General features: G+C 40.9%; 1 protein-coding gene across 1 annotated transcript; it reads right to left on the bottom strand.

Moving 5' to 3' along the window:
• Positions 1-13,860: 13,860 nt before the first annotated feature.
• Positions 13,861-53,863, bottom strand: PCSK1 (proprotein convertase subtilisin/kexin type 1). Its single transcript, XM_008144526.3, has 14 exons — positions 53,496-53,863; positions 49,923-50,027; positions 46,334-46,444; positions 43,831-43,977; positions 42,482-42,558; positions 35,591-35,679; positions 32,616-32,788; positions 31,428-31,640; positions 28,662-28,762; positions 21,121-21,354; positions 19,824-19,981; positions 18,386-18,519; positions 14,814-14,975; positions 13,861-14,238 (listed from the first exon to the last, which is right to left on the bottom strand). Exons 1-14 carry the CDS (start codon positions 53,673-53,675, stop codon positions 13,861-13,863), a joined length of 2,262 nt encoding a protein of 753 aa, XP_008142748.2. The 5' UTR covers positions 53,676-53,863.
• Between the last annotated feature and the right edge of the window lie 18,226 nt (positions 53,864-72,089).

Here is a 72,089-nt window from a genome sequence, read left to right as displayed (position 1 = left end):
AGCTGCTCATGTCACTGAAACCCCATTCAAAGCCCACCCTTCTCTTTTTTCTTCATGAGTAGGTTTCCTAGCAGAACTGCAGCAGTTCTTTCCTCAGTGGCTTTGGCATTTCATTTTGAATTTCTTTAGTACAATACCCAGGCAAAGCTAAGAAAAGAAATTGTTTGCTAATTAGGACATGCCCCCCTCTTTCTTTTGAGCTGACCCCCTATTTTCTTTGCTTTATCATGAAAGAATCTTTAGCACCTGCTTGAATCCAAATGTGCATATCTTTCTCCTGTCATATTTTTCTTTCCATTTGACAGGCAGGGCTGTCTTACAAGGAAAAGCTGAGCACCCTGACAGCTGATTACGTTACATGCCTTTTAAAATGTTACTCCTCAATGAGCATTGGATGACAGTGATGATGACCTATAAAAAGCAATTAAGGCTTCAGGATCATTTCTCCTTGTGAGCTGGGGATGAGATGGCAGCGAGCACCTAGGGACTGTTGATAATAAGTAATAAATAGGCTCTTTGGGTAAGGCTCAGAATAGGACGTGAAGTATCTCAGGTCTGTAACACATTTTTTTCTCTGCCAAAAGAGTTAGACAAATGCAATAGAACTCTTTAATGCTGGTAAATCAACTTAATCTTCTCTACTTTTGCAAAAAATATTCCACGGAGAATGTAGCCACTTGTCTTTTTTCCAGAACAGCAGATTTTCCTCTTTTACTAAGGTATAGAGCTCCTAGAAAATTGCTCAATATATTGAAGATTTGCAACCCTGTGGACATTTTCATTTGGAATTAAAGCAGTAATCCCCTTGAAGATAGACCTGTGAATAACTTCACACCTAAGAATGAAATTGTAATGTTTAAAGGCATGACAAGAGCAGTTTTGTTGTCCATGAGGCTAGTTATGCTGGACATGGAGCATGTTTCATATTGGTGGAGTCTGAGTTTGGGGAACAATGGGAAGTCTTGTCATTCTCTGAATCACTGGAGGTAGTTACCTGGACAGATTATTTTCCTAACTCAAATAGGACTCAAAAAGCTTGACATAAATCTCAATCTACCAGGATTCCAGAAAACTTTGCCCTTGCATGCTATCTTGTTGAACTGGTTGTTTTTGCTGAAAAGAGTGGATGTTTTGCATATTCTAAGCATGGGCAGGATGCTTTGCTGTTATATTAGCATATGAAGTTGATATAAAATGTGTAAAAACATTAAGATTGGGCACCTTATGTAGAGAACTTGTTCCACTTACTCAAAATTGGATAATTGCCAGCTATTTAAATATATTTGGTGGAGAAAAGATGAGTTTCCATGACACCAAAACAATGTCTGCCTGAACCATATGTTTTACAGTTCAAATACAGGGTTGTTGTTTTTAAATTCAGAATGTTCTCCCCATTTATTTATCTGATTTTTTGCTGATATGACAAGTGAGAAAACGGCACAAAATACTTAGGATTGTATGACACAGCTTCATTTCCAGAAAACAAGCCAATTCTTTAAAAAAGTATATCCCAGAAAGAAAACCAAAAACTTTCATATGCCCAATAAATATTTAATCTATTCTGGAACTTTTGACACAGTGTAGGTGTAATGGAAAGTATACGAACTAAAATTATTTCTGATTTCCACTCTTCAAGTGAGGAGGGGTAAGAATGCTATGCAATAAGAACACTGTCCCAAGCCTTCTTTGTGGCTCACCACCATATTCCCTACTGCAGTCTAAACAATCCATGTGCCAGTGGGTACAGTAGGCACCTGTGATGTCTCACCTTTTAAAAACACTCTCTTATGTCTTCATAGTTTCCACATTTTGAGGACTGCATCAAGATATGATGCAAAAGACTGCATCAGAATTCCTTGTGTCTTAGGGTACAAAAGCACATGACTTGGATTTCCCCATTTGGAGGCACTTGGCCAAGATACAGACGAGGAAGGGAACAATGTTAGGATGTGGTCCCAACACACATCCTGGCAAGTGTGGTGGCAGAGGGGTTCTGAATCTTCTGAGTTTGTGGTGGTGGCATGTCTGGCCATAGGAATGCTTAGTTTTTAGCAGTGGGGGATGGCAATAGTGGTGTTTCAATAGGACATTTCCCCACAGGTGGATGGCCATTGTTCCCATGTGCTTTATTACTAACTACTTGGCATTTCAAGTCTGTATCTCCTTGAGATTTTGATGTAGTTCTTAATATACTTTAATAAATAATACTTTGTTTAAATTAGCTAGAAATCACCCTGTGATTTGCAACTAAACTCCTCACCAGAACAATGGAAACAAAACATGGTAAGAGAGTAGTTTAACTTCAGCCACAATAGATAAGAAGGACATTGGAAATGGAAGATTCAAAGTGTCTATAGAATAAAAGGATCTGATATATTTTAGAAATCTTTATATTTGGAAGTTCTTTTTTTATTAATATGGGATTTCCCCTCCTTAATTTCCCCATAGCTGTACAAGGAAAGGCACTAGGGAAAAAAAATGAAAACTTAAGTATTTTCAAGAGTTTGTAAAATAGCTTAAAAAATAAAAATTATCCCGAGTCATCATCTGGGAAAACTTATTATTAGACCCTCCCCACCAGCTTTATTGAGATATAATTGACATATAACATTGTTTAAGTTTAAGGTATACAACATGATGATTTGGTATACATCCTACCTAATAATAGACAAATATGCAAATTGACCATACCTCTGACACACCCACAAGCCATGCCCATTATCCAATCAGAGCGAGTATGCAAATTAACCCAACCAAGATGGCTACAGCCACAGAGAGCAAGGTTTCCTAGGTAACAGAGGAAGCCAAGCTTTCCTCCTGCCCTTGCCAGGCCTAAGCCTCCACTCAAGCTACAAAGTTTCAATTATAGAAGGTAAACAAATTCAAACAGAAATGGCGGCAGAATGGAGCTTGAGAGAGCAGGCCAGGGTTGCCCCTGGCAACAGGGGAAGCAAAGCTTTCTGCACACCCTGGCCGGGCTCACCCACTTAAGGCAACAAAGTTTCAATTATAACCCCAACAGAAATGGCTGCCAGCCTCGGAGGGAGCCCCAGGCTTGGCTCCGCTCCAGGCTACAAAGTTTCAATTGTAGAAGGAAAATAAATTCCAGATACCAGGGCCTCCGCTTGGGTTGCCAGGGGGCGTGGCCGGCCTGCAAACCACCACAGGCCCCTCGCTCAGGCCGCCCCACACCCCAAGGAAACCCCACCCTGATCAGGGATACCCTTCAGGGCAAACCAGCTGGCCCCCACCCCTGTACCAGGCTTCTATCCTATCTAATAAAAGAGTAATATGCAGATTGATCATCACTGCAACACACAATATAGCTGCCCCCATGTGGTCAAAGATCCTGTCCCCATGTGGACACAAGATGGCCACCACAAGATGGCCAGCAGGAGAGGACAGTTGGGAGGCATCCGGCCTGCAAGGGAGGGCAGTTGGGAGGCACCCGGCCTGTAAGGGAGGGCAGTTGAGAAGGACCAGGTCTGCAAGGGAGGGCAGTTGGAGGTGATTAACCCTGCAGGAGAGGGCAGTTAGGGGTGACCAGGCCAGCAGATGAGGGAAGTTGGGGGCAAACAGGCTGGCAGCGGAGTGGTTAGGGGGTGATCAGGCTGGCAGGCAGAAGCGGTTAGGGGCAATCAGGAAGGCAGGCAGGCGAGCAGTTGGGAGCCAGCAGTCCTGGATTGTGAGAGGGATGTCCGACTGCCCTCGAGGGGTCCCATATTGGAGAGGGTACAGGCTGGGCTGAGGGACAACCCCCCTCCATGCATGAATTTCATGCACCGGGCCTCTAGTATGATTATGAAATGATTACTACAAAAGTTTGGGTTAGTTAACACATTTATTATCTCATATAGTTAGTTATTTTTGTGTGTGTGTGGGGGGAATTTTTAAGATCTACTCTCAGCAATTTTCAATTATACAAATACATTGTTGTTAACTATAGTCACCATGTTGTACATTTAATCCCCAGAATTTACTCATCTTATAACTAGAAGTTTGTACCCAGAGACCATTTTCACCTATTTCCTCCCACCAGCACACTCTCTTTGTTTGACTTATTTCACTTAGCATAATGTCCTCAATGTTCATTCATACTGTCACGAATAGCAGAATTTTCACCTTTTTATCTATATATATATAAAAGCCTAATATGCTAAGTGTTCAACTGTTCGACTGGTTGCTATGACATGCACTGACCATCGGGGCAGATGCTCCAACTGGTAGGTTAGCTTGCTGCTGGGATCCGGCTGATCAGGACTGGGCGAGACAGGCCGGACACACCCTAGAGCCCTCCTGCAGTCCCTCCCAGGCTGGCCAACCTCCCGCAGTCCCTCTCCAGTGTCTAAAATAGTTCTTCTAAGTAATTTCCTTTCAGTGTGCATGAATCTGTGCACCAGGCCTCTAGTGGATAAATAAAATATCACCTTTTCTTTACTCATTCATCTGTCAATGGATACTTATGTTCTTTCAATGTTCTGGTTATTGTGAAAGTATACTCCTTCCTTTTTCAGCTATATCTACTAGTATGTGAGGCTACATTTTCTTCATATGCTTCAATCAAAACATTCTGTAGCAGGTTGAATGCTGAAGTAGATAACAGAATCTAGTTTTCTTCTATTAAGTCAGATATGAAAGAGATTTACAAAAATGTAAAACAGTGCCATTCTTCCCACTAACTTTGTTATTTATGTTAGTATGCAATGGGGTTATTATTGTATTTTTTTAATAATAAATATATATTTTTTAATTTTAAAAAGTTTCAATAGCTATAACCCACATCAACAAGCTCTTTTGGGGGTACTTAATAATATTGAATATGATATTGATTCCAAAAACTTAAGAACTGCTACCCTAATAAATTATTCTTGGGGAATTTTGCATGTGAATACCAAGCAAGTTAATGTATTCAGCAATAGAATAGGATGACTTGATTTGAATGTAAAATTGGGTGTAATGATCAATAACCATCCTATCTAATAAAAGAGTAATATGCAAATTGACCACTCCAACACACAAGATGGCCGCCCCCATGTGGTCAAAGATGGCCACCCCCATGTAGACACAAGATGGCTGCCGCAAGATGGCCAGCAGGGGAGGGCAGTTGGGGGCAATCTGGCTGGCAGGGGAGGGCAGTTAAGGGCAATCAGTCTGGCAGGGGAGGGCAGTTGGAAGGGACAAGGCCTTCAGGGGAGGGCAATTGGGGGGACCAGGCCTGCAGGGGAAGGCAGTTGGGGGCGACCAGGCCAGCAGGGGAGGGCAGTTAGGAGTGACCAGGCCTGCAGGGGAGGGCAGTTGGGGGCAACCAGGCCAGCAGGGGAGGGTAGTTCAGGGTGGCCAGGCCGGCAGGGGAGGGCAGTTAGGGGTGACCAGAATGGCAAGGGAGGGAAGTTAGGGGTGACTGGGCCAGCAGGGGAGGGCAGTTAGGGGCAATTGGGCCGGCAGGGATGCAGTTAGGCATCGATCAGGCTGGCAGGGGAGTGGTTAGGGGGTGATCAGGCTGGCAGGCAGAAGCAGTTAGGGGCAATCAGGCAGGCAGGCAGGCGAGCGGTTGGGAGCCAGCAGTCCTGGATTGTGGGAGGGATGTCCGACTGCCCATTTAGGCCTGATCCCACTGGCCTAAACGGGCAGTTGGACATCCCTCGTAGGGTCCCAGATTGGAGAGGATGTAGGCTGGGCTGAGGGCCAGGCCCCCCCTCCCCCACGCCCCCATGCACAAATTTCATGCACCGGGCCTCTAGTCACATAAATAATTGATTAAGAGAAGTCAAAGGAAAAGAAAAGCTTTCGAAAGCCTCTTCAATACTTTGTTCATGTGCGCTAAGGACGGCTGATCTTGATTACTGCCATGTGATAGTGAAAGCAGCACGTGGTCTCCTAGGCAAGCTGTTTGCTTTGCCCTGTCACACACATGCTTCTTTGATCCTAGATTCTAGTCTTCTGTCTGGCTTCCTTGTGTTTAATACATCTGACATATGGCCTGTTTCTCTATCTGCCTTTTATTATGTTATTTCGTCAGGGTACTTTGAAATCAGTATGAGGAATAATCAGCAGACTACAATTCAGTTTTAAGTGCCTTTCCTTATCAAAGTACATAGAATTATATGGCAGTTTTAGGACTCAGTGCTTCAACTGATGACATATAATATAAAGTTGAATAAAAGTATATAGCCCGACATAGTGAAGTTTATTATTACCTGATATAGAACATAAAAGCAGAAAAGGGAAAAAGGTAGACAATATTTTAATAGATAGCTAAGCAGCTGGGTGAACATAGCCAGAGAAAGAAAAGAAAGATGTTTCCCACTGCTTTTCTGATGCCGGTATTTCCCTTGCTGAGCTTTGAATGCTTCCCATTTCCTCTCTCCCTAGGACTCTGGATTCTCAGAGTTGGACGTAACTTAAGGGTGATGTCAGTATAGTGAAGTTACTTGTGTCCCAATGCATCTTCACTACCTACTAGCTATGTGGCCTTGATCAGGCAACTTCAGCTGTTTGTACTCTATTTCCTTTTCTATAAAATGGGATAATAATAAGTGGGTCTACTTCATTGAATGAAGATTAAATGAAATAATCCACGTACCATGCTCAGCCTTCTGCTTTATACCCAGTGAGTCCTCCATGAAGATCAGCTGTGACTCTTCTTCTCCACTTTTACTCATTGGCACTTTTATCTTAACTGCACTTTAAACGGGTAGGAAAATAAAGAACTACATTAGATAATTCAACAAATACATATTAAACTATTATATACCAGGTACTATACTAGAGCTGGGGATACAGTGATGAATGAAAGCAGTGTCTGCGGGCGGAGGCCATGTCCGTGTAGCACATGACTCTATTTCTGGCCTCTGGCAGAGTACCTGGCATATAGTAGATGTGTAACAAATATGTGCCAATAAGCAAATAACCAACCTCAGGAGATAAGTATAGTTACCCTCACCATTTTATAGATGAAGAAACAGACTTAGAAAGGAAGAGTAATTCATTCAATGTCATTTGGCTAATAAGCCACAGGATCAGACTTGAAACCACCTGGGCTTGACTCAGTCTAGAGCCCGTAGCTGTGCAGCCTCTCTGGGAAGGATGTGCTCACACCAGCTCTCCATGCTGCTTGAGAAGTGTGAATTTGGCTGCCACTTTCTAATTTCTAAAGTGTACCATTGCCCTGCAGATAAACCACATGCTGAATAAAATATTCCCCAAGTAAATATTGAACTCTCACCTTCTTGAACATCATACTGTTCTAATTTTTGAGGGTGTAGCAGTTAACCTGAGAGATGTTAATGGAATTTATACTCTATCTAGAGAAACAGGCACTAAACAGTTAATAGTATGTGTGATCACCCTTGTGATGGATGCTGTATGGGAGCAGGTGCCAGAGGTTCCGACTGAATCTAGTGCAATGGTCAGAAAGGCTTCCACAAGGAAGGGATTTTACAATTGAGCTCTGAAGAGTAAGTAAGAAAAATATTCACTAGAAAAGAAATGGAGGAAGATAATTTCTTGCAGAATAGTGTGTTTTCAAGACTAACTTGAGGCATTTCAGTAAAAAAAAGGGGGGGAGAGGGAGAGAGAGAGGGAGAGGGAGAGGGAAAGATAGATAGATAGAGAGAGAGAGAGAGAGAGAGAGAGAGAGAGAGAGAGAGAGAGAGAGAGAACGAGGAGAAAGGCAGTAAGATGACATAAGACAATAAGACCTGAAGCTATAGAAACGAGTTAGAACAAAAATTTCTAGGGCTTCCAAAACAGGTTAATAACTTTGGTCTTATCCTAAGTACAGTGGATTTTAAAGAAGAGAGTGGTGTGAAACATATACAATTTAACAACACCACAGTATGAAAGGAGACCAATGAGAACTCTGTTGAAAGAAGAGAGCAGTGTGGCCCAAGATAGTAGCATGGGAGATGGAGATAAGTGGATAGATTTGAAAGATAGAATCCATGGACTTGGTGACTTAGATCAGGGAGATGAGCAGGAGGCAGATCCAGGTTTTATGGGACCTGAAGTTTATGAAATTGGGGAACTCTTCCAGAAATGATTTACTGTATAAAGGAAGGTCCAAAAATGGCCGGCAAAGTCCCAGACATTGTTTACAAACCCATGGAATCTGGATGAAGAGGAGGGGCTTTCTTCACTGAATCTCTTTATATAAAGGAGAAATCCTTCCCCAGAATCCTTCCCACATTTCTCTCAAGTATAGGAGTTTGGGTAAAGAAAATCGAGACTTTCTGATTGTGCTGGGAAGAAAATTTAGGCAAATGCATTTTAATCTGTAAGCCAAGAAGGCAGTCCATACTTATGCTCTAGTAGCAGGGTATAATTATTGTCCAACAAAATACTTTTCAAGTAATAATTTATTCTCGGAAAACAGAGATAAACTGAGCTCCACTCAACAAAATGAAACAATAGCCACTCTATCTATTGTGAGCATGAGTAACTGGGTGGGTTCCCTCTTTCTTCCCACATCTCCGTTGTCTTCCCTCTTGAAGATGAGGTCCAGCTCACCCCTGTAGCACTGTTGGTGGGCTCTGACGTATCTCCTCTTTGATAATGGTTGGTACCTGTTTTCTGTCAGCAGTGTGGTGTTGCAGCATTTTGTACTGAGGCAAGGAGGAGGCATGAGCTGCTGTCACAAATAATTGGGCGCATGGCAATTACAAGTCTTACTTCTGATAGAACCCAGAATCAAGCTGGGGAATTATTAACTGAAGAGGAGTGAAGCAACCTGCTCAAGGGCACACAGCTAAGAGATGGCAGAGCCAGGATTCAGATTCACTTGTGGCTGATTCAAGAACCCACACCTCTAGCCACTTTTTGTTGCTGTTACATTTTCAGAGCTTTTTTCCCCTTCAATGATTGGAACAATATAATTTATATCAACTAAGCGAGAAGCCTAAATCTTGTGTCTTTTTCGCCTCTGGAGGTGAAAATAGCATCATAGCAAGATGGCATCAGATTCATGTCGTGAAGCGTAGTGAACACTAGTAAAGAATGACTAGAACCAGGGTGTGGATGTTCAGATAAACAAGATGGGCCTAATCCACTGTGGGAGCCCTATTGAGATGGATAAGACATCCCAGGTGGGCTTTCTGCATTCTGGTTCTCTCTGACAAAAGAATTTGAAACAACCCATACATTTCTCTTTCATTACAAATCCCCCTTATCTCAAAATTTTTTGTTCAGAATGTACACTCTCCAAGAAGCAGTTTGTAATGACTATAGTCACATCCTTGTCCATACATTGACGATAGAGCAATGTTTATATAATATCTATATGTAATAATACAGGCATTACACATTGTACAATTGTATAAATTGCAAGCCAAACTCCAGGTAAACAAAAATTACTTCATTTTTTTTTTTTATAACAAAACTTTGTTTCTGTTAAAAGTTGCCTTTCTAGTAAGTGTTGTGAACTTGCTATCAGCCAGTAAGTTTTCTTCCCTTCCCCTAGGGTTGCATCTAGCTTTTGAGAGAGGCTAATGGAAGTACCCAGGCACTGGATTGGGTGGGGATGGGAGAGTGAGGGAAGCATGTCTGCTCTGCATTATCTTCTACCAATGCCGTTCTTAGGTGAAATGTCCATTCCAGTCTTTGTGTAAGTCCTGTGCTGATCAGTGTTTCTCCATGCTACTTGTGTGTATATGTGAATCACTTCTGCTCTCTACTATTACTTCCTAAATAAACTACCCACACACAAGTCATTCATTATCTGCAGCTCTGCATACGGGAGGAACTAAGCTAAGACAGGCCTCTAAAAATGAAAATGTCCAGGCTTGGGCAGGGTCTTTGTTTAGCTATGGGATCAGCATGAAGAGGTATAGGGTTAAATACTGACTTCTTTTTTTGTATTCCAGAATCAAAAAGGCACAATTTGAAAGGGGTGGTATTATTAGTGGGATGAAAAAATGAAACTTTTATTTTATTATTGAGTTGTTGACATAGTAATGCTATGTAACAAACTACCCCCAAACTCAGTTGCTTACAACAAGCATTTATTCATTCTCACAAGTTGCCAAGATAACATATTCAGCTTATATAGGCTGTACTTATCTGGACAGCTCTGTCTCGTTTGTAAGTTGGCTGGGTTTGGTTCCAGAATGTAAATCTGCTACAGATACATTTGTTCTGGAAACAGGCTGAAGAGGCAGTAGTTCCCTGGGGCATACTATTCTCAGAGCACTGAATCACTGAAAACAAGAGCCAAGCCAAACTGTGCAAGCACATTTAAGGCCCTTACTTACATCACATCCACTAATATTCCACTGACCAAAGCAAATTACATGGTCAAGCTCAACATCAATGGGCCAGGAAAGTACACTCTCTCCACAGGGGCAGAGAGAGTGGAGTGAATAATAATCACTATCCTGTGTGTTAGTGCTATAACCTTGCAAAATTATGAGGCAGTAAGAAAAAATTACTCTTCCTTCTTTCGGGTTTAAATTTGTATTTAAGAGTTAATGTTTATCTTCGGGACATGTATGTATTTGTGTTTGTACTCTTGGCTTGCACCTGGTTAATACAACAGTTACCAAATAGTCATTCACAGGAAAGCAGAGGCATATCTTGAACCCTTCTGGTGGGAAGACTTTGAAGATGGCTGCATGTGGAGGACAAGAGCTAGTTAGAACATTCTTTCTTGAATTCTTGAATAAAATATTTTAGTTTGACTGAATAATTATGACTTAGAAGAAAGGAATGAAGTCTGAGGGAAAACCACCCACCCAGGATAGGAAGATAAGTTTCAGACATGGGGGGTGGAAAGTCAGGGAGGCAGGTTTGGAGCAGGAGAGGAAAGTGGGCCAGAGGGCAGGATGTTAAAGTTGGGAATTGGGGACTTCTGATGGGAAAGAAGGATTTGAGGCTTAGCTGCTATAATCTGGCCTATAAAAAAGTCATGTAGTAAGACCCTTTCTCTCACAGGTAGTAAGTCCCTTTAGGTTTTTGTTTTTTTCCTCAATACTTCAGTTAAGGCTCAGTTATAGAACTTTTTATGTTGTCAAAAAGTGAAAGACTGAGATACAAAGAAAAATAAAATATGCCTATTCAAATAATTCTTAAATTGCCTTTAAGAAAGCCCATTATTCTACAAAGGAATTACCTTCTTAATGTAAACCATCAACTATTTTTTTACAGTTCATTGGTAAACACAATAAGAAAAAGAGATCCTATTTTTGTTGGAAACATGAGCTTTTTTCTTTTTGACTTAGTGAGAAATCATTTATTCTGCTGCTTTTTTACATATTTTGGTTAATACATCAAGTGTATAATGTGGGAGTTCCCTTAAGAATGTTAAAACCACACACGTTAAAGTCAGCTGCACATTATATTAGGCTGTTAGACTGATGTCACTTTTAATCACAACACTTACACATTATATATTTTATTTTTACTAACAGAGGAACATGCCTTTCAAAAATATTTTATTGGATGAAACTTTCTTATTCTCAGGAAAGTTTTGGTTCTTTAATATAATTTATTATGCCTTTAAAATTCTGTTTGATAAAAGCATTGCTACATTATAAATACCTGTAAAGAAAATATAGTGTAAATTTTTGAGGGAAATATTATATGTTTCTTCTCTTACATTTTCACAAAAATTCACACAGGCACTAAGAAAGACTGACAAAAATATGTTTTTGTCTGAACAATATACTCCAGGTTGGAAACATTCAAACATGACTTTATTTAAATATCAAAGCTTCTCTAGAGTGAACCTTGGCTGCAATCCAATGAGCTGGTTGGGGGTTTAGTCAGGAAAAGATTCTGCTAGAAGGATAAAGAAGAAACCTTCAGACAATAAGGAGTAGGCTAGGAATGGGGAAAGGATGAGTTTTCATTTATTACTGTTTATTGTTCCCTCTAGGCCTTAGCTTTGTTGTTGTTGTTTTTAGTTGAAAATGTATCTCATAACTCCTGGTCCTTTTCAGTTTTAATACTTTTTGATGGACTGAAATGTTAAAAATTCTATCTAACACTCCATATCGAATAGCATGTGGAACTTCCACGAACAGACTGATACTATAATTATTTTAGGAGAACATCCTTAAAGCTTCATGGATATTGCTCTGGAAATAACCTTGTTCTGTACAATTTCATGTGGTAGAATAGGGGGTGATATTTTGTGTTGCAAACCATACTTCAAACCAAAGCACTTGACAGACTCTAGTGTTCTCTTCCTGGTCTAGTTCATGTGTAGCCTGATAAAGTTCAAACTTCGTGGAAGAACAGCAAACAGCGAGCCCACTGGGAGAATGCCATTGTAGGGGACCAGAGCCTTTGTTAGCATAGAGAGAAGTGGAAGTTAAGTGGCTGGCAGTTAACGAATTAGTGTAAATGGGCATCCATGGGAGGTGAGATTAAATGAACATGTCAGATTAGATATCAGCGGTACTTGCAGGAGTCTAAAATACCATTTGGGGGCCAATAATTTAATTAAGTCATGGAAAATTCTCATAGTTATTATAATACAGATCCTGCCTGAAAGAAGTTGAAGATATTTTTTCCTAGTGCATTTACACTTTGAAAATGTTCATTGCGTGCAAGAGGGGGGCCAGATGAAATGCCTCTCGAGTGCTCATCAGTAAGGTGGCGGCCGTCAGTAGCATGAAGCAGAGAGCCTTGGGGACCTGCCACTCAAGTTTAGCTACTTAGCTCCAGGCAGCTGTTGCCAAGGTGGAAGATGGGTCTGAGTATCAGGTTTTATGTAAAATCTCATATTTTCAATAACCACTTACATTTAGAAAACATTTTATATGTCAAAAAAGAAATCTACCTGAAGGACAAACGTGGCCTGTGGGCTGCCACCTTGTGTCCTCTGAGTTGAATCTTGGAAGCAATTTGATGAGAATTTGGATACTATCAGCTATCCCATTAGGGAAGAGCCTTTAGTGTCAAGGAATGAAGACTCAGTTTCAGGGACCCAGAAAAACCTATTCTAATGAATACAATTTTCAAAACAAGCAAAACTTCCCATTGGCTCTCCCCTGTTATTATATTGGTTCTCCATGTTATGAGTGGTTTTCTGTTATTATTAATAATAAAAATTATGACTAGGAGTTTGCTGAGTGCCAAGTGTAAGTGTATTCTAAGAAAGCAGTGTAAATTAGTTCTCTCAGTATTCGGTTTGTGGCTAAGACACATGAGGAAAACCTTCAGAGGAGGAAATGGAGGAAGACCGGAACACACAGCGTGTGTCTCAGTCACCGTTAGATCGACAGAGGCCTCTTACGTGGCACACCAAGCAAGGAATGTTCTAACACTGCCCAAACCAGATCACACAGATTCTGAGGTCTGATTATGTATCTGAGTACTACTCCCTGAATAAGTAGTACTTTGGAATAGAAAGGATGGGGTGGGGGTCTAATTATGAACACTTTCGTCTGAAACTTTCCAAAGCCTTCTTTGGTATCAAAAATTCAAAGAACCACAGAGCAAAGACAGGAGACAAGCTGTCAGAACAGATTTCCTTCCTCTCATTCTTTGCAGATGACTTTTCAAAATTATCTATTGCCCTAGGTTATGACTTTTCTTTTGAGAAATGGAATGGGAGGGCTCAGGGAGGTATTCTAGTGTGGTTTGAGGACCACGTGTGGACTGTGGCTCTGGAAAGAACAAACACGTTACTTGTGTAGGCAGGAAGAGGTGCTTGAAAAGAGCCATGATCCATTCAGGAAGTTGGATTTACTGTTGGAGCTCATCCCTTTCAAATATCCATTTGGGGGAGGAAAAGAAAAAGTGTAACAAAAGATATTATAAGCATAAGAATCAATGGCAAAAACAACCACTTCAGACACAGGCAAAATCTATGGGTAAGGAAGGAGCATGAATATTTCCAACTCGGGATCACAGACTTCTTTAGTTCTCCTCCCTCAGAATGTCCACCAGAGCTTGCAGCAGCCGGTCATCTCTGTGCTTGTAGGATTTGGTGTTATAGAAAACATCGACATAGTCGTTATACAGGCTGTCCTCAGTGTCTTTAAGGTGGGAAGGCTTGTTCAGCTTTTCCAGGGCTTCGTAGAAATTTTCGTAAGGGATGTTGGGCTTGGCACTTGGAGACTTCTTTGGTGATTGCTTCGGTGGTGAGTTTTTGCTGAAAGCGCTTTGCAGGAGCCGCAGCATGGCCTCGGATGGGTCTCCCTGCACCTGCTCCTCCTTTCTGTTTCTCACACTGCCGCTGCTGAGGCTTTTTGCAGTCAGGGGCTTCTCATTCAGGTTCCCTTCTGTGGGCTGCTCCTGAAACACAGAAATCCACCAACCAAGGGAAGAAGGCTCATTATTTAGAGCTGGGCAGGCCAGCTGTAGTTCATGCCCACTGCTTGTCCCCCACAGGCAACTGGGGAGCAGAAAGAGCACAAGGCTTAGAGATACACTAACTCAGTTTTCAGTCCCCAAATTTCCTTTTACTGTTATATCCTTAGCACCTTTTAATCTCCCTAATTTCACCTGTAAAATAGGAATAAGAATATCTCCACTTCTGGTGATTTGAAAACGAAATAAGATGATGTATTATAAGTGCTCATACTGATTGGTCCCCTTCACTTTGGTAAATGGAGTAGAATTCATGTTAGGGGATTCAATAATTTTGAATTCATTAATTTTAATTTCCAAATCCTCAATGAATGAATAAATGAATAAAACAACAGAGTTTCATCCTACGGAAACTAAACAATTTACCACTCCCACTCCCTTTCTTTCTTACCCATGTTTGACTCACTCCCCGCCGAAAAGTTAGGGGCAGCTTCACTCACTACATTGTCAATTTACAGTTCAAAAAAAGAGCATGCCAAGAAGAATACAGCCACACAGACCTCCCCTGAGTCCACCACCTTCTCCACCCCTCTTCTGTCATTCTGCACGGTGTTGTAGGATGTGTACACACGGGGCTGTTTCATGTGTTCTGGCTGAGAGGAGGTCCCATGCAAAATCAGCTTCCAGTTCACAATTCTCCCTTCATTTTGCATTCTTCCAGACTGATGAATAAGCATATATATTTTAAGCAGAAATTTTTACAACTGCCAATACTAAATTACAACTTTAGCTGTCTTTAGGAGAAAGGCATTCTCAGAGAAAAAAGCAACAGTGTGTGTTCTGAGTAACATAAAACAAGATCCTTCAAACTATCAAAAAAGAATTTCATAGTTTAAATCTAATTTTAAAATTTTGTGCATTCCACTTGTAGAGCTCTGGGTGAAAAGAAATACATCACTGGTTGGGGTAAATGGTGATGGAAGGAGACTTGACTTGGGGTGGTGAACACACAATACAATATACAGATAATGTATTATAGAATTGTACATCTGAAACCTATATATTCTTATTAACCAATGGCACTCCAATAAGAAAAAGAAAAACACACATTTTTAAAAAGATAATAAAGAAAAAAAAAACGAGAAAAAAATCACTGAGTTCTTGTTTGAAAATTGACAATTTACAGGCTCAAGGATTTTAAAAAAATGATTAATTGCTTCATTTAATTAAAAAAGCAGAACTTTCTATATTAACCTCTACATGGAATGTATTCTTGAAAAGTTGACTATACACCTATAAATAGAATTATATTAAACAATTATCAACTTTTAGAAACATTCCATTGGGGAAAGAAGTCACCCTCAATGGAATATTACAAATAGCCTTCAGCATTAATCAGCCCTTAAAAACTGTACATTTATGGTAATAATAATACTTTTCAGAGGCTCAAAAACTATGTTTAAAATAATGTGCTGAAATCTAAAATGTCTAAAAAATATTTAAAAACATAAAGTCAAATTTTGCAGACTTATTTTGGTAAACAGATTTTTCTTAGTTTCCTGATGGTGAAACTGATTTACAGAGTGGAGTCCACGTTCAAGAACAGGACAACCTACTAAGAACATTTCCTTGTTCTCCCCATGAGAGCAGGAATTTTTACAACTGCCAATACTAAAGTGCAACTTTAGCTGTCTTTAGGAGAAAGGTATCCTCAGAGAAAAAAGTAACAATAACTATAGAATTTAATTGACATCTTCAGGAATTTGTATTAATTTAATTGATATCTTCAGGAATAATTTCTTTTTAAAAAGTTATGTAGGCTCTAACCGGTTTGGCTCAGTAGATAGAGCATTGGCCTGCGGACTGAAGGGTCCCAGGTTTGATTCTGGTCAAGGCATGTACCTTGGTTGCAAGCAGATCTCCAGTAGGGGGTGTGCAGGAGGCAGCTGATTGATGTTTCTCTGTCATCAATGTTTCTAACTCTCTATCCCTCTCCCTTCCTCTCTGTAAAAAATCAATAAAATACATTTTTTAAGAAAGTTATTTAGGCAGGTGTGGGCTAGAAGGGATCAGTGGGAGAAATAGGAGGACAACTATACTACTTTCAGCAATAAAAATAAATCTCTCTATATAAAAGGCTAATATGCTAAGTGTCCCTCTGACCATCTGACCAGTCACTATGATGCACACTGACCACCAAGGGGCAGATGCTCAACACAGGAGCTGCCCTTCTCTGCACTGGTCATTTACAGAGAAACGGCACCACAGACCTGGCGCCGACAAAGCAACACTCGGCTTCCCCCAAATGGGACACAGGCCCCGCCACCACCCTGGAGCCACAGCCCACCAAATCGCAGCCAATGCTGCCAAGACCCCATGGTGCAAAATGCGGCCCACAGTCCAGCCCAGCCCAGAAAGGGTTGCTGTGGGTGCCGGGTAATGATGTCACATAGCAACACACGGCTTCCTCTCCCTAGTGACTAGCTTCCTTGGAGTTTCTTCAGTCCAGGAACACAACTTACTTTATAGCCAGGTGCAAACATTTTACACTTTAACCAAATGTCTGTGAAGCATTTCCCATACCTCATCTCATTTGATCCTCAGAGAAATCCTTGAGTAGGTAGATAGGAGACTCAATAGAACCCTATTTTCTTTTCATTAGTCAGAAAACAGAGATTTAGAAAGTTTAGAAACTTGACCCGACTGAAAAGAAGTAACAAATGGTGGACCTTGAAAATGACTTCAGGTTTTCTCACTGCGCAGAATATAGTCAAACTCTGCTGCAGTTAAATATTTTACCCTTTGTTCTCCCTACGTGATCTATAATAATCTGCTTCATGTTGATATTTACTGCTGTGTTGCTGATAATTACCTGAAAGAGAAGTTGGGGTGCTTCATTGGGCTGGTAAAAGTTTAGCTACATTAGAAAGCAGGTCTAATTAAGCAAGTTTATCCTATATATATAAAAGGCTAAGTTGACTCGCACATGCGCAATACAAATAAAGCTCTCGCTGGCGCCAGTCACACACGTGTGTTTCAATCTGTCATTGTCGAACGTCAATTTGGTTGACACTTCTATTATAGAGAAAGGGCAAATAGCTATATTAAAATATTTCTTCTAATTAATTTACTTTCAATGTGCATGAATCCGTACATCGGGACACTAGTATTAAAATAAAAAATAAAATATTATTTAGTCATTGAAATCTGGCACTGCTGATACTTATAACATATCTCTCTCAGGAGGACTCAGACCAAAACCCCATTTATTTATATGCTCACCTATAGAAAATGCTGGAGAAATGATGCAAAAATAAATAATTCAGCTGTATAAATCAGTGTAATTCAGCTGTATGAATAATTTGGCTTTTTGCTCAGACACCCCTTGCTTTATTTTTGTGACTGTATGTTATAATTATAGAAAGATATCAAAGAGTGTTAGTAAACATAGTGAAAGAGAAAGAACTGAAACAAATAAAGTCATATTAAATAAGAAGTCTTCTCTAATAAGTAAGCTACTGCTAAATGGCCACTGCAGTAAATATTTGTAATAGTTCCTTCCTGTGACTCCAGCAGAGTGTCATAGGCAAAGCTGGTCTAGCATTTAACTATGTTTTTTTTTTTTAATATTTTTACTGATTACAGAGAGGAAGGGAGATGGAGATAGAAATATCAATGATGAAAGAGAATCATCGATTGGCTGCCTCCTGCACACCCACTATGGGGGACTGAGCCCACAACCTGGGCATGTGCCCTGACCAGGAATCGAACCATGACCTCTTGGTTCATAGTTTGATGCTCAACCATTGAGCCATGCCAGTTGGGCTATGTTTTTGAATACAGCTCATTCTGGTGAGTAGGTCATGTGGGACACTTGGATTTGTCCCACAGTCTGTCACACTGTATATCAGAATATCTTCTCTTCCTTCCTCTATGGCAAGTGCCTAATTTATTTATTTTTTAATCTATCTAGCCAAGTGGCAGGACTTGAAACACTACATCTTTTCATTACTTCAACTACAGAGGGATCAAGGTTCCTTAGGACCCTGATGAATGATGACACCAACCTTAAAACTCCTCCCATGTGTTTAAAAGTAAGCTTGTGTGTCTATAGCCTTTCCTTCTTACTTACCATGTCTGCAATTCGCAAAGTCCAGGTGCCTATCGGGTTCTCTCCCCATGTGTGAACAGACATGAAGTCCCAATTTTTAAAGCCATTAGGAGATGTATCCCGCTCTCTTTCAGCTAACAGAACAGTGTCGGTTCCTATTTTCATACAAGAAATACAAGTTAATAAATGTCCTAACAGCTCTGATAGGACACACTATAGCATCTGTTAATGAAAATGAAAGCTTGGAGAGATTAACCCTCCAAATATTTTTATCCACAGTACATTACACATTATCTGACATATAATAAGTTCTCAATCCATACTGTAGAAATGAAATAATGAATGAATATATTAAGGTTTATTTGAATAAGAAGAACTCAGAGAATTACATTTGCAAACTACATTAAAGAAGAGAATCAAAGGCCTAAAATACATTTTAATGGAACTGTCATTTTGAAATATAAGAGGAAGTTTTGAGAATTTAATAGGTGCCTGAGTCTACAATCTTGTGTATACATTAAAAAGCTATGTTAATTTAATAATCTCTTGTCATATAAAACTAGTAATAGGAGTAACTCTAAATTTTCAAATCCAAGCTTTCTAAAGAACAATAAATAATATTACTTTCTAAGAGAAAGGGTCAAACAAAACTACAGGGCCATTAATAAAAAAGCAGTCCACCAACCTTTCAGGACAATTCCAAGATATCTAGAAAGTGTAACTCCAAAATTAACAGAACCTACTCAAAAGCTGTAAGAAGTTCATATCCTGGAAGGACATTATAGAGATAGCTCATTTTTCTGCACACATCACCTACAGACATGGAATTTATCCAGAGACTGAATGTGGAAGAGTGCTGGGACAGCTTCTCCTGGTGGATTATGGTTTGTGTTCACAAGCTCTTCCCATCCAGAATCTCATCTAACTTAGTGCCCTCTCAGGAAAGAGCAACTGCCCATATATCACATCATATGCCTTACTAATATCGTTATGGAAAATTTGTTAGTCTTCTCAACCCTCTTTCATGGATCAGAAGTCTCAGTTTTTCAATTGATTCCTTGTCTGATGTATCTATCAGCTTTATTAATTAATTATCAGAGTAATTTTCACTAACATGTTACCTGAGAGAAAAGAATGATAGATCAGTGACCTGGAAAAATGAGCACAATTTGAAAATGTATATTGTGGTATTCATTAACTCCAGAAAGGCTTATTAATTACATTATTATTTGAATAGACCTTGTTCTTTGCTTATCTAAGGACCCATGGGAATGAGCAGGGCAGAATTCTGATGTTAAAAAAAGAGGGGGGCGGGGGGAAAGCATGTTTTTTAAGACCTGAAAATATCTATTGGGAGACTTAGTTCTATAAAGAAACAAAAACTCATTGATTTGAAGTGATTGAGTTTAAATTTAAACAAATGATTTAAAAGAAATTTTAAAGTTAAAAAAAAATTTACCAGCAGCAGAAGTGAGTGTGACATGAAGGTCTCCTCTTCGGGAATATTCAATTGTTGCTTCAAATTGTACATGTTCCAGGGACGTGATAGCATTTTCCTGTCCCTCACAAGCTCTTGTTGGAATTTCAATGATAACTTCTGCATTAGCTTTCAGGGCTCTAAATATATTAATGAATCTCCATTGAATAAAATGTATCTCTTCTTCCTTACACTTTATACAAATATGTACACATCAGTCTTGTACTTGATACTCAACTAAGCTTGTTGTCTCTCCCTATTATGAATAGAACCTAATTCAGGATTAGCTATGTATAAATGAATTTTAATGCATAGAAAATGGTAAGGCTTTTACAGACATAGAAAAAAAACAAATCTACAGTTTCATCATAAATAGCAAAATCAATCCTGAGAAAGAAGAACAAAGCTGGAGGCATCATACTTCCTGATTTCAAAATATATTAGAAAGCTATAATAATCAAAACAGTATGGTAGTGGCATAAAGACAGACATATAGGCCAATGGAACAGAATACAGAACCCAGTTAAGTGTTCTCACCACAATAAAATAAAAAGAAAAGAAAATAGTAAAGAACACAGGTACTTGAAAAAATGCTGTTTACTGTGGAATCGAATTCAGGCAAGTTTGCCTTGGACCCATCAAAAAGTGGTCTATTATTGCAATAGACGTGTCCTCCAGTCCTTCTACCCTTAGGTATTTTGTGTGAGTGGGTCTTCAGTATAATCATGATTGTTGTGATAAAATTAACAAGACAGTCATAGCAGGTTCTGCTTCCGGGGCTAGATGTGGTGGGTCAGATGTGGTCTATGTAAAAGCAGTATGATAAAGGTTCCTTCATGGAAGAAAGATGAATCATACAGCACTGTGGTATGAAGTGAGGCTCTTGAGGTCTGGATAATACTGGTTGGCGAGTACTGTATTTCATCAATTCTAAGATGCATTTTTTCAACATTTTATCATCTTTGAATTTGGGATAATTTTTAAAACTGATGATTGATAATAGTTTAATTAGCTATGATTGTTCTTAGTGCTATATAAAACAATGGTACACCTTAAACTTAATGCTAGATGGTAGGTAGGCTATCAGAGGAAAATGCAAATATGCCAATATGATTTACAGATCTTTGATCTCAATATTCCCCCTGGACCCACAGCGAACACTGGCAAATGCTACCTCCATCTACTTCAGAAAGGAAGGTGAGACAAAATTAGACAAAATGACAAATATATCAAATAGTGCCATGGGCACACATTTATTCAAAATTCCTGAGACACTGACCTGGGCTCAAAGTCATTGTCCTTTATCACACACTCTTTCTTCTCGGGCACACTCTTCCAGGTTCTCGGATCAGCTAAGTCCACTAGAGCTTTGGCATTTAGCAGCCCGAATCCAAACCGACTGTTCACCATCAAGCCTGCGCCATTCTTTTTCCATCCAGGGTTATTGGCCAGTGGGTCATACTCAGAGGTCCAGACAACCAAGTGCTGCATATCTCGCCAGGTTAGATTTGGACTGGATGGAAAGTGACCCAAAACATCTTTCAGGGACAAAATGAAGTTTCCTTGCAAAAGCAAGTGCTAAGAACAAGCATTTCTATTCAGAAATTATGAAGTACCTTTTGTAACTGTACTTAATGTAATTCTAGTGTTACTATTTGTATGTCTTTTCATTTAGAAATCAAAATACAGTATGGAAAACTTCTCCTCATACCATGTAAGTTAAGTTCTTATCATTAGTAAAATTTTGTCTTCAGCATTGTAGACATATAGGACTTGGTTCATGATTCCTAATTAGTTAAATTTACCTGGAGCAAAAATAAAAACGATAGCACCTCCTTTCATTCTTCCAGTCTTCTGCTGTCCATTAACATCCTTGGCATTTTTAGCATTATTAACAAAGTCCTTGACTTTCTTCTTGAGAAGACTCAGATTTTAAAGATATGGGCTGGCTTCCTACTCAAATAGTTTTTGGTTCTTTTCTTTATGTATCAAAAGTGTCAAGAAACTCTTAGCTACTTGAGATCACTCTTGTAAGATCACTATGCTTAATACTATGGGGATATTTAAAGAGGTGGTTCTTGTTTTTAAGAAGCTTACACTCCAGTAAAAGAACTAAGGTTATTTTTTATTACTATAATATATCTGCTGAATAATGTGTTTATGGCATAATGCACTGCAGGAGTTTAGTAGAGAGATAATTATTTCAGGTTGGGAAGATCTAGAGAGGTTTTGCTGGGAAGAAATATTTGAGCTGAACTTTAAAGAGTGGGTAGAATGACAAGAAGTGGAGTGAGAGAAAAGAGAATGAGGCAATGGAGCAAAACCTCTGCGGGGGGTGGGGTGAGGGGGAAGAGGCAAAGTACATGATGTGGCTCAAGTACAGTGAATAGTCTGGCTTGCTGGAACAGGAAGAGGTGATAAGGAGTACTGAGCCAGATGGTGAAGGCCTTGACTGCCAGGTAAGGGACTTACACTTTATTGTTTGGGCAATGGGGAATCATTGAGAAATTTTGAGCAAAGAAGTGGTTTAACCAGAAGACCAGAAGTCTTGATACAATTAATTTAGCAACAATCCTATATAATAATAGACAAATATGCAAATTGACCATACCTCCGACACACCCACAAGCCATGCTCACAAGCCACGCCCACCATCCCATCAGAGCAAGTATGCAAATTAACCCAAACCAAGATGGCTACAGCCACAGAGAGCAAGGTTTCCTAGGTAACAGAGGAAGCCAAGCTTTCTGCCAGCCATTGCAGGCCTAAGCCTCCACTCAAGCTACAAAGTTTCAATTATAGAAGGTAAACAAATTCAAACAAATGGCTGCAAAATGGAGCTTGAGAGAGCAGGCCAGGGTTGCCGCCGGCAATGGAGGAAGCCAAGCTTTCCGCACACTCTGGCCGGGCCCACCCGCTTAAGGCAACAAAGTTTCAATTATAACCCCAACACAAATGGCTGCAGGGCCTCGGACGGAGCCCCAGGCTTGGCTCTGCTCCAGGCTACAAAGTTTCAATTGTAGAAGGAAAATAAATTCCAGATACCAGGGCCTCCACTTGCATTGCCAGGGGGTGTGGCCAGCCTGCAAACCACCACAGGCCCCTCACTCAGGCTGCCCCACGCCCCAAGGGAACCCCACCCTGATCAGGGACACCCTTCAGGGCAAACCAGCTGGCCCCCACCCCTGTACCAGGCCTCTATCCTATCTAATAAAAGAGTAATATGCAGATTGATCATCACTGCAACACATAATATAGCTGCCCCCATGTGGTCAAAGATCCTGCCCCCATGTGGACACAGGATGGCCACCACAAGATGGCCAGCAGGAGAGGGCAGTTGGGAGGCACCTGGCCTGCAAGGGAGGGCAGTTGAGAGGGACCAAGCCTGCAAGGGAGGGCAGTTGGAGGTGATCAACCCTGCAGAGGAGGGCAGTTAGAGGTGACCAGGCCAGCAGAGGAGGGAAGTTGGGGGCAAACAGGCTGGCAGCAGAGTGGTTAGGGGGTGATCAGGCTGGCAGGCAGAAGTGGTTAGGGGCAATCAGGAAGGCAGGCAGGCAAGCAGTTGGGAGCCAGCAGTCCTGGATTGTGAGAGTGATGTCCGACTGCCCGTTTAGGCCCGATCCCCGGGCCTAAACGGGCAGTCGGACATCCCTTGAGGGGTCCCAGATTGGAGAGGGTACAGGCTGGGCTGAGGGACAATCCCCCTCCGTGCACGTATTTCGTGCACCGGGCCTCTAGTATAGAGATAATCATAGGATTGTTAGGTCTATTATAATGCAGATAGAGCCTTTCCTCATCACCCTATGTAAAATTTCAGTTCTCCCACATGCTTCTGAGCATTATTATGCTGCTCTACTGTTTTATTTTATAGTATTTATCACCTTCTAACATATTGGGCAATACATTTGTTTTGTATATCATTAATGTCAGTCTCCCCTGCTAGATTTAGCCATGAGAAGGGCTGAGATTTTAATCAGTCTTGTTCTCTGATGTGTACCTAGCACTCAGAAGAAGTGCAGGCACAGAGAGAGTATAAGCTGAGTAAATATTGGTTGGCTGAATGATTGAATGTGACCACATGTTAATTAGCCCCCAAATATAATTTTAAAACTTACTGCAATTAATCAGTAGAGTCAAGATCTCAAGTTTTCCCTTAGCTTTGAGACTTGCATTGTCTATTAAGCCAGTCAAGCATTAGTCCTCAAGGTTTCTATCTTATCACCCTCAGGAAATCTGGCTCAGTTTGCTGTTTTCTCCCTAGAGTCAATAGTATATTGGTTAAAATGTCTTCTGGTAGGCATTGCAAAGGATACCTGGCAGGCCTCACAGGGAAGCTCCCTCCCCACATCAGCCTGGGTGCAGAGCCCATGCATCTAGGTCTTTCTAGGGAGTTGCAGTCAAGGACTCAGCTCCTCCACTTGGTCAAAGTCTTCCCATATTTACATTCCTAGCCCCTCACACCTTCTTTCTTAGGTCTCCTTATCTGAGGCCTTGGGCAGAGGTCTCCTCTGCTCAGGCCTCCTTATGGGGGGAGTGGGAAAAACCTTGAAGACATTTTCCCCCCTCTACTTTTCTACTCCTAGCCTTCCTCAAGCCCCACCCCACCCCAGAATCCATATAACTACCAGAGCCTTTGCGAGGGGGGGGGAGTGCTCCCTCAACAGTGAAAAGATCCTCATGAATGTCATGCTTCACCTGACCTTTAACTGGGGCACCATTCTTTGGGGAGGGGGGGGGGAGGGAATGGATTAGGGTAGTCATTGTTTCCTCTTATTTTAGATTTAGCCAGCATGGTAAGAGATTAAAGGCTTAACTCTTTCATTTTTGGTTTATTGCTTTAATTTGCTACTCCAACGCCTAGAGGCTCAGTAGACTCACTCTCACATCAGCTGACCTCCTGAGAAACATACCAGCCAGAGAGTGACTGATGGAGGCCTTAGAAAGACTCCAGTTCAGTGATTCTCATGGGTTCCAGATTGCTTGCACCATAATCATCCGGGACACTTGTAAATATTGAAAATTCCCAAGTCCCATCCTAAACCTACTGAATCAAAATATCAGGGTAGAGCATTATTTTATATTCATATTTGAAAAAAACTAACCAGTTCTATGTTATAGCTAAAATAATGAGTTGGAAGAAAGAACACAAGAATATAACTAAGAAAATTAGAAGTCATTTCAAAGCATGGAAGACAGAATAGGGAGTAATAAAAGGCATACTACACTATATCTACTACCAAAGACCTGTGTGACTTTAAGCAAGTCACTTTATTTCCCTGGTCCTGAGTTGACTCATTTGTAAGAATAGAGGGATGAGTATAATAATCTCCAGAATTCCTTACTGTTCAGACCTCCTATCTGCCGAGTATTATAAATACCTCATCTTGTCTCTACTTTGGCCATCCCACGTTTAGGAATAATTAACTAGCTGAGGAGAAATGGCTATTTTTTTAATGTAGACATTAATTCTGTCCTATAAAGCATTTTATTGAAATCCTTGCATCTTCCCAGTCCTTTTAAGGGAGTTTTAGGTAAAAAGCCTTTTATAAAGGTGATCAATGGACAACTCATCACTTTTTGATTTGACCATCTCTGTGAGCAGGTGTTTGGAGGTTGGGATGAGGAAGTGAACTAAGGAAGCATATGGCAGGGTCTTGATAATCAAACACAAAGCATAGACTTCCTATATTTCTATAGCAGAACATTTGTTTTATATTTAGTTGCATGTTTTATTGTGTTTTTTTAATTTTCTTTTACCTATTCTGTACAAAATACTCAAGGAGGTTTCATTGCCATGCAATTTGGAAAATTAAGCCTATTTTCCCAACAGAGTTATTCTTTCATTTGTGTGATTGCATTTCATAAATGAAAAGGAGCTGCTAATAATCGTACGTTTCATTCCTGACAGCCTCCCTTTGTTAATTAGTGCTCAACAGCACCACAATAATTAAAAATTTTAAAGCTGCACTAGATTGCAAATCAAGGATATGTTTATAGAAAATAAGGGTTGTGGAATTAAACATTGAAATTAAGCATTGCTCCTAATTAGAAGAGTGTAGGTAAAGTAATTGGAAACAAAATTCTAAAGTGAAAGAGTCCTAGAGGCTGTCTCATTCTGCCTCTAATCACACCTAGGTAAGTCCAGTATGTTGAAGATTTCCTAATCTGGAGACTTTCCAATATTTCACAACCTACTGGGTCAAGGATATCTTTGATGTGGTTTATTCAGAGGTTTCATGCAGCATTGAATGTTTATTTTCCTTTCTCCAGCCTTTAATGAAAATAGCAGATTGGTTCATCTGTTTATTTAATACCTCCCAACATGTCAAGGGATTCAGTGTTTCACTACAGAATTTGTGTTCTCTACTAAAAATTACTCTGATTCCTTTGCTCTCACCACAAGAGACTGAGATTATTGTCTGCCATCTTTCTAACATGTACTCACTACATGACAATAATGGTACCATAGGCATTTATCGAAGGAATTCCTATCTTTTTGATGCCTATTAAGTACCGGCATGGATATCTTCACAATTACAGCTAGATGAGGTTGCAGAAAAAAAAGAAAAGAAAAAAAAAAACAGTTGTAAATTAACTCTTTATAGCAGTGTTTCTCAAAATTTGGTTAAGCTAACTACTAGCATTCAAACTGCCTAGGACACTTATTAAAAATGGGAGTTCCTAGGCCAAATACCAGAAACTTCTCAATCTGAGTTGATGTCAATGGGACATGGGAATCTGCATACTACATAAAACTCCTAAAGTGATTTTTATCTAAGCTGGTGTTTGAGAAACACTCTTCTAGGGGAGAAAATCCCTCTATACATATTTGAGCCAGAAACTATTCTTTCTCCTTCCCTCTCCTGTTCTCATTCCCCAGTGCTCCCTCTAAGTCATATTTAATGCAACATAGTAAGTAGTTTGCTTGTGACAAGGAGTCTTTTATGAGGAACTCATAAAACGTGAGCATTAGGATGTTCCTTTATCAGCCTCAATCTTACTAACTTCCCCTTGTTTGAGAGGATGAGCAGCTACCATTCAGCATTTCCTCTGCACCAGGGCCATGGGAGGCAGCACAGTGGACTGGCTGATAGCACAGGCTTTTCCCAGATTTGCTCTTTCCTTACCAGACATCTTTCCAGCCCATCCAAGTAGGTAGACTCTTGGTATGAGTTTTGCTAGGCCTGTCTTGCTTAGTCACTGTGGCCATCTCATAGCTGAGATACCTGGGACTAAATCACAGCTCCACAGGTGCCCCAGGGCTCCTGGAGCTACTCTGGATTAATCCTCTTAGACAAAGACTCAGAAACTTCTGGGCTCTTCCAGCTGTGGCATGAGCCCAAGTGTTCTCTTTTGCTACGTGAACCTCATCTACTGGACATGACATGAGGGGACTGCTTTGTCTTCTCTAGAGAGTATGGATGTCCTTCTTAGATAAACTGCTTAGTAGGAAGGGTAATGGTAATTTTAAAGTTTAATCACTTTCTTGATCATGCAACCACAGCACCTAACCTGACACTTAAATATTTCTCACCACACAACACTAGAAACTAGAAATGAGAATGAATCAAAAGTCATGTGAGACAGTTGGATTTTTCCCTCTGTGTTAAGTATTAGACTATTGGGTCATTATTATAAGGGGGGAAAACATTGCTGTTAAATCCCTTTTTAACATCATACACTAAAATAAATTCCAGGGTGATTTATGACTTAAGTATGGTAAAGGAATCATAATAAAAGACATATAGATAAATGTTTAATCTAGTTTGGGGTTGTAAATATTTTTCTGAGTGTAAAAACAAAGGAAAGAAACTTAAAAAAAAAGACAGGCAAATGTAACTGTATATATATTAACTTAATTACCTTAAAATTATATATAAATAAAATTAAAAGGTAAATGTCTAACCAACAAAACTAAACTAAGGCATAAAACCAAATCAAGGCCATAAACAAGCAATTACAGGTGATAAATGGCCAAAGAATATAAAATACTGAGCTTCATTAGTAATGAAATAAAAGTGTATGAAGATTAGATACCATTTGCATGTATCAAAATAGCAAAAACTTTTAAAGATAATAAAAGTAGCTTTAATAAGGGTTTAGGAAAATGGTATTTTCACACATATAATGCTGGTGGAAATATAAAATGCTATAGTTTTTCTAGACAGTAACTTGTCAATATGTATTAAAATCATTGAAACATTCATACCCTTTGACCCAGAAATTCCAATTGGTAGTGTTTATCCTGCAGAAATTATCAGAGATAACAACCAATATTTATGGACAAAAGTGTTTAAGCATTACTCGATAACTTTAATAAAATCTGCATTTATATAATAGAGTATTATGAAAAGATAAAAAATTTGTTTTTATTCTCATTCCTCTAAGACTGGGATTGTATAATATAAAAAAAAGGATGTTTTATAAACTTACCATTCCTAATACTACCCACAGAAATTATTTGTATAAAGTATTTCCTGGTGGGAATAAACAGAAGTGAGAAGGCCTTGAAGCTGAGTGGGAGAACTTGGAGGAGACCATGAGTTTTTGAAGGTCAAGGAACATTGATTTACACAGAGAAAATGCTCTTAACATATTATAGGGAGGATTTAAAAACATCACAAAATAATGTATACGTGAAGATCCAGTTTTGTAAGATATGTTTGTACTAAATCTACACTGAGATTAACAGGAAGAGAGTTAATTTTATTATTATTTACAGTTTTCTACTGTAACCATGTATTCAGAAAACAATACGTGTTATTGAGGAGGAGGAGAAGCAGCCTTAGTAATGGTGATTAGGAGCTTTCCGGGCCTTACTTTGCTTCCAGGGCCAGAGCGAAGATGCCAGCAGCCAGGGGTGCCGAGGCCGAGGTGCCCGTGTGGGTCCATGTACAGTCATTGTGCAGGTCAGCACTCGTCTGTGTGGCGCCAGAGGGGAGAGAAACATGGGAGAACATGTGAGGAGTGTGATCCTGTCCCTGGGGGAAACCATACCGAGGGCCACATCTGCTATGATCAGGAAACTGAGCTGATTCGATTCCCTGCTTCCTTCTCTAAACCACAGACGGATGCTTGCCATCTGCTGATATGTTAGTTCACTCTCCTCTCCATGCAACTTGTCTATAATTCTGGCATCAGGGTGCCTTTTTGGGGGATGAAGTACTCCCACTATGAATATTTTCTGCTATGAGATTCCCAAACGAAATGCTGTCTGTAAAAAAAAGGGACTGTTTCAAAAATCACTGTGAATCATGCTGGCCCATTAATCATCAGATCCATTGTGTTTGGTCTGGCATATTTAGAACTTCTGCCTCATGCAAAATTCCCTGTTGCCTTCAGATTGACATTTGACTGCCTGTTTGGTACAAGAATAGAAAGCCATTCTGATTTTGGCCACTTGAACTACTTGTTCAAAACTTGTTTAGTGTGTAGTTTGCACTCACTGTTGATGTGATTTGATGCCCATGAGTTAGTGTCCACATCTGCACATTGATGAAAATGGTGCTTTTCCAAATGGAAAGTGTGCTAGACTTAGGTCTAGTACACTGAATTCTAAAACTGCTGTTCAGTAGATGTATCCCAAGAGCAAGGCACTTGGTTTCCCCATCTGTAAAACGTGGTTGGCATTTCCTGACTCAGACTCTGAGGCTGGAATAATATCCTGCTTATGAAAGCATTTTTACACAATATTATTGAATGTAAAGAATTACCTAGGCTTATTTTAGCTTAATTGAAGAGGTTGCTGAGATGAAGGAAAGAAACCAAAGAGACTTCCAATCGGTCTGCCTGAAGAACCACAGTACTGCTGGTTGAGCAAGTAGTTGGGCCAAAGGATTACTAACAAGACGCCCACCCAGGCTCCTGCTCTCTGGTTTTTAGCTAGTGATTTCAATGTGTGGGAGGGAGGTGTAAAAAAATAATCTGTTCTAGCATCACCTCCTTTGGCTTCCCACTTGGAGTGGCTGAATTTCTCCAGTAATGGAGGCTCTGCTCCTCAGAGGGTTGCAGAAGCAAGGCTGCCCTTTTTACCTGTTGACGCAAGTGAGCCCCCAGAGATGACGGCTGAGGAAGAGGTTTGCGCAAGACAGAGACTATTTATTGCCACCATCTCAAATAGAATTCACCATCTGTCTCTATGGCTGATTACCTAAGGAGCGATCTTTACAAAGATGGAAATTCTGCCTCCTACTTCAGAGCAGAGCAGCTCAGATGAGGGACAGTCTGTGAAATGGTGACTCTGAAATGCATAGTGGACCATTTTCTCAAAAGCAACTCTGGACACACACAGGGACAACAGCAAAATATGTCTGATATGCTCCTTTCCAAGGCAATAAAATATGCCCGCCATAAAGAATCCCTTGGTAGCCCTGGCTGAAGTGGCTCAGTCGGTAGGGAGTCATCCTGTGTACTGAAAGGTTGTTAGTTCAATTCCCTGTCAGGGCACATGCCTGAGTTGTGGGCTTGATACCTGGTAGGGGGCGTGCAGGAGGCAGCCAATCCATGTTTCTCTATTACATGGATGTTTCTCTCTCTCTCTTCCCTGTCTAAAAAATAGATTAAGGAAAAAAAAAAGAATCCCTGGGCAGACTGTCACTATTATTTGTGTAATTGAAGATACGGGCATGAGAGGGAGGCCAGTGCTTTTCAGTTGAGACCACAGTTTTACTGTCTAAATTAGAGTAGTTGACAGAAGCAGGCAGAATTCCAGAATCGTGTTCCAGTATGAAGAGGACAGTAATCCTGACAATTTTGTTGAGATGCTATTAACATGAATTTTACAAACTTTTCAAATTCTAGTCATCTAAATGACCTGCTCTTTCATTGAGATTAGAATATACATACTTTAGCTAGTTGGCTCTTTCTGTGTCAGAAGTTAAATGTGGGTTTTAAATTTTTAAATGAAAAGTGCCTCTCTGTTCTTAAAGCTCCACGTGGCCCTTCCTCATCGTGCCCTTGAAGGAAAATCCAATAATTGTCCTTGGCAGTCTGACTCACGGCAGGGAAGGCACAGCCACACGTGGGCTGGAGATGCTCTCTGAGCACATACCCTTCCTGAGCTGCTTGTTCGGATGCTGAGAAGTTCACCTCAGGGGAAAGTGAGCCTGTTATTTTCCTGCAGGTCGTTTATTCTTAGGAGACATAGCTGGTGTATGCTCTGTATTTTTATCATCTGCTAAAGGGCAAGTCAGACCATATCCCTGCTATTAAAGGATCAACAAGTACAGGGTGATAAAGCCCCTACAACCCAGAGATGCCCTTTAAGGCTGTTTTTAGGGAGGCATCACCCAAGCTGCCTGGACATTTAGAGCCTTGGCTGTAGGTAATGACTGACTGGTGGCTTCTCAGGGCTCAGTTTAAAAATGACTGAGAGGCAACATCTTCCAGGCAGACGCGTACTTATCCCCGAGAGAGAAAACCTCCCATTATATGCCAGCCTTTCAAGTGAGCAAAGGACGAGTCTCCCCAATTGAGACATCACGCTTAAACAAATCAATTTTACCAAAGGTCCTGACCAAAGGGTTCCTGTGAATGCAAGCCATGCTCTTCTACCGAAGCAGAGAGAGTTAGACAAAAGCAACATACGATTCGCTGGTCGGTGTAATCCCCGCTGCTGTACGAGGTGGCCAGCGTGGAGGAGCACTTCTCGGCGTACCAGGGGGACAGGCCCTGCTGCGAGGCGCTGCTGATGGAGATGGTGTAGATGCTGTCTGTGTACCCATCGCAGTCACAGTTATCTCCCTGACGCCCCCCGTTCCCAGATGCCCAGACGAAGATGGAGCCCTTTCCTTGTCTCCCCTGAAAGAAAAACCTGAATATATCACTTCTATTATCATCTCTTGGGGGTCACTGTCACATCTCAATAAAATCCCCAACAAATACATGCTGAGACAGTTAATGTGGTCTTTTTCACCTCTAGGTACTCCAGCACCAATGCTGGAAATCTTGTGAGACTTCCTATTATGAAGCCACGGGCTTCTGGCTCTGCCAGTCCTTTCTCTGGGCTCTCTGGGATGGGGCAGAGCTGGGGCTTGCTTTCTTTTCTTTTTTATGCAAACTCGTACTCTGGCCCTTAGCACTTGCTCATTTTTTTTCACTCTTCCCTTGCCTTATGTCACTACTTTTGAATCTTTGAACTTCCTCTCCTTCTTTCTGCTTGAATCTTCTGGTTAACTAACAGAACAAAAAAAATCCGGCATTATTCAGATCTGCTTTGCAGCTGCATTGAAAGGGACTCTTCAATTGAATGGCCCTCGTCAAGGCTACTCTTTCTGTGATTTTTCAATATGTGCTCTCCAGAGTTTCTACTTCTGTTTCATCCTGTGCAGAACAAGGCCGTAGAATACTGGCGAGAATGCAATAAGCCCAAGGCGCACATACCCACCAGGCACGTGCAGAGCGGGCAGTAGCACTCTGTTATATTTAAGGATGCGTTTTCAGAGCATTTGAAAGAAGTCTGGGTGTAATTTATCTAGTGTGAAAATTCAAAACAGCAGGAAAATGAGAAAGGACATAATCCAGAGTATTTTTTAAAGTATATGTTTTAAGAGTAATGAATCTCTGTTGAATGTCAGACCCAAATGGGGAAAAATATCTCAACCCTTAACTTCTATCCCTCTTGAAGAATGATTTGGCTCTCTGAAAGCATTTCGAATCATAAGCAACTGCAAGAAATTGACAACCATTTCTTTCCATATAAGCTAAATGTTCTTCCCTTCTCAGCATAACCACAGACAGGTTTCATTTCAGGCGGGTGTGCGTGAAGCATCTCACCTGTTTAACACCATATTCAAACGCCTTCTGGGCTAGCCGACCAGGCCCCTCCACAGTTTTCCCATCGTCATTCGGGCCCCAGCTCGCACTGTAAATGTCCACATGCCCAGGATTGAATCCAATTGAACTGGCTTCAATAGCATCGGTCACAATGCCATCCAGCATTCTTATTCCTGGACAGCAAAACACACAAATAGTAAGTTGATGTCAGCATGTCCATGTAGAATGGCATAATGCTCTAAATATTTATTTTTTAAAAGGACTGTCAAAAGAGTCAAAAACAGGGTAACCACTGGATGTCCCAAATGCCCATGGCCTGCTTCTAACAGCACAAAAGAAAGATACAATCACTGCCTCCACATACTTGCTTACCCGCCTTTTAGAGATAACTATGTGCTATGCAGTAGCCATGGTTAACATGGATTACAAAATGTCCCACCTCCCTCCACTACTCCAATAACCTAGAAATGACAGGATAGCTTTTAGAAAGAGGCACCAAACAGCCCTCCCTTGACATACCTGCTCATGACTATACCACGAAGGGCTGTGGCCCAACCTGTGCCACACAAATGACTCTGTACGGGAAACCGTGGAGCTTACAAAGGTCTACCCACAATAGGAAACTAACAAATAGGAAAATAACTCTTGTTTCTAAGCACTGATTAAAAATAACCCAGAGGCCATTCTTTTATGTATTTGCTAAGAAACATTTTCAAGGAACATGCTTCCTTTTCTTCTAAATAATCTCAAGGATGAAATCATTGCCATGGATTTTGTTCCTGAGGGAGAATCGTTTTTCATCAGGAGCAGGCAGACGCGGTAGCTCCTGGTGCTTTCCTACGGGCTGCCACCCATCATCAGACTCATGTACTCAAGTGCCAGGAAGGCAAAAGCAATTTAGACAGATACAGGAAGCTACCTGGTTATTCCTGGCTTCAGGCTTATAATGCAACAGAGTGCACAGCTTCAGATTTTCACACTATTATTTACAATGGAGCACAGGTGAAAGAACACGTAATTGACATGGTTCATGAAAGTCATATGTATTTTGTTTAAAAATGCATTTGGGGGAAATTTCCAGCTCCTCAATTTTGAGGTGCATGATTTTGGGGCAAGTCACTTAACTTCTCTCTACCTCAGTTTCTTCAACTATAAAGTGGGGATAATAACAACTCACATGTATTGGTGATATACTATATGCGGCTACCATTCTTCAGGCTTTAAATGTATAAACTCATCTATCCTTACGACAACCATTTGAGGCGGGTCCTATAATGCTCCCCATTGTAGAGGTGGAGAAACGGAGGTCAGAGATGGACAGTGACTTGCTCAAGGCCACACAGATTGAAATTGGGAAGCCAGGACTTGAGTACCCAAATATGTCCTGTTAACTTGCAGGATACACTGCCTATAGTGTGTTGTTGGATAAGTGATGGCCATACAGTAGATGCTTAAAAATGAAAATTATTATATAAAAATGCACTTGGGGCTAGACTATCAAAGGGTGGAGTAATGGAAGAAAATCCGTAGACTTGGAATGAGAAGTCTTGTGTTTTAGCTCTACACTGCCGCAAACTGTTACCTCGAGAATCTTGCTTCTGATTCCTCCTTCATAAAATAAAGAGATCAGGTGATTCTCTCATAAACTATAGCTACTTAGTTTATTATTATTTAAAAAGTGAATTCTTTTTTCTAGGTGATTACATAATCTGTACTTCTTCATTTTTGTTAAATTAGCATGGCACTTTGATGGTATTAGTGTCAAAGTAATTAGGAATGACAAAATATAAGAGTGTGCTTTATTAGGGAGAGAGATCTTATATATGCCAAAATGGATATTTATTTTATTTATAAAAAGGAATACAGTCTCTGTGAGCTCTTTCGGATCCAGTCTCCACCACCCTTCTCCACAGGAACTGCATCAATGGGTTCTCTTGTCTTCCCACTGGGTTCCACCAACTGAGGGCAGCAGCAGGAGGTTGGGGGGTGAGGGGAGAGTGCGGTACTCACTCCCCTGATTCCTTCTTGTCTGGAAATAGCTTGGTGGTTGTGCTCAAGGCTGTAGCTCCTGTCCCGTGATTCTCTCCTATGGCCACAACTTTCTCTCTCCAGTTTCCACTGACACCTTCCACTTGCTCCTTTAGGCCTAAAGGTGGTAACATCTGCCTACATCTGTTAGCCCTTGTTGGTTTCCTTTGAACTCTTGTAAACAGTTCCTTTACTTAATTGCCCTGATGGAACTTACCATGTTTCCCCACAAAAACACAGACTGAAACAACTAGAGATTCTAAAGTCTTGCTATTGAAAATAACCTTTGGCTTCTTAATATAACAAGCATGTATTCTTTTTATTTAAAAACTCTTCTTTGCCATGAAATGAAGACCTGCAGAATTCAGAGGCAGGGAAATTCTTTGCCTAAATTTCTTCCTCCTCTTGTTCCCTGAATAAGCACACAATAAGAAAACCTTCTAAATCAGAACACAGAGAAAATTAGATTTGTTTTAAAAGCTATTCAACATCTCAGACCCCCTCCCCATATGTATTGGCTTATATTCAGCTATCATTTTCTAGGAATCCAGATCTATTAATTCATTTGCAAATCGCACCCAAGTTCTACAGCACATTTTGTATGGAGTCCATTTCTTCCTCTGGTTGTTGAAAGCCCCCACTTCCCACCTCATTTACACCAGGTAATGCAAGACTCAAGTTAAACGTGCAAAACTAGCCTGGCCGGTGTGGCTCAGTGGTTGAGCATTGACATATGAACCAGGAGGTCACGTTTCGATTCCCGGTCAGAGCATATGCCTGGATTGTGGTAGGGGGCATGCAGGAGGCAATGATTCTCTCTCATCTTTAATATTTTTCTTATGCCCTCTCACTCTCTGAAATCAATTATATATATATATATATATATATATATATATTTTTTTTTTTTTTTTTAAGTGCAAAACTACAGGAACAGCCCTCTGCTTTACCTCCGACTTTGGAATCATATGCAACTCCGACCCCACACTTGTGATTATTTGCTTGCATGGCAATTTCTCCTGCACATCTGGTCCCGTGTCTGAAGATTAAAAAAATAGGAATTATAAAACATAAATGAGATCAAACATTTGTTCTGTACAGGAATCCATGGTACATGGATATGTCAACTTTCTGTCTGCCTTTTCTCTGGTTTCTTCCCATCAGCATTAGATGAAATTTAGGTATCATATGAAGGGCATAGGCACAGGAGCCAGAGTATGTGAGTGTATGAGTTCACATTTTAGCTTCTGCCACTAACTAGTGGTGTGACCGTGGGTGTCCTCAAAGGGTTGTGAGATCACATGCGATACTGTGTATAGAGTGCTTAGAATAGTGGTTGGTACATAGTAAGAACCTAGTAAGTGAGCTATGGATACTATTATGAGCAACTCTGACACTTTTCAGAAATTGTTTGCAAGTAAGTGGCTTCTGCCCCATACTTTCTGGTAGTGAAGTGGCTTCTCACTTTCCCTCCTAGGGACTTTTTTGGATTAGGTTACCCTGGACCAGCCTCAGTAGGATATGATAGAACAGAGTCTTCTCCCAAGATATCCTCCTCCTCTAACCACACACCAAACTAAAACATCTGAGGGTTTCCTGGTACTAAGAGAGGTCTGAGATTTTAAGAAGACACTACAGGCTAATTGGGAAACCAGGAGACTTCTGCAACTCTGATTGGGACCAGAGGCCTGAACAAGATGGGGTTTGCAATCAGGCAGAAAGGGTAATTCATGATTTCTGAGTATTTGGAGGGGGAAAATCCATCTCTAATTCAGACCAAAGCCCGCCCTAGTTGGTATGGCTCAGTTGGTTCGGCGTCATCCTGTGCACAAAGGGTTTCTGGTTCGATTCCAGGTCAGGGCACATGCCCAGGTTGTGGGCTTGATCCCCCTGTTAGGGGGCGTACAGGAGGAAACCAATCAATGTTCTGCTCTCACATCTATGTTTTTCTCTCTCTGCCTCCCTTCCTGTCTCTCTAAAAATCTATTTAAAATAAAAAAGATAATGAAACAGGACAAAGCCCACCATTAAAGCATCAATTCTGAAAGTGTGCCTTTTCTCAGCCTGACCTCAGAAGGGCCTGTAAATTAAAAGAAATTTAATGTAAATTTGTTGATTTTATGACTATATTCTGTTATGCGAGCACCTGGGAGCATTGTGAAGACTGTTGGTGCCTTGGAGGAGCTGTTGACCAGATATGCTGACACAGAGGAAAAGAGAAGAAGCGTTAGTTAGTGCTGAGCAACTCGATCAGCCAGCTACTTTTATAACCTATGACCCTAGACGTCTATTAATTTTGCCTGGTAAGAAATATATAAATCCAAAATTAACTGGGTAATTCAAAATAATTCTGTTTCACTTATCTCTTTTTCTTAAAGTACCAGAGATGATTTCCCACTAAATTATGGTCCTGCTTCTTCTGAATATTGGCTAAGAAATCCTGCATCAGAACAATGTAATTATCTTTAATTCAAGGTCTTCCCTAGTGCAGCGACATCTGCTTCTTTTTTGCCTCCTAGAATTTTCCCCTTTTGGGAAGTGGCCCTCCCCTCACTCCTTGTGATTCTTTTTCTCTCACGAGGCTCCTTCTCCCAGACAAGCTTTCGATTAATGCAGAATATAAAGAGATTTCTATTCTTTCTCCAGAATCTTCAGCTTTAGGCTCCATCTGAGCCACGTGGATCTTGTTGCTAGGCAAGATTCTATTGAGAATGAAACTAGGAGATGGAGACAAAGTATTTGGTGTCTTGATGGCACATTACTTGAGCTCCTGGATCTTGCAATGCTTGAAGCTAAAGCATCCCTTGGGTGAAATTATTTTTTAATTGGATATTAATCTTTGAGTTAGGATTCTCTCACTTGCAACTGAAACTATCCTGACCACCATACCCATTTTCTAAGAAATGTGTTCCCATTGAATACATAGAAGGTGCCTTGTTTGATGGATTAGCCCTCTTTGCCTTTCTACAAGGAGAAATTCAGTTGCCATCCTCCAGGAAATCTATTCCCAACAGTCACCACTGCCTATATTTATATTTAAATAGTATGGGAGACAGGGCCCAGGATAGCAAAATGTCTAATCTAAGCCAACAGAATCAGCCTGTTTGAAAACATCCCTAGCATTGTACACCTGTCCTAAAAATGATGCAATGTGACATGACCTATTATTTATCTCTCCTTACACATTGAAGACTATTTTCTTGAAAGGTGTAGTAGGGTGATGCTACAAATAGGGGTTAGTATTTTTTCCTCCACTTATCCTCAGTTCCCACTTCATCCTTTGAAAAAGAAGGAAGGCTTTATCAAAGTGGTTCTACATCATTCTTTATAGACCTGTAGCCTTTTCTCTTCCCTTAGATCAGGCTCTGAGGTAAAATAACCCTCTATTATCTTAGAACAATGGTAGCAACTGACATTTAAACAAATTGACTTTTAGAAAAGTATTCCACAAGAGAGTTTAAAAACTACTATTATGCTGGTTAAAATATCCTTGTCACACATGTTACTTAACTAGAATCTGTAATTGGTATTTAAATATGAATACAGATTCATGCCAGCTTAATAGTAAGAGTTACCTGCACCTTTAAGATTTTATTACTTAGTGATTCCTCATTTGATTTGCAGAGGAGAATTCTAATGCAGCTTCTATAAATCTTATTTACATATTACTTGAGCTTCTGGATCTTGCACTGCTTAAAGCTAGAGCATCCCTGGGGTTAAATTGTTTTTTTAATCCCCATATTACTTAATCTTTGAGTTACAGCAGTAACACAGATAGTTTGGTGCCATAATGCCCTGTAATTGGGTGATAATAGATCTCAAACTGTTATAAGGCCAAGATAACATAGGGCATTCATTTTCCAAACCTGAGGGATTTATTTCTGACAACATGCTTGAAGGATAACTATTTTTTATAATATCCTTTGATAAATGATGAGGATGCTACATTTTTGGTTGATAGTCAAGAGGATCCTGAGAGATAGTTGCCTATTGTATAATTTTCAGATAGTAGATTCTGAACTGGCTCAGAAAATTGACTTGTCTCTGCTATCTCCTTTCACATGATAATATTCTTGTCATATTGATTTCTCACTGAAAAGAGGTCTATCCTAGTTGTTAAATGAGAAGCTTTAATCATCATCACCATCATAGCAAATACAACTTTTTTTTATGTCACAGGCACTATGCAAGCCAATTACATATATAAGCTCATTTAATCCACACAGTAACCCAATAAAATAGATACTACTACTATTATCCCTTTTTAATAGGTGATAAAACTGAGGCGAAAGAAGTTAAATAATTTACTTTAGTCACTTAACTGTTAAGTGGCAGATCTAATACTTGATCTCAATCTAGCTGCAAAGTCTGTACTTAACTGTTTGGCTACTCTACAATCACTCTGTACTATGTGGGAGATCCAGACTATGCTCTGAAGCTCAGAGTTTTCAGGACAAAATAAGTACATTTATATGGGCTACTTCCTTATGGGCCTTTGGAGCTCTGTGAGTTGGAAGAATCTATAATAATAAAAGTGTAATATGCAAATCGAACGACCGAACAGCAGAACAACTGTCCAGATGACCTTCTGGACGACCACACTATGACACGCACTGGCTCCAGGCTAGCCAAGGCAGGTGTGATGTGATTGGTCGGGGGCCCCACCATCACCCCATAATCGCCCCGCAGAGGGAGGCCCAGGACACCCTCTGTGGGGCAATCAATGTGGGGGCTCCGTGATTGCCCCAAAGAGGGAGGCCCAGGCCACCAGCCAGAGGGGCAATTGATGGGGGCGGAGGGGCGGCGGGTAAGAACACTACGCAATAGCCCCAAAGAGGCTACCTGGCCAGTGGTGGTGCAGCAGGTGGGTGGGGTATCCCTCTGCATGGCAATTGATCGTGGAACCCCGCGATTGATTGCCCCAAAGAGGAAGGCCCAGGCTACCTGGCTGGGGTGACAGAGGGAGGCCCAGGCCACTGGACTGGCGGGGCTGCAGCAGATGGGCGGGGCCTCCCTCTGTGGGGCGATCTATCTGGGTGCCCAGTGATCAATCACCCCACAGAGGGAGGTCTAGGCCACTGGCCAGCGATGCTGTGGCAGGTGTGTGGGGCCAGCCAGCGATCACCCTGCAGAGGGAGGCCCAGGCCAGCCAAGCAATTGCACCCCACGCCTGTCACCTGCAGAGGGAGGCGACCAGTGGTGGGAGAAGGGGGGCAGCACCACACAGATGGCAAGCAGTGGCAGTGGTGGGGGTGGGGCCAGCTGCCAGCAGCCTGGGGAAGGAAAGCCCCGATAGGTCCTGATCGCTGGCCAGGCCTAAGGACCCTTCCCGAGGGGTCCCAGATTACGAGAGGGCGCAGGCTGGGCTGAGGGACACCCCCCACACCCTGTGCACGAATTTCATGCATCGGGCCCCTAGTTATATTATAAATACTGTGTTTATTATAAATACTGTGATGTGAGATTTCCTCTTTTGGGGAAAAAATAGAGGGAAATCTGTATCCCTCTTCTCATGAGTAGAAAAACTCTAGAGAATATCATTTTATTAAGTATTCACCTATCACACAGCCATCACCAATGTCGGATCCTGGGGTCAGACCCAGAGTGCACTGCCTGGGGAGGAGGCAACACCTCCAGCTAACAGCCTCCTCCACTGCACCCATGTGACTGCGGCATATTTCCTCTTACTCTTGACTAAGTGGGTGAGGTGAGAGTTGTCATTTTTACTAAATTCCAAGAAGGGCACGCCTTTCTTCCAAGCACTTATTGCCATTTCCTTAGGAAGTTCCTTTCAGGGGGCAAGGAAGTGATGCCTTGTCACCCACTTTAGGAGAAAAAAATAAAACAATAGAAGCAGAGAGGTGACGTCCTCGTCACTCTCAATACTGGTGATGAGCAAAGTCATGACAACCAGGCAGGCCAACATCACAAGGTCATGTCCCAAGAGAGCAGATGTTCCTCCTGGTCCTGCACTGCCACGACTCAGAAAATGGCAGAAAATTTACCTGGGGACCCTGCTGTGAGTTCTGGAAACATCTCACTTTCCACCAAGGACACTCCCTCACAGTTCTTGTTGTATTGTTACTAGAATGTTCTAACCTCTCGTGGGTGTTTGCAGTTAACCCCTTTAAGAGATAAACCCTAGAAGAAGTAAGTGATACTGAAAGAAGCAGTATCTTGGAACCCTCCCCAATCCTCCTCTTCTCCCCAAGGAGGAAATAGACACCCTGAAGTTGAAGCCAAGTCCATGAGCCCCAGCCTCCCTTCCTGGGTTTTGTCAGCCTCTGGAGGGGAAACCATTCAAAGAAACAACTTTAGGTCAAAATTATGGCATCAGCCACACTGGAATTTTGAGAGAGAATAAGGGAGAAAGAGAGAATAAGGGATAAGGAAAGTGAAAGTGAGAGAGAGGAGAGAGAACTTGATTGACCTGAGTTGGATAATAGTCCAAGAGGGAGAAAGCCACAAGAAGAGAAGAGGGAAGCACTTTATGGGGCATCCACAAAGCTTTTTGTGGCTTGCTCTTTCCATTCCCACTTGTAACAGCAAGCCCTAATTTTGCCTTAGCTTGATCTGTTTTGGTGTAAGTCTCTTCTAGGTGGAGCATATAAAGAGGAAAGTGTGAATGTCTCCTTGAAGTCTATGACATGTATCATTATGCAGAAAGATGAGTTCACACATGGACAGCGACACTTGAGGCCACGTGCCTAGAGGGTGAAGTTTTTTTGGGTTTAGGAAAGAAGGTTAAACTGTCTTTGAGTCTTTACTTGGCTCCCTGCTTTGGCAGGTCTGGCTCTTGGCCGCCCTCATCACCCTGCAGCTGCTATGGAGAGTCAATTTAGAAGTCAGAAGATATCCTCTTGTTCCCCCTTAACTTTCGAATGTCCAGCAGGAGCTCTGGAACAGGGTGCTAACTAATCCAATGCCCCAGAGGCTGTGCTGAATTTGACAACCATGCCTCAAGGTACTTTTCTCTTGTCTGGTGTCTGGCCCTGCTCTTCTGAAGAAACTGGTGAGCATGGTTGTGGCCACCATAGGAAGCTTTGGGGATTTATTATCTTGGGCATCTATATTTTTTTTCATGACTAACACCAAGCATGTTTCTAATATGGGAAGATTATTAGAGGAATAGGGAACACGGGTGGGCTAAACATTTTTACTCTTTATGCCCCAAGCATTCTTTCTAAAGCTATAACTATTCAGTAACATTTGAGGGGAGTATCCTATCCTATATAATAAAAGGGTAATATGCAAAGTGACCCTAAGGGCAGAATGACAGGGAACAATCGGTTGCTATAATGCACACTGACCACTAGGGGGGAAGACGCTCAACACAGGAGCTGCCCCCTGGTGGTCAGTGTGCTTCCACAGGGGGAGCCCCGCTCAGCCACAAGCCGGGCTGATGGCTGCAAGCGCAGTGGCAGTGGCGGGAGTCTATCCCACCTCCTCAGCAGCATTAAGAATATCCCACTGTGGCTTAGGCTCAATCCCCTGGGGAGCAGGCCTAAGCCAGCAGGTGGACATCCCCCAAGGGGTCCCAGACTGCAAGAGGGTGCAGGCTGGGCTGAGGGATCCCCCTCCCCACCCACCCCCTCACCCCCGTGCATGAATTTTTGTGCACCAGGCCTCTAGTTTTATAATATAAGAAGAAATTTTAATTGAAATATGGTTCTATAAGCTAAAAGGAATATTAAAAGAGAAGTTTGGGTTTCTGTTTTAAAAGCAGTACAATATTGTGGTATGGATAGTGTGCAAAAATAGTTCTGAGAGCTCAAATAAAGGCACTTTAAAGTACTACACCCCCCGCCCCCGCCCCCCCTAGCAAATCCACCTTTACTCACTTGTTCTCATTTGTGGGATCATATCGGGGAAATGGATCATGGTCATTATCATTAAAATCATAGCTAGCCTCTGGATCCTGAAAAGACAACAAAAATAACACTGTAGCATCATAAAAAAATGACACAGCACTCCCCAAGCTTTCTACCCCTACCCCCTTTCCAGACTGGCTGGCAGCTTGAAAGTCTGCATTTCAGAGTTTCTGGCCCAGTGGTTGATCATGTGTTAGGCCCATAAACCAGGAAGAGACAGAGAAGCAAGCCAGCATCCAGTTCTCAGTGAATGTTACCAAACCAATAGCCCGTGGACACTCATAGGATACGAAAACCGGAGGAATCCGTTCAGTTAATTCAACCACCTCATTTCCCAAACGAGAAAGTTGAGGTCCAGAGAAGTTGAATGGCTTAACTAAGCTACAGAGAAGTTAGCAACACCGTGACACTCATCTCACTTATGAGTATAGGTGGAAAGAGGTGGGTCAGGTTCACAGCATCTCTTTCCGCTTCCCCAGGTATACCAAATAAACGTGTAGTTTAAAGAGGGTGTGCTTGAAATTCAAGACAAGCTTCCAGGTCCCACCCCCTTTTCAACCAGATGGCTACACTTAAACATCTCCCACTAGGAATTCTATCACCACTACTGCCACTTCTCCGTATTTTCATATCCTTTCATAACCCCTACTTCCTGCTAATCTTCATCTCTTCTTTCCCTTCCCCGCCCCTCCCCTTTGCTCTTTAGCTGTGGATGTGGAATGTAGCTGAGTAGAAAGGTTAGAGAAAGACAAGGGACAATGTTAACGATGAAGCACTGATCTAAATAAAGGCCTAAGCTATTATGGAAAGCTTCATAAACAATTAAGTAAATATTTTTCATTTACTTATTTCCCACTTCTAATGAGCTTTCTTTTCTCAGCTTGTCCTTTTTGCACTGTGTGCTGCACACTTTGAATTTGCATGGAAGGCATCCTATTCACATAGCTTCGCAGCGTGAGAGATGCTGACTCGTGAGGGAGGTGAAGAGGAAGACTGTGAAAACGATCTCGGGCATCAGGCTGGATTTGATTGCTTTAATGCCACCCGTACTGAATGGCATGGAGTGTGAATGACTTTTAATCATTTACTTGGCGTAGGTGCCTTTTCCCACCCCCAGTACATATGATTTTGTACAGTCCTTAGCTCCATTAAATTCTTTCGATGTCCCCTGATACAGTAAATTCATATGGGCTGCCAGGGAGGTGAAGGAAATGGCAAAACCTTGGGCCATCATTCCCTGGGCCAACATCTGAGCAGCTTCCTGTTTGAGGGAAGGAAAGCCCTAACTGTGTGTCTTTGTAGACAGCTCCCAGACTCACATAATTGTCATAGATGTCTGTGTGATTCCACTCCAAGCCATCATCCAGTACAGTGATAACAACTCCTTTGCCAGTGATGCCTTTTTGCCAAACAGGTATCACATGGAGATCCAGCTTGGGCAGGGATGCAGTCATCCTAGTATCTTGCTGGTAAAGAAACACAAAGAAGCATTGGTAAAGGCATAATTTCCTTGCTACAAAATGAGAACTGAAGCCACAGTCCGGAGACCCATCTTTGTTTTTCCTGAGGTCACTCTTCTCTTTAGAAGAGGACAATTAGGTGAAATAAAAACAAAGTTGAGGGTAGGGTCCCGTGAATCATCAGAGTGCTGCTCTCCCCAGTTGTTCCAATGGAAAATCACTCCAAAGAATGAATCACCCTGTGCCCTTCTCTTTGAGCTTCAGTGGCTTCGGAGAAGACATTTGTCCCTAACTTTCTTTCATTTATAATGACATGTTCCAGCCTTCCCTCTACCTAAGCTTTATCTGATAGCCCATGTTTCCATCTTCCCAAAATCCTAAGCTTCTTTTGCCACAACAAACCTACTTTATATTGTCTTGTTCACAGTCATTCGTGTATGTTCTTTATAACTTTTTTAAAAGGAAAAACAGAACCGAGAATGACCAGGATGTTGTGGTCTCACCAGGACTTGCAATTTAATTGTCTATTTACAAATATGAGTGATTTAGGGAGTATCTGTGGGAGGAAATTTGGGGTTTTCTTTTGCAGATAGCATTTCTGAAATGTGTGGGACTATAGGAGAGAAGAGCTGGACAGCAAGGGAACACAGGCCTGAGCACATTCCTGTGCATTTGAGAAAGGCACATTCGAAGCGTGCCAGGTTTCTGGTAACGGGGTCAATATGACATTTATAAATAACAATCAAAAGTTTCAATGAACGGACTGCTGATACACTCAGAAAGAGGTGGGGGAAGACCTTACTAACCAACATGAAGCTGAGTTACAGGAGGCTGGAACTACAGACAGATTGTTGGCTAAAGCTGGGGAAGAAGGCCTCTCTGTCAGTCACAAGAACAATCATAGAATGTGGTTGTTAAGAGTAGGGCCTCTGGAGCTCTGAATTATGAGCCACTAGTAACCAGGTGACTTTGGCAAGTTATTCAACCTGCCAGTGTTTCTACTTCTTCATCTGTTAAATGGGCAGAATAGCTACTAGTTATATCTACAACATAATGTTATTGTAAAAATTAAGTGAGTGAATTCATGTCAAATAGTATAGAATAGTATTTGGCACATAGTAAATGCACAAATGTTAGCTAATGAGACTCTTTTTCAATGAGCAAGTAATGCTTAGGTTAAGAGAAAGTCAAAAGGAATTGATCCCCTTTGTGGTCCATTATGCAACAAGGATGTCTAAGCCTTAGCTTATGACCATCATAAAAATTTATCTTTTATAATATTCTTTTTTTAATATATTTTATTGATTTTTTTACAGAGAGGAAGGGAGAGGAATAGAGAGTCAGAAACATCGATGAGAGAGAAACATCGATCAGCTGCCTCCTGCACACCCCCTACTGGGGATGTGCCCGCAACCAAGGCACATGCCCTTGACCGGAATCGAACCTGGGACCCCTCAGTCCGCAGGCCGACGCTCTATCCACTGAGCCAAACCGGTTTTGGCAATCTTTTATAATATTCTTAACATATATTAATACTCTGGAGGCTTTTTACTAAAACAGAAGGGAGAACACTTTGTAGGCTAGCAACACCCACATACCAATAAGGATTTGGTAACTATCTTAAAGATAGAATGGTTTGCAAAACTGGACATCTGCAAATAGGTATCTTTTATCTTTCCTTGTATTCTTCACCTTGTTCAGAAATTCTCACCTGTAAGCATGTAAAAATTGTCACTCAGAGGTTTATATACGGAATCATGTTTACTGTGTTCTTTGAGTGATGGTTCTCAAGAATAACTTTAACCAAATGTGTTTTTTTGCATTAATACTGTTTTGGAACCCCTAACTTGCAAGACATGATTCTTTTGCACTTACTCCAGGTAAGCTTAAGAAGACATGAAGGTAGCCCTAACTGGTTTGGCTCAGTGGATAGAGCGTCGGCCTGCAGACTGAAGGGTCCTGGGTTCGATTCTGGTCAGGGGCACATGCCCAGGTTGCAGGCTCGATCCCCAGTGGGGGACGTGCAGGAGACAGCCAATCAATGATTCCCTGTCATCATTGATGCTTCTATCTCTCTCTCCCTCTCCCTTCCTCTCTGAAATCAATAAAACTGTATTAAAATTTTTTTTAAAAAAAGAAGACATGAAGGTAACCCCCACCCCCACAACCATAGCAGCTGAAGATTTGTGTTTCAGACACTCCCACCTAGTAAAACAGAAGATCCAGATCATGGAAGGTCACATTAGCCCTGACCTCCAAATAACATAGCCCTCTGCTGAATTCTCCATCATTAAGACAAATCTATTGTGCAGATGTAACAAAATAAATAATGAGGGTCCCACACAGTCCTGCAGGTACTTACCAGGTACCACTGCTGATTCCACATCGGGTCATTGAAGAGATTTACTGCTGAGTCTCTCCGAACTGAACGTTTACTTCTCTCCTTTCCATACTGTTGTTCAGCCCATATAACCTACAAGGAGTTTTATAGCAAAAAAAATCAACAGCCAAATAGCTACCTCCGTGTAATCATCTTTCCTCTAACTAGGCCTAATACCCTTCCCATCAGAGTTTAGGCAGCTCCACAATGTTTATGTTTAACTACAGATCAAACTGGCAGCTCAGGGAGAAGGATTTGCCCACTGGGGAGATGAACATTTCCTCTATTACAGTCAAGTGAACCTTTAGGCAGAGGAGAAGTGATGATTGCCTCAAATTATTTACACTGTGATTACAGTGGGAGTAAAAGTTCAGCCTGCTTTCATCAGCAAATGGACCATAATACCCATTTTTTATATTGAGGTTCCAGGACTCTGTAGGTGGAAATTTGTTCGTGTTCATGGAATGAGTCAACAGACTAAGAGATCCCAGAGACTGTTTTTATAATGCTCTTACAGCTTAATTTCTCTTCCATTACACACAAAAGGTAGAAATAGTAAGTGTTACACAAGACAAGAAAGGTGCTATGTCTTTGCAAATCTGGCTCCCCTGTGCTTCATCCTCCTACTTAAGAGTATTTAATATAAGAAACAGATCCAGAGTGATGAATGAGCACTATTGACCATGCACACTTACCATTAATTTAGTCTCATGTATTATGCAAAGAGATCTGACAGTACAAAAATTACCTGCCCCACATTTACGGCATAATCCTATTATACTTGAGGTCCTGAGAGGGAGAGGGGCTGCCTTGTGGCTATATTCTGTAGCAGATAATATCCTGCTCTTACTTTGCTGGGCAACAAGACTGTTTCCTACCCAAAGCATATCCTCTCTGTTGTAAACATGATGACAGCCCAGGGTTTGTTGGGATATTGTTAACATGAGGATACTTAGGAGTCATCCAAAAATAAAAACTAAAAGATAATTTGCAACTGAAGGATAAACCTATCCACTAAGACTGAATTTTCAATTAGAAAATATACTGCAGACCAATTATAAATATTGGAGAGACTTGAGAGCTAGAAATTAGTCACTATAATTTATTTTTAAAGTGCCTATATTTTCAAGCTTATTTGACTTAAAATACCCACTGCTTCGAATATACTGCCTGTCTCTGAGTCGATCTTTGAAAGCTGGCTGCTAGGGAATAAGAACTAATTTTTGAGGATGAGAGTAGCTTATAGTTGGAGATTTCATTAACAGCCTTATAAAGATAGAGGGTTGCTGCATTTCAGAGGGCTAATTTGAAAGGATATTATTCCCTATCAAAAACAGGCAGTAAAATGACAAAAGCAATTTTTTAAAAATGGAATATAAAAAGAGGCACTCTGACACTCAATTGTTGGAAACTGTTGTGATCAGTGTCACTGACTACAGATCCCTTATTAATCTCTATAAGAGCAAACCAAGTCGGACAGAATAAAATGGTGCTCTTACTATCATGTGTATAATAGGTATTATGCACTTAATTTTGTAAATAATCCTTTTGATTTGGAAAGAGCATTAAAGATCACTTAGTCCACCTGTCCTTTCAAGCTTTTATGGGTTCTAGAATTTTTCTACATTAAATTATTCAGGAGATAATTTTATAGGATCATACAGACTTATTTCTTATGAAGTGATGTTAGAGAGTACATTCTTAGCTCTTCTTCATTACTCCTTGAGATTTCTCCCCCAAATCAACTATTAAGGAAATATCTAAAGAATGGAACTGGTGCATCTGTTCATTTTAGTGAGATTGTTTTAAGTAATAACAACAGCTAGGAATGCTCCACTCTATCCAGTTTTCTCCTATGAAGATGAGAAGGGAGGTCAGTTTGATTTCCTGTGCATTGCTGACAGGCATGCCTTTAATAAACAAGGAAGTCTCTCTCTTGTTTTGCCCAAGGACTAAGCTTAGCCGGAGTCCTGAAATTTGTCCTTCTTCCCAGAGCCTACAGATAATAAGCTGTCTGTTTTGGGATGGTGAAGGAAAGTCTTCTCTGGACAAGAAACTTTTAAAGTAGTGTTCTGGGCTCTGATTTGGTCTCCTACTTCTAGCCATTAATGCCAGTAAAAGCCAGCAATGGGTGTGTATGAGCTGTGTGCCACTGTCTGTGGTCCTGAGATAGCATTCTTTGTCAGGGTGTGGTTGCATTTTACATTGGAACAGTAGTAACCTAGATCCAATTATTCCCTACCCTCATAATCTGTCTTATTATTTTCTTAACCTTTTTTAATCCTCACCCAAGGATATGCTGCTATTGACTTGTTTTTGTTTTTTAAAGAGAGAAGAAAGGGTGGCAGAGAGAGAAAGAGAGAGAGAGAGAGAGGGGGGGGGGGAGAGAGAGAGAGAGACCCTCCTGTACATGCTCTGACTGGAGATTGAACAGAAATCTACACATGTGCCCTGATGGAGAATTGAACCCACAATTCTTTGGCACATGGGATGACTCTCCAACCAACTGAACTATCTGGCCAAGGCTGTCTTATTCGCTTTTTAAAATTCTATTAGTTGCAGAACAAATGAAAAAGCAAATTATTTCACAGGGTTTGTGAATTTCATATACTTTCAACAGTTCTTTTACCTTTCTTTCACTTACACATTTCTTTCTAGGAAGTTGAAAGTTTGTGTTCTGTCTCTCACAAAACTTTTGTAAGTCTCTAGATTGTCCTAGGCAACAGAAATCATGTACACAGATATTAGCCTAGACAGGATAAGTTTCCATCAGTATGCACATTTTTGAGAAAAGGCAACATTGTATATGCAAACTGCAATATTCCCAATATAGTCAACATTTCTATTAATGTTTGCTGACCTTAAAACAGACTTTAAAAATCAATAGTTATATTATACATACATTCAGATTATCCAAATATTATTTACCTATATTCATTCTAGACATTTCGTGCTGTTGCCTAAACATTGAATATGTATTCAAACCAGGCTAAAAAGAGATAACGTGTTTTGGATCAAACAATATAATACTTAGGAAAACTTTTATTTATGAGACATGGATTTAAAGCTCCCTCATAAATACTAGTTTCCTATACAACCAACCTAAATAGAAATGGCAGGATGTCATTTTCAATTACAGTGAAATGTTATTAAAAGCAAGGCTCATATATTTCTTTGGCATTCCCACATCAGATATTGAAGTGCTTGGTACATAATAGGCATAACATAAAAGGTTGTTGATTGATTGTATTGTCAAACATTTTAATTAGTGCTGCCACTTTATTTTCAATATTTACTTTCATGACTGTAGACTGGATTTGTGAGGTGTGTGTGTGTGTGTGTGTGTGTGTGTGTGTGTGTGTGTGTGTAATTTAGATAATTCAACCAATTCAATCCAACCCAGTTATTATGTATAATTTCCACAACCCTGTGGAAATAACAAGCACTACAGATGAATAATTGTGATCTTAATAAAGAAGAATCACATTTGCGAAGTGCTTTTGCTCTTGTGGGCAATCATATAGAGAGCAGATAAGTCAGGTTGTTTTGAAGACAAATGCACAACACTTACACGATCATCATCAGATAATCTCTTAGTGATATGAAGGGCACTCCTTCGAGACCGCCGGGGGTGGTTTTTATGTCTGAAGAGGTAATGATTTTCGAGTGATCCGATCTATAAAATAAAAGAAATTAAAAATAAAATCCACTTTCCAAAATAAATATATGGAGTCAATTGAAACCAAGCTAAATTAGAGACAGTTTTTATTAAGCCCATTCCTTGTACATGAAGTTAACTGTTTTTGTCATGAAGAAGATACTGTTAGAAGCCATCTCTCTCTGGTTAGTGTGTTGAGTGAGAGGAACCTCATGACGTTATCACTTGGGCTCCCACTATACTTGGGGGCTGAGGTGCTTCTGTTTCACACATTTCAAAGGAACTCCATTTGTTTTTCTATGAGACAATATTGTGTAATTGGGTAGATATTTCTTTTTTAAAAACCCATTTTATCAAATTCATTCTTTCAGAGAACAATAATCTGTGGAAAGCAAGCAAACCCTTTGTTTACTATGTATGGTCAGTGTCACATTCACTTGCAACAATTTGTTGTTGTTATCAAATATAACCATTGACTCCATAGTGATAATTGTTACAAGCTACGAGTAGTGACCATTAGACTTTCCACTAGTTTACAGCTTTGGGGGAAAAGCCAACATGCCACATTTAGGGCAGATGTAAACTCCCCTGGGTGACTATCAACACCTTTGGTTCATTTAGAACTATGTTCATTATTCTTTTAAGTTAGTGTCCCTTTATTCAAAACAGTACTTAATTTGAAGCAATCAAATTCTCTAGATACCCTGTATTTCTTTTTAAATTAAGGGACAAATAACTGGCTATGGGTTATTTCAGAAGAACTGTATTCTTTAATTTGGTGGTTCTCAACACCTAGATGATTTTTTTAAATCCTCACCCAAAGACATGCTTATTGATTTTAGAGAGGCAGAAGGGAAGGAGGGAGGGAGAGAGAGAGGGAAGGAGGGAGGGAGGGAGGGAGGGAGGGAGGGAGGGAGGGAGGGAGGGAGAGAGAGAGAGAGAGAGAGAGAGAGGAGGAGAGAGAGAGAGAATGAAAATCAATTGGTTGCTCTGATTGGGGGTAGAACCTGAAACCCAGGTATGTGTCCTGACCAGGAATCAAACCCATAACCTTTTGGTATATGAGAGGACACTCCAAACAACTGAGCCATACCAGCCAGGGTATCACCTAGAGAACTTTTAAATAGAGATCCTTAGGCCCTGCTCAAAGCCTAAACTTCAAGGAGTAAATCTGTTATAAGTTCTAGATTGAGTTGGGGAGGAAAAACAGTAGCTATAGGAAAGATCACCAATGCTTAGCTCTATTTTTGCTATTAAACTGGTTTTGCTCACCCCCCAATCCTGAGGCCTTAAGGAGCTCAGCTAACTTAGTGAAAACAGAGGGAGAAATAAGCAGAACCAGGAAAGCATTATTAGTTTTTTACAAAGAATTGTTATTTTTTAGACATTTGTTAGTAATGCCACTTTAACTGAAAATGGCTAGAGAAAATATAGCATATGCAAATCATGTGTAAATATAGTTTTTCCTACTATTTTTTAAAGCTTGTGACTATGCCATCCCTTCCTTGAGGATCCTACCAAGAATTCTGACTTATTGTTTTTTAGTTTTGGTATTTGTGACTTTGAAAGGCAATTCCTATAATGAATGGTCCAGGTTTGGATGTATGCCTGGGGCTAATAGGTGAGAAAAGGAAGAAGGATTATCTTTTGCTCTCTCCCACAATCTCCTTCCACAGTTACCAGTTACAGTGTTATTTAGCTGTCCAAAGGTTATAGGATTAAGCCCCTAGTCTGCCCCCCACCCTTATAGGACACACAAGATCTCCATCATGCCCCCGATACACACCAGTACGATTCCACTCACTACACACTCACTCTCTCAAATACAATTCCTTGCAGTTTCCAAATTACTACTAAGCAGCTTTCTTTGTATCTCGGTTTCCCACAAGCGATTTTCGATGTCTGGAGTGCCTCTCCAATCTCATCATGCTTTCCTATCAGACTTTGACTTCTTCCTAAACACTGTGCAAGTGTTTCCTCCTCTGTGCCGTCCTCTTTCACCCCTCCCCAATTCCCTTGCCACTTCAATCCACAAAGATGGAGACTCTGGGTACAGCTATTACTACACCAATGACATGCCATTACAACCATTTGTTTCTAAACCAGTCTCCTCTAGATTCTTGACGTTTTGAAAGTCTTTTCCTCCTAGTCCTCAGCCCCTAACAGGGAGCCTGGCACAGAATGAGGTGTGAACAAAAGCAGAAGTTTTGGTCTGATGCTGGGACACGGAGAAATCGATCTGTGTACTGACTTTTCTGCTGGGCATTTCAAAGGCAGTTTGGCTCATAAAGTTGGAGAACGAAGCGTCTGGCAAAGGGAAGGCATATTCCCCAGTGGGTTCGCTGTATGGCGTAGCCTACGCCCACGCAGATTACTCATCTGTGACTTCAGGCACAGCTCTGCCACCACCTCCAGAAAAAACGGCGCCAAAATGTTTTACAACTCCCTCCTCCTCCGCTCAACTCCCAAGGCAAGAGGTGAGGGCTTGATTCTAAGCCAAGGAACACTTAGATTCGAACTCACATCCCCGGGTTTTCTCCCCTGAATTACGCAGCTAAGCAGCCCATCCCGTTCCTCCCGCCCCCACGCCCACCCTCAAGCCTTAAAGCTCCCGCCCCGCCCCCAGCTGTCTATTAACACAGTCCTCACTCGGAGGCAAGTTTCCCTCTCAAGCTGAAACCCCCAGGGATGCTATTATGCATTTGGCTGTGGAACAGAAAATAAATAAATCTTTTCTCCACAGTCAGTTTTGAAGTTTGACCCTTTGGGTGGGGGTAGGAGTGCTGACGACCAAAGCAAAGTTGTGAAGCTCGGACTTTGCAAGTTTTCGGTGAATTCCCCGGGCGTGAAGAGTTGGTCCATATCTTTTACCCATCTTCCCCCCCACACCCCGCCCCCGCCAGCTCCCCAGGACCCTAGCGACCCCCCAGCCTCTGGATCTCTAGTCCTGGCCACTGCTGCTCTCCCAACGCCCCAGACGCGCCCCCAAAGGCTTCCGCGGACACCTCCAAGCCTGTTTAGCCCCTTTGCAACAGGACGTGGGTCTGATGCTGCCATATTGAAAGGAAGGAAACAGCCGGCTCCTGACGCAGACTGGCTGAGTCCCAGGGGACGGAGCGCACCGCCTCTCCCGGGGGCGCTTTGCTGGTAAGAGCTTGCGTGCATCTCAAGTTCGGTGAGTAAGTGTGGAGGGATTTTTCTTCAAACCGTGCGGGAACGGATTTCAATTCCAGAGCGGGCAGCAGCAAGAATAAGCTCTACCCAGCTGCAGCGGCTTCGTTCAGCCTGGCTGCGCCCAGCCCAAACAATAAATAATGCAAGCGTTTTCGCTCCCAGCCCGCAGGGGCGAGAGCTGAAGAAGCTCCCTGCTCTTTGCCACGGGGCTCAGGAGTGTGCCACCTGGGGCTCTCTCTCTCGGGAGATCGCGCTTCGGTCCCGCCCGTCCCCCGGGACCCCAGAAAGTTTCTTGAAAGTGCAAACTCTTACCTGTCCCAAAAGGTCATAGCCCAGCTCTTCAGCTATGGCCGAGGCTGCCTCTGGTCCCCCGGGGATCTCCGCTGCCCATTCGTTCACAAACTGCCTCTTCGCTTTTACACTGTTCAGTGCACACCAAGCGCAAAAGAGAGCGAAAGCAGTGCACTGCAGAGTCCAGGCTCCTCGCTGCATGGCTCACACACTCGCTGGCACAGAAGTGGGAAGCAGAAGCGGGGAAGAAGCAAGACAGGAGAAAAGCCAGAAAGATTCGCTCTTTCCACACTCGGGCTCTGGACCACCTCTCGCCCCGGTTGCTCTGTGAGGAGAGTGGAGGGACTCGAGGAGAGGCTGGGCGGTGGCGAGCGCTGAGTGCAGTTCTCTCGTCTCCGGCTGAGTGGAGCCCCAGCCCTTCCCCGCTGGAATGGAAATGAGTGTTTACACGTCAAATCTACGAAAGCCATCTCTTGACGTCAGATCTACCTGGACTAAGATCTAGATGGTATTCCTGGCGGGGTGGAGAAGAGGCTAAAATAAGCAACGAGGGATTAAGAAAAGGAAGGAACCATTTGCTGGGATCAGTTAACACTGTCCCTGTCTGATCATAAATTCTGTAGCTGTAAGAAACACCTTCACTTCTCAAAAGAGAAGCGCCCCATTTCATGTAACTACCAAGAACCAAAGGCTGGGAGTGCAGTACACTTTCCCTCCCTTTTGTCCGTTTTCTTTATATTTATTTGATTATTTCTTGGGGGAGGGGAGAGAAGGATTTTTATAATGACCCTGGGGGTGTCAATCAGCACCTGCTATAAAGAGCAGGGCGTTTAAATCTTTCCAATGGGACAGGGGCTGGGAGGGCAGTAGAAGAAAAGCCTCTACTCCCCAGATTCTGATCTAAATTGCCTAAGAAAGTGAGCACGTCTGGAAAACAATGTTAGAGCAATATTTTTAAAAATGTATTTTAAACCATTCAAACCATCTTAATGAACAAGGTTATTTTTTTTTCTTTCCTCTGTCTCTCAATTTCAGTGAAAAAAAAATGTCTAAAATTCTATTCTAGATATTGCAGAGCCCAGTATCACCCACTTTATAATGCTTATTGGAAAAATGATTAAGCACATGGTTTTTTTAAACAGAAAATTATTTCTTTATTCACAAACCAGGAAGGGACTAGGGACCCAAATGCTGTTGTGTTGACTGGGCAGAGAAAGAGCAGGTTTCATTAACTCCTAACTTTCCATTTTCCTTCAGTAGAGCCCTTCACTTTGGTTTTGAACTGAAACTATGCCATTACTTTCCCATAAAATGCACATTGTCTCCTTGTGGAAGAATGTTTTTCCATGGAAAGCGAATTATCAAATGTCCAAATGAACCCCCGCCCCAGGGAATGAGTTTAGTCTACCGTGGCGGAGCCTATTCTGATTCTGGAGGTTGAACCTGGCAGGGAAAGCCCTGGTGTGTAATATTCAGCACCGAGGAGTGGACAGCGCCACAGGCGCTTGTGGTCGGAGCTGCCCTTCCCTCGGAGCCCCAGGACTGCCGCCCTTCTCCGCTGGCTAGAGCCAAGCTGTTTATCTTTTGTCCTGTGCCTTTCTTCTCTTTAAAATAGAAAATGGGATTTGACTGCAGGGGAGAAGTGTGGTTAGGTTCATGATCGTGACTACTTACATGGAACTCACGGGAACGTATTGGACTTAGCCCAAAAGTAAAATTGCAAGGAATCAAATCTCGTATGTGAAAGGTTTTTTGTTTCTTTTTCTTTTTCTTTTTTTAACTCCCAACCGCCGGGGGGCGCAATCCATTTTAGAGAAAGAGAAGAAAAGGGGTAAGATTGGAAAGAAGGCATGTTAGCTTGTGAAGAAAGGAAGCAAAAGATATCCTTTACAGAAAGCAAATGAAACTTGGTGGAGAATGTGGCTGGGTAGTACTAATTATTCAGTTGCCTCCATGTTTGCAGAAATTTGGACTACATTGATAATTTCTTTAAACATAAAGCTTAACAAACAAAAAAATGCCAATGTTAATGAGCCTTGTGATGCAGTTAAGTGTATCACAATAATGTAACTCACATGAGATGTTGTGGAATGGTCTCTGATGGCTCTTCTGTCTGCTCTGTAAATTCACATGTGTGAGTGTTGATGGCTACATAAACTGTCTTCTTTTCCCTTCATGCCTCAGCCTGAATTGTGGCCTCAAGCTCTCTAGGGTGTTTCATTTTCGCAGTAGACAGATGCTGTGTGCTAGCAAAGCAAAAGAAACTGTGGCAAATGTTTAATAGTGGTAGGTAAGGTTAGAGCAGAAAAAGTTTGTCCTTTCTTATTATTGTTTGAGAAAATCAATTTGGCAGAGTGTTGACAATGAGACCAAGGTCTCATTAATGAAACATTTGTCTTAAATGGAGCACTGTGAAAGACTGGAATAAACATTTGGTTGATGTACTTAATAGGGTAAACTGCTTCTCATAGTAAGAAGGTACTATCCCCATCCAAACAATATATATGAGTACTTTATTCAGAAATTGTCTGAATTTTATCTGACGAACATTCTATGCCACAGTTTCTGGGATGTAGAAGAAATGAATGTTTACTAAGGCTAGGGGTGCACATTTAAATGTAGGGTCCATCTTAACTTTGTCAAATTAAGGGCCAACTAGCCTATCCTACTGTGTGGATCATAATAATAACCCCCAGGCTCATCAGTTTTGTATTTATATCATGAATTAGAAGAGGCAAGTTAGTTTTAATAGCATTTGTTTCATTTGATTAGTTTACATATAAAACAGGATAATTAAGAAACTGAAGAAGATTGTATTTCTATTGTGAATTATCCAGTGAGTATCATGCCTTTCATGATTGCTCCCATCTGCCCAGTGATACAGTTAATTATTTATTAAGTTTTCTTAAAGAGTAATAAGAGCAAGGCTAGTATGAACAAGAAGTAAAAATATGTTCAAAGACTTATAGATCAACATATCTCTTTAGTCTTAGAAAACAAAATTTTAAACCGGTGAAATGAAGTATTTACACTTAAGTGCCCAGAACAATGTGCTCAATAATTTATCACAAAGTGAATACTGGGGAGACCTGTATAGGACTTGGTAAAGAGATTCATTACATTTTTTAAGACATTTCATTTTATTTTTTGTTAATCCTTACCCAAGGGTATTTTTCCATTGGTTTTTAGAGAGAGTGGAAGGGAGGGGGAGAGACAGAGAAAAATACCAATATGAGATTACCAATATGAGAGACAGAGAAAAATACCAATATGAGAGCTGGGGATCGAGCCTGCAACCAAGGATCGAACCCAGGAATCTTAGTCTGCGGGCTGACACTCTATACACTGAGCCAAACAAGCTAGGGCTCATTACATTTTCTTTATATAAAACAATTTTGGAAAGAAAAGAAAATATAATAGTTGGGCAGTATATTAAAATTGAATATATATTACTTTGAATTAAGAAATATGAATATACTTCCATATAACTTTTTGCCTCAAATCAAGTTTTATGTTTGAAAATCTATGTACTATTTCTAATAAAAACATTTTAATAAAAATATTTTCAAATTCTTGATAGCTGCTGTCAATGAAAAATTTTATTTGCACAAATAGAGAATAAATATTTTGAAATAACTTTTACAACCATTAAAACATTTACAAAATTTGATTTTAAATATAGCAACTCTTCCTTTTACTTCCTTACCAAATTTACCATTGGAATGTAATAAAAGGATACTATAGGTTTAAAATCCACCTAAACTTTGTATGTCAAGTATTACAACTTATATTGAAATTCTAAATTTAAAAATACACACTATTGTCCATGTCCATGAAAAAATAGGATAAAATAAATTTTAAAAATACACATACCTTTTAGAGATGTTACCATGCACTTATTTTGCTACAAATGGGTAAACATGTTTAATGTATGAAAAAGCTGATATTGGGACCACCACCTAAAGATACATGGCTGACTTTCTTATCCCCCCATGACCAAATTTTAGTGGGTATGCTATGCTAATTAAGCACTCAGAACATGAATTTCTCCAGCAGATACACAGATCCTTTCCCCATGATGGAAAAGGCCATGCTTGCAGCAAGTTGCTGAAGTAGATTTCAAGGTGATGGACATTCATTCAGCTTGACTGAGCCCACTGCCATGAGGCCAGACCAATGAGGGCTAGGTGTCACTAATTATGATTGGCTGACTGACAATCTGGTTGGGTTTTTTCCCCAGAAGGCCAGGATCAAGCAATTTGCCTGTCTTTTCCAAAGAATGAGAAGATCAAATATCTTGAGGGACATCTATAATTCCACCAGTTGGAAAGTTCTGTTCTTTAGGAATGGAGGTAAGAGAATAATAAAGTAAAGTCTGTACACTGAAAGTCTCTGAGGTAGATAACTAATTATAAAGGATTTTTGTTGAATGAACTAGACAAACAGTTAAAGTCAATTATATATTATAAATTTAATATGTAATTGAATTATTAGAATGAAGAAATGAGTGCTGTAAATTATAATTATTGAAAATGACCAGTCATTTCTAATGAAAGTGGATAATTAAATGTAGTCATATACAAGTATTTATTAACAATTTTTATTTAATTAGAACAGGTTATTTTTGTCTGTTTTGATTGTTCATTTGTTGCTTTTTCTATATCTCACATATTAGTGAAATTATACAGTTCATATTTTTTTCCATATGACTTAATTCACTTAGCATAATACTCTCAAGATTGATCTATGTTGTTACCAATGGCAACATTTCATCTTTTTATGGCTGAGTAGTATCCCTTTGTATATATGTACCATATCTGCTTTATCTAATCATCAATCCAAGCATGATTGGGTTATTTCCATGTTTGGGCTATTATAAATAGCTAGAGGCCCGGTGCACGGATTCCTGCACATTGAAAGGAAATTAATTAGAAGGTGGCCGGCGGGGCGGGATTAGGCGAGATGGGTGCCAACCTCCTGCAGTCCCTCCCAGGCCAGCTGCACCTGGGGCAGCAACGAGGCTCGAAGGGTGTCTGCAGAGTGAGCACGGTCCCTCCAACAGGTGGGGTCCCTTGGCCTCGCCTGCGGGGATCAGGCCAAAACTGGCAGTCTGACATCCCCCAAGGGGTCCCCGAGTGTGAGAGGTCACTCTGCAAAGTTGCTATCACTTGGCAGCTACTGAATTGAGCATCTGCCCTCTGGTGGTCAGTGCACATCAGATCTACCAGCCCATTGGCTGGTGGGCCAGTTGGCTGGTCACTTAGCCTTTTATATATATAGATGCTGCAACGAACTTAGGAGTACATATATCTTTTTGAATAAGAGTTTTCAAAATTTTCAGGTAGCTACCCAGAAGAGGATTGCTGGGTCATATGGCAGCTCTATTCTTAATATTCTTATAAGGAACCACCATACTGTTTTCCATGCTGCACCAATTTACATTCCCACTAGCAGTGCATGAGGGTTCCCTTTTCTCCACATCCTCTCCAACACTTGTTATTTCTTGTATTATTTATAATAGCCATCCTAGCAGCATGTGAAGTCGTATCTCATTATGTTTTGATATACATTTCCCATATAATTGGCGATATGAACTTTTTTTTAAAATATCTGTTGGCCATTTATATATCAGCCTTGGAAAAATGTGTATTTGGTCTGCTGTCCATTTTCTAATCAGCTTGTTTGTTTTTGTTGTAACAAACTCAGTTTTATGAGTTCTTTATATATTTTGGCTATTAGCCCTTAACAGAGATACTGTTTGCAAATATCTTCCTCCATTCATTTGGTTGCATTTTTGTTTTGTTGATGGTTTATTTTGCTGAGAGGAAACTTTTTTAGTTGGATGTAGTTCCTAATTATTCACTTTTACTTTTACTTCCCTAGCCTTTGGGGTCAAGTTCACAAAGACCCCTCTGAGACCAAGATCCTGTGTTTAGTGCCTATATTTTCTTCTATGAATCTTATTGTTTTAGGTCTTATATTCAAGTCTTCAATCCATTTTGACTTAATTTTGGGGTATGGAGTCAGATAGTAGTCTAGTTTTGTTCTTTTGCATGTGGCTTTCCAGTTTTCCCAACACTATTGAAGAGATTTTCCTTTCTCCATTGTACGTTTTTGGCTCTTTGTTGAAAATTAGTTGCTAGTATATGTATGAGTTTATATCTGGGCTCCCAATTCTGTTTCATTGGTCTGTTTGTCTGGCTTTCTGTCAATACCATTCTATTTTGATTACTGTAGATTTGTAATATAGTTTAGTCAGAGATTGTGACACCCCCAGCTTTGTGGAACAGGTTATTTTAAAATATGCACTTACTAAATGAGTTTTGGAATATTCCTGCTTCTGTTTCCAGGCAATGCTCCTGCTTTTTCTATGCTCTCAAACACTGCCATTTTCACATGGGAAACACAGGATGTAACTGCTTTCTCCCTGAAGTGTATTTCCCATGAGAATTAGAGATTATCAGTATTGAAAAGTGACTTTAAGAGCTTTCTAGTTCCTTTTTCTCAGAGTGTGGTCCACACACCATCATGATAAGTATCACTTTGGAACTTGTTAGAAATTCAGTCTGTCAGCCCTCACTCTAGAGCTACTGAATCAAAATCTGCATTTTTAATGAGTCCCTGGTGATTCATATGCAATTAAAGTTTGAGGAGCATTGATCTAGTTAACACTCCCCTAAATGTATGACACTCCCTGCAAATATTCTCAAGTGGTTAGGTAATTTTGAGTCTCCCCAAACAGCCCGTTCTTTAGTTTTCTACTCATGGTTAAACATCTTTAGTTTTTAAAAAATAATTGCATCCTGGTTACTCTTGTCTAGACAGGATCTTTTTAACATACATTTAAAAATATGGCACCTGTGCTCTAGCCAGTTGGCCTGCAGACTGAAGGATCTGGGGTTTGATTCCAGTCAAGGACACGTATCTAGGTTGTTGGCTCGATCCCTGGCCCTGGTTGGGGCACGTGCTGGAGGCAACCAATAAATGTGTCTCTCTCACATCGATATTTCTCTCAGTCTCTCCCCCTCCTTTACACTCTTTCTAAAAACCAATGGAAAAATATCCTCGGGTGAGGATTAACTAACTAGCTAACTGACTGACTGACTAACTAACTAACTAAATAAATAAATAAAATATGGCACCCAGAATTAAATGTAGTATAGCTGGCCATACATGTGCTGATTAGAGCAAGAATTTTACCTCTTTTTGGAAACTATCCTGCCATTACAGCCTAGAATTGAAATAGCTTTATTTTTTTATTTATTGAAATAATAGTTTATTAGAATCTCTATTTGTAATCACATGTGCTGCTATTAAGTCACATTTCTAAACTGACTCACACTGTTTTTATGTTTCTGTTATCTGTGTGTAAGTGTAAAACTAATTTTATTTCCCTGACTGAATTTTAGCCTCTCAGGATGTCTGAAATCTTGATTTTATCATCCAACAATTTGCTCCTAGCTTCATGATGTATTCAAATGCAGTCAGTTTTTTCTTGGTGTCTTTATTCAGGCTATTATTAAAAAGATTTATAAAAACAGAAGATAGAGACACCAGAAACTGCCCTACAAGTTAATTGATTTAATAATCATTACACTTTAGAAACAGTTACTAGTTTACCTTAACAGTGACTGTTCAAAGGATAGTAGAAAGACCTTGTCACATAATATGCTGAAGTCCAGATACATAGCGTCTGTAGGACTGACTCTTGCTGACAATAGTATTATTTCTATGTCATGCTGGTGCTAGAGATGAATGTTTATTTTGTCAGGGATACAAACCAAATTTTTTAATACTAATTCTGAAATTGATGGTAGTCTCTTGATCTAATTCATAGCACTTTCTTTTCATTCTTGGAACTGAGAATTTTTTACCATCTCTAGTCTTTCAGCACTGATTCTTGTCCTGCTTTCTAATATTCCTCAGTGATCTTTGACACCAGTTCAGGTATCTCCCTTTTAGAATAAATTTATTGTTAAACTAAAATTCATCCATATCGCCTGTCCACTCCTCTTGAATCAGCTTCAAGAAGTAGTAATATAAACAGTACCATTATACACACACACACACACACACACACACACACACACACACACACTCTAGAGGCCCAGTACACAAAATTCGGGCACTGGAGGGGGGTCTCTCAGCCCAGCCTTCACCCTCTCGTAATTCAGGACCCCTTGGGGGATGTCCAGGACCACTCGCCCCTAACCGCTCGCCTGTCTGCCTGCCTGCTTGCCCCTAACTGCTCACCTGCCTGCCTGCTCAGTGCGCATCATAGTGACCGGTACTTCCAGTCATTCTGATATAACAGTCACTTAGGTTTTTATCTATATCTATATCTATATCTATATCTATATCTATATCTATATCTATATCTATGAAGTCATTTTGGATGAATCAAAATTATTTGGATTCAAAAGACAAAGAGCTGTGTTTTAACTATAAACCAGCTTAAGCAAGATAAGGGAAATTTATTGGTTTGTGTAATTAAAGCATGAAAAAAGAAATATACATTTGGCCGAGGAGATTAGAACAGAGACATTAAATACATTAGATCTGGCCAAGGAGGTTGAACTAGAGACTTAAGTAGCATTAACAAGTAAACTCCTCTTCCCTCCCCTTTCCTTCCCTTCCCTTTCCTTTCCTCTCTCTCTCTCTCCCCTCATTTCTCAGCTTCTACATCTTTGCAGCTCTTATTTCTCATGTTCTTCCACAGTATGAAGTACATAGCTATTGGTACTTCTGGGATCACAGTTTTCCAGTTTATAATGCAGAGAGAAAAAAGACTTCCTTTCCATGCTCACTATGAAGATTCCAGAGAAGAACTCAAGGTGCAAGGCTTGACCAATATGTTTGCCCAGGACCAATCACTGTAGCAGGAAAGTTTTAGTATTATTATTGGCCAAATGTAGGCCATGTGATCAACCTGGCATTTAAAAATGGGCTGAAGGTATTAGCTTTCCTGTGACTTGCAGCCATGATTATTTTAGTGTTTTCAGTAAGGAAAGAGCAGTTCCCTAAAGGAAGTGTGGGGAGGAGGTCCCATAATAAAGGAAGCAAAGCATTAGGAAACTTAAACAACAATCACCATGCCCGTTAGCAGACAGAGAGTAAGTAAAGAATAGGCATTGACAATCTATATTTTCCCATTATAAATATTACTAGAGGCCCTGTGCACAAAATTCGTGCATGGGGGAGAGGGGTTCCCTCAGCCCAGCATGCACCCTCTCCAATCCGGGACCCCTCGGGGGATGTCCAACTGCCGGTTTCGGCCTGATCCCAGGAATCTGGTCGAAACCGGCAGTTGGACATCCCTCTCACAATCTGGGACCGCTGGCTGCTAACTGCTCACCTGCCTGCCTGCCTGATCACCCCTAACTGCCTCTGCCTGCCAGCCTGATTGCCCCCAACTGCCCCCTCTGCCGGCCTGGTCGCCCCACGCAGCCTGCTGGTCAGTCATTTGGTCATCCCTCGCTAAGCCCCCTGCTGGCCTGGTCGCCCCACACAACCTGCTGTTTGGTTGTTACTGTGAGGGTATCATGACCAATTTGTGTATCACCCTTTTATTAGTATAGATTCCTTCTGTAGTTCATGCATTCAAGCATCATTCAACATTTAAAAGCAAATATCAATGTTGAATTACTTAAAGTAGACAAAATAATAGAAAGATAGCATGTAATTAAATTAAATCCTTTAAATTGTTTAAAATAGACATAGGGAATAGGGTTATGAAAAAAAAGATAATTTCTTTTTATAACTTTTTATGTTTAAAAAATATTAGAGTACAAAAGTTGCAAAAACAGTACAGAGAACTTTTGTATACCCTTCACTCAACTTTCCCAAAGGTTTACATCTTACGTATCTATAGTAAAATTAGTTAAACCAGGACATTAATATTGATATGATAATAGTAGCTACCCTACAGATCCTGTTTAAGTTTTTTTCATGATTAGATTGGAATTAAGCATTTTTTAGCAAGGAGTGATGGTGTGCTGTTTTCAGTGCCTTCATTCAGGAGGTATAGATACCAACATGTCTAATTCAAATGATGCTATCTCAGATCACTTGATTAAAGAGGCATTGGCCAGGTTATTGTCAACCATAAAGTTACTAACTAAGAAATAATATTTTTATTAAAAAATAATTGCTGACGTCATGATGAGAATACAGTATACTAATAATATCCAAATTTCTATTTTTTTTTTTTGGAGAAAACAGAAATTATACTTTCATGGACATTTGTATTCATGACCCTTGTTATTTCACATATCAGGAGATTGCTTTTCAATATTACTGGTTCTATTTGTTCTTGTTCTATCTGGAATGAAGGTTGGCCCACTCTTTTAACTGCAATTAGAGACAGTTGTTTGAAGCCTGCTTTCTCTTGCATGTTTACTATAGCTTCAGTACAGTTCTTCAACCATAAGCAGATTAATTCCAGCATTCCCTAGAGAGAGATGAGAAGCAATGGTAAGTTAGATCAATCCATGTTGTTTATTCCTCAGTGGTTCTGTTAGAAAGAAAGCCAGAAGATGACCAATCCTACAGCTGATGCTGGGAAGGGTGGGAGATCTTAAGCTGATGGACAGCTCTGTTCTCAGTTGCTTATCTCTCTGCTCTGCCCTCCTGGGCCTCTTTGACCACCTCCAGCTGGAAAGAGAAAACAAATCTGTGAAAGCAGAATCGATCCACAGCACATTCCTTTAAAAATTCTAAATTGTTTTCTGATACTTAAACTCAGATGTCATATAAAAATCTGGTTTCCTAGCTTCTTTTAAAAACTGGAAAATATGGGTCTGAATTCCTTTATAGCAACAGTCATTCCAGCATTCTCAGACACTAAGACAAAGTGTCAATTTCTGCAATAATGTTTACACCCACTTTTTTTTCTTATGACAGAGTGTAGGTATCCTTAACTGTATCAAAAGTGGGAAGACAAAACATAGCAGAGGGAATCAGTGCTTGAAGACAATTTGCTCTTACGTCTGACTTACTCCATTTCCTTATGGCATCTGCCTGTCTCCTCTGCGCATTTGTGTCTGCAGCTCTTTCCCTATATCCTCCTGCGGACTCTCCGATACTATTCTGACCTGATCATGCTGTAGCCATAGCTCTTTATCCACAGCAAGAAAAAGGCAAACACCAGTGGGTCTAGTATCTTAAGTAAACATGTATTGGCTAGGTCTGGGTTGTTACATCCCAGGGAGAAACTAACAGGTGGCAATAGTTCATTCCTAGTCCTGGAACTTGGAAAAGAGATGGACTTGTGTGTGTGAGGGGTGGGTTGGGGTGTTAACGAGGCGAAGGGATCAATTTAAGGTCACTCATATTCTTCTGATTCTCTCCCTTGGTCGGCAAACCGTGGCTCTTTGGCCCCTTGAGTGTGGCTCTTCCACAAAAAAACCACGGCCTGGGCGATTCCATTTTGAAGAAGTGGCGTTAGAAGAAGTTTAAGTTTAAAAAATTTGGCTCTCAAAAGAAATTTCAATCGTTGTACTGTTGATATTTGGCTCTGTTGACTAATGAGTTTGCCGACCACTGCAAATCTAGGGTGGGGCTACACCTGCACACGGGGAAATGTGAAGATTGGGGTTGGGAAAGCTGGGGAAAATGAGTGTGAGGATGTTTTGTGGTGTGCAATGGACGGTGATCCAGTTTCTCCTTTCCTGGTGCTGTTAATGGACAACGCAGAAGGAGTGGCTTTCATTTTATTTATACGGTGAGTTTAGGGTTAACTGGAAACCTACATCATTTGAAACACTGGGCCCAAACTCTAGATGGACACTCTTTTGAAAAGCAGGGAACACAGAGGTAAGCGCAGACTCTGGAGCTGGACTGCCAAGGATTGAATCCCAGCTCTCCCACCGATTAGCTGGGAGGTTTGGACATGTTTTTGACCCTTCTTTGTTTGAGTTTCCTCATTTGTAAAACGGGGCTGTAATAGTAACTTGCCTGATGCAGTGATTATATAAAACATGCCTATAACATTGTCTAGTACAAATAAATGATTTGTTATTTTAATTGAGAAAATAGCATCCTGGAATCACCACAGTTTGTCTTTAAAATGTTTTCAAGTGGGGAGAAGATTGTGTGGTTGTGGAGGCACGTTGGATGGGGCGATGACTTCAGAGCTTAAACCTGCTCAGCTCTGGCATCCAGTTCTCATATGTCTCTCTCCTCTTGGCCTACTCACTACTTTCCAATGTGCTCCCCTTCCTTTTTTATTTCTTTATATCCTACTCTTGCTTATTCTTGGTGGATTTTTCCCATAAACCTGCTGAGAGAAGCAGGATAGATTTGATTAGCTCCAGTTCGCTGCAATGCAGATTAGTGAAGAAATTTACCCATGGCTCCACAGCTGACTTCACCAATTTGAGCAGTTGGATTTGATTTCGTGGTGGAGGATAAACAGTGACTAAGGGTAATAGGAAGACCTAGAGTATTGCTCCCTCTAAACGCATTCTTTAAAACTGGCACCTTAAAAAAATAAGGAACCATGTAGACTCAACATCATTATCAGTAAGTGTAATGGAAAAGTATTGTGTGAAAGTATGAGTCAGTGTGCCAACAGTCAACATCAGGAGTGGTGGTCAGACTGGGAGGATCATAGAGACAATAGTCAAAGGGGGCACCTTTTTAAAAAATTTACTTACTTTTGTCCTGGCCGGGTCGCTCAGTTGGTTGGAGCATTGTCCTGCATACTAAAAGGTTGCGAGTTTGATTCCCCGACAGGGCACATACCTAAGTTACAGGGTTTTGTTTGTTTTTAAATGTATCTTTATTGATTTCAGAGAGGAAGGGAGAGGGAAAGAGAGACAGAAACAGCAATGATGAGAATCATTGATTGGCTGTCTCCTGCACGTCCCCTACTGGGGATCGAGCCCGCAACCCAGGCATGTGCCCTTGACCGGAATCGAACCTGGGACCCTTCAGTCCACAGGCTGACGCTCTATCCACTGAGCCAAACCAGCTAGGGCCTAAGTTACAGGTTTGATTCCCTTTCAGGGATGTATGGGAGCCAACCAATCGATGTTTCTCTCACATCAAAGTTTCTCTCTTACACTCTCAAAAAAAAAAAAATCAATAAAAGCATATTCTCTAGTGAGGATTTAAAAAAATTTACTTACTCTTCCACCTTGTCCTTGTGATATTAGAACCAGCCTGTGATCCTACCTGTAATTGAATAGTAACACACTACTTCATTTCCATGTCCTAACTTCATGTGGGAATGGTTAGATCCAGCCCATGTGCACCATGATTATGGGAGTATGATGGTAACTGACATTTATATGGTACTTTATACTTCTCACAATGATTTCACATCTACTGGCTTCTCATTACACCATTGATACCAATCCCATTTCACAGACAAGTAACCTAAATCCCAAGCAGGTGAGGCCATCAGAGATTGCGTAATTAAAACTACAGACCTAAAACTGGAACCTGGCCTGCAGTGCTTCTATTTCCATTTGCATGCAATATTTTGACATTTAATAGTTTGAGCACTTGAGGGTGTGAGTCCTCTCTGCCCCTTATTAGCATTGTTAATTAGTACAATTTACTTAACCTGAAGCTTCAGCTTTTTTATCTGTTGAAGCAGGGGAAATAATATTGACTACTTATGAGGACTGAAGGTGACTAGAGCATGTAAGTCAGTTAGAACAGGGTGTGGCACACCTTACGTGCTCTGGAAAGGCTAGCAGTCACGATTATTGGCCTGTCTTCTCTTGTCACTTTCTTGGCTTTGCGTCAAAGAGAACTGCCCATTGTTTGAGATTAATCCCAGAATCACTATGTCTCTGGGTTTATACTATCTTAAAATATTATTACCCTCTTTTGGTAAGACTGGAAGGCTGAAAAATAAATGAGTTAAATTGGACAGCACCTCTGGTTTTAGTGCCCAGCGTATAGTAGGCCATAATTTTCAAACAGTTTATTAGGCATAAAACTCACGTGGGGTGCTTCTTTAAAATTCAGATTGCTAAGCATCCCTCTTCCCATTAGGATTCTGGGATAGTGTGGAGAATAGGAATCTGCAGACTTTGACATAGACCCTTGGAGGTCATAAGAAACCCTATTAAAGACTAGTGTTGGCTCCTCCCCTACTGCTGCTGCAGCGTCTCTTCCTTCTCACCACTCTCTTCCTCTCTTCTTCCTTCTTCCTTTTTCATTGTCACAGCCATCATCATCCTCTTCTCTACCTTCTCATTTCTTTCTTCTTCCCCAACCGCTTCCTTTTCCCCATCTCCTGCTTCTTAGCATTTCAAATAGGCTGTCCAAGGTTATTTTCCACTATTAGGCTAGCTCTATTATCATCTCCTTAGAGGAAATGCCACTGAGCCTGGGGGGGAAATACAGAGTAATTACTGAAAGAAAAAAAAATATATATATATAACTTCCCTGGAGCCAATTAGGAAAAAAATAATTAGGTTGGAGTGATACTTTGCTCACACATTGCTATAGGGCTCTAGCCCTCTTACTAAGAGTCAAATAGCCCATATTTTTTTCCAGAGCTTCTTAATGAATGTTGGAGCCAAACTTAATGCCCTGACAGTAAATTTTAAAGTCTTTCTATAAAGATGCATAACTAGATATAGAATTATTATACATACAATCCACTAGAAATCTTACTTACATCAGTCTTTTGCTTCAAGTCAGATAGGTACTCCAAGAAAAATGTTGTCAGTCCCCAGCCCCCACTCCAATTCCCAACATATGGTACCTAGGTGCTGGGAAACTAAGGAAGAGAACCAAGTGCTCAACAGGAAACGACTTAAGCTTACAAGATACAGTCATCTGTTTGGGCACTATGACTACATTGCTTCAAAGAAAGTAGGTAGTCACAGTTATTGTTACCGGTAGAAATTTGGTCCTTGCAGTGTCACGAGAAAAGCATTTTGGGGACCACAGTTGGAGGATGAGGTATGGTAGTAAGACGTATTGAAGCTGGAGCAGACACAAATGTACTGTCCTAGGTTCAGCTCTGCCCCACTGTGGAAGAAGTCCAGCCTTGTCTTCATCAAGCCCAGAAGAAAGGCTAAAGTCCAGGAATTCTGTGCCATTGGTTTAGTCCATGTCAAAGCTTAGTCCAGTTCAGCCTTTACTGTCTGGCTAGCTAGTCTCTATTCCCAGCTGCACTCTGGTCGGCCCTGCATTACTGTACCCAGGCTTGCACTTTGGGGCCGCATGGCTGCTACAAACAAATGGGGCACACGGCAAGTGCATGTTACCTGGAGTGAGGGAGGAAAGAAGAGAGAGAGAGAGAGAGAGAGAGATTGCCTTTGTTATCTCAGTATCTCAGGCTTGGGAAGGACCAGGAGCTCTTGGTCTGAGCAATCAACTTCCCAATCCTTCCCGTAAGCTGGTGCTGGGTCCTCCCCCTCACCAATCCATTTCCTAGATCTTCCAAGGTTCTGTGTTCCTTATCCAATCCGAACCTTTTCCCAGACTAGACAGACAGGCCTTTATGGTCACCATTTTGGCTTCTAGTGTGCATGCCTCATAGTAGAAGCACCTCCCCCTATGCCATCTTGGCTTCTACTTGGCATGTGCCCGGGAGAGGAATTTATCCTTCATTGTTTTATCTCTCCCTTGGTAATCCTGGATAATGACTGGTAATGATCCTTCCTGCCCACTTCGGGGATTAGGTATGGTGGTCGGAGGATGCAGCAGTCCCTGAGGTCTGTGTGAAGCTGTAGCTTCTTATGAAGCAGGCTTATGGTCTGATTCAGCTCCCTAGTTTATTAGGCTTAATAATGTCTGATTCCCTTTGCTCCCTTCCTTTATTAATATCTAGCTATCTATCCTAACATTGCTAGCTTTTAAATAAATATAGTCATTCAAAGTGTTATTTAGCCCAAGTTATAGATTTGATTATCAGTAGTTGTCAATTAATGTTTCACATTAGAATCATTTCAGTAGCTTTTAAACAATACTGATGCCATGGCCCTATACCCAGAGATTTTGATTGAATTGGTGTGGCGTGGAATATGTGTAGGTGGTTCTACTGAACACCAAGAGATGAAATGACTGCTAATCGACCTGGATCAAATTTACTTGACAAGCCCTGGTCGGGTATCTCAGTGGGTTAGAGTGTTGTCCCAATATGCCAAAATTGTGGGTTCATACAAGAAGCAACCAATGAATGCATAAATAAGTGGAACAACAAATCACTGCTTCTCTCTTTCCCTCTCCCTTCTCTCTCTCTAAAGTCAATCAATAAAATTTTTTTAAATTACTTGACAATATCTTGCTCTCTGTCTTCCTCTGCAAGGAAGATTAAGACTAGATATGAAATGAAGCAGAACACTTTAATATTTTGGTCTCAACTCATGCCTATTTTAGGGAAAGTGAAATATGGAGTCTAGGATTTCTTCTTAATTGTCTCAATTCTCCATTTCACTTTGATAGGGTATACTTGATCGTGTCCAACTAGTCTCAGCACTTAATAAGATATAGAATCTCAAGGACATTCCAAGTGACTTTTAGTAATAAAAGAAACAAAAGGAAGAAACTAATTAAGTCTGCTGGTTAATATTTTCTCTTGACTGAATGAGAGTAGACATAGAAGCAGCCATAGTTGAGAGTTTATTCACTCCATCTAACCCTTCCAGAGCTTGTAAAGACTAGCTGGAGAGATTTACATAAAGAGGTCTTCATTTATCGCTTAGGCCTTCATTTCTCTGCACGGGTCTTCATTTCTCGCTTAGGCCTTCATTTCTCTGCACTGGTCTTCATTTCTCGCTTAGGCCTTTTCAGTTCTCATGGAAGATAGGTGCACTGAGAACATAATTTGCCAGTTAGCCCAGTTTTTCACTTTGTTGGCGCTAGGCATAAAACTCTCTTACTTCAGAAAGATCACTCACTAATATAATCTGCCTTGATGTTCTGGCACTTAGGAATAAATATTTCCTATTTTAAAGCTTAATGACCTTTTAGAAATGGGTTTCTCTTCTGATTTTATCTCATTCTGCAAAATCTGGTTTACTGATTTAAAATCTTCTCTTTCTTTCAAATATTTCTACCAAATCATTGCCTATCATAGATAAAAATGACCTTTTCTCTTTCATTTACAATCCTTTTTTTTTCTTTGCTGTTATTTCGGGGAAATTTTCATTAATTTATATTCCAGCCCTCCTACTGAGTTTTTCATTTTCATTTTTGCCATCATAGGATTAATTTCCAAGAGATCTTTTTTGTTTTATGAATTTTTTTTATTTGTCCCTCTTCTCTCATGATTGCAGTATTTTCTCTTGTCTTTGAAAATTTCATGCCTGTTTTTTGCTTTTTGAAGTTTTCCTCCCCCTGTGTAGCCCACCACGTTGTTTTTTTCTGTTCGGCTTCAGTTCCCTCTGTCATGATAAAGGCCTTCCTCAGATCTCTGGTGATCCTTGCTTCCTGGACCTCATTTAAGAGTGAGGCAAGGGGAGGCTGATTGGAAGCTGTGATCATTTCAGTGGAGACTGACAGCTATGCGCTTTGCCGTAGGGTGGTCCGGCTGTACAGTTGAGTTGAGAAAACTGCGATTCCAGAGTCTTTAAGTCTTTTCTCTTGGGTCGGTCAGGTTCCACAGAGAAGACTCCCAACCTCCAATCTGGAAGGAGAGAGGTTGGCTGCCAGAAGGAAAAGAACCCTAGGGGACTCAGCATCCATTATGTCTCACTTCACTCCATAGGAAATTTCCATTTTTAACTATGCCTGCGTCCCAGGTGAATCCCTGTTCTACTCTCTCCAGGGAAGAAATCTTCAGTCTGGCTAGTGTGGCATATGAGCAGCTTCCTGGCAGTGGGGAGTGATGAGATCTAGGGATATGGTGCTTCTGTAGCAGAATTTCAAGTAATGATTTATTATTTTAGCATCTCTTCCATCTCAGTTTGCAGGACTATTTGGTACTCCCAACTCCCAAGCCTTAGGGGAATTCTTAAATGTAGAAAGGACATTTTTAGCTTTCCCTGCTGCTAGTTTAAGATTCCATTTTCTTGGGTTTGCTAAACCCCTATTTGCTTTTCTGTTTCCATAATTATATTGCTATTGCTTCCACTCCTGTTCATTCCATTCTATGAGTTTATGCTTTTAAAAAATTCCCTCACTGTTGTTTTTGAGGGATTTGGGGAGTGAATGTAGACACATATATTTAATCTGCTAACTTTACTTGGAAGTATAATAGCCAAACAAATAGGCCCAATCTAAATAACTCCAATATTTGATTAGTTTAATAAAACATATGGTACTCGTATAATGTAAAACTTCAATCACAACAATTATGCAAATGAAAAGTTATTGACATGGAAACACGTGAATTTAACATGATTAACAACAGTAGCTATAGGCCCTGGATGGATAGCTCAGTTGGTTAAAGTGTCAACCTGATAAGCCAAGGTTGTGGGTTCAATATCCAGTGTTTGTAGCTCTCCATAAACAAGTCTGGCTACAGCCTATTTTATAGAATTAACAGGCAAATTTTATAGTATACTAGAGGCCTGATGCATGAAATTTGTGCAAGAGTAGGCCTTCCTTTCCCTGGCTGTCAGCACCAGCTTCCCTCTGGCACCCGGGACCAGGCTTCCCTTGCAGAGGGAGGCCCCGCCCACCTGCTGCAGCCCACTGGTCGGT

This window comes from Eptesicus fuscus, chromosome 4 (assembly GCF_027574615.1).
Source record: "Eptesicus fuscus isolate TK198812 chromosome 4, DD_ASM_mEF_20220401, whole genome shotgun sequence".
Classification (NCBI taxonomy): domain Eukaryota; kingdom Metazoa; phylum Chordata; class Mammalia; order Chiroptera; family Vespertilionidae; genus Eptesicus; species Eptesicus fuscus.
Note: the sequence above shows the minus strand (reverse complement) of the source record. Positions and strands in the feature narration are given on the sequence as shown.

What these genes read in the sequence shown, in the direction of transcription:
- PCSK1 (XM_008144526.3), bottom strand. Translation starts at nt 53,675, where the DNA reads ATGCAGCGAGGAGCCTGGACTCTGCAGTGCACTGCTTTCGCTCTCTTT. An exon ending in GCTATGACCTTTTGGGACAG is followed by an intron (nt 50,028 to 53,495) that starts GTAAGAGTTTGC and finishes TTTATTTTATAG; the next exon opens with ATCGGATCACTCGAAAATCA. An exon ending in ATTACACCGACCAGCGAATC is followed by an intron (nt 28,763 to 31,427) that starts GTATGTTGCTTT and finishes GGCGCCACACAG; the next exon opens with ACGAGTGCTGACCTGCACAA.